This window comes from Lampris incognitus, chromosome 18 (assembly GCF_029633865.1).
Source record: "Lampris incognitus isolate fLamInc1 chromosome 18, fLamInc1.hap2, whole genome shotgun sequence".
Classification (NCBI taxonomy): domain Eukaryota; kingdom Metazoa; phylum Chordata; class Actinopteri; order Lampriformes; family Lampridae; genus Lampris; species Lampris incognitus.
In genome coordinates, this window is record NC_079228.1 from 42,544,217 (window position 1) to 42,615,006 (window position 70,790).

The window sequence follows — 70,790 nt, forward strand, 5'->3', positions numbered from 1 at the left end:
GTGTTGATACTTTCACCTGTTTAAGTGCCTATCCAACGCTATAACATGGAACAAATCCAAATATAATTGTTCTGTCTTTTGCAAAAGCGACAATGCAATGTCTCTTTACAGGGGAGCTTACTCAGACACAGTGGCTAAAACAAATCTTTACAGATTGAGCAGTGAAGTTTTTTATACATTCTATAATAAGAATTAAAATGTGTTCTGAGGCATGGGGAAATGCTTCTGACTCATGACATTAATTTTCTTTCTCGGTCATTCTGAAACTGCCTCTGCTGCATATTATGTGATGCAGCAGAAAGAGCGGTAATCTCAAGAAACATCAATGTGGCACTCTTCCTACAGATGATGTGATATTCATTGATACTGTTGTAGCCATGTTGTACATTTATGAGTCAAATGACTTTTTTATAGTGGCTAAGGATTTTCTTTTACACTTTTTTAGGCAACGTGATATTTACAATGTTATGTAAAATGTAACTGATTCTCATTTTTGAATAAAGGAAGTGAATAATGATTCCACACCCTCAAGTCCTTGTAGATAAGTTATGTTTTTTGGTTTAAATTCAACTTATGCTAGCTGCAGGCGTGTTCTATTCCACTGTCTTTGTTCTTCTTCTCTTCATTGTACAAAACACATGTACATTACATTATCAACAACACAAACTGTTCATGCCAGGGGTGCTTACACAAAACAAAAGGAGATGTTTGGAAATTCAGCACAGCAGCTACAAGGCGTGGAAGTGTCCACGAGGATCTTGCTATTTCTGAATATGAACAGTTGATGAAACCTCTGCATAAGGATTTCAAGGTTTCAAAATGTGGCACATTTATCAACAGAAGCTACCCGTTTCTCCATGCTACACCAGACTTCCTTTGTTCCTGTGACTGCTGTGGTGAGGGATGTGTGTGTGTGTGTGGGGGGGGGGGGTGAAATGACCTTTTAGTATTGAGGGCATAGATTTTGAATCACACATTCAAAAGAAAGCTTCATGTTTGGAAAGGGTTAGCTCAAAACATGTGTTGAAAAGGAACCACAGCTATTATTGTCAGGTTCAGCAGCAACTTCATACAGTCAGTTGTTCATATTGTGACTTTGTTGTCTGTGTCTTCCAAGAAAACATTACAGGTTTGGCTCATGAGAGAGTCATGCCAGATCAAAATCTTTGGGATAAGTGTGTACCAAAGTTATCCTTATTTTGGAGGAGCTGTGTTTCACCGGAAGTACTTGGAAGACAGTACACAAGGAAACAAAATCTGAAAATAGAGGGGAACAGAGACGTAGCTGGATATTATTATTGCAAGCAAAAGACATCAGAAGAAATGGTTTGTTGTAAAAACGAATCTTGCCCTGTTTCAAAGTTTCACCTCTCTTGCCTTTTTATACAGAACGTTCCAGAGACATAGTGCTGCCCACACTGCAGAAAACTCCCCGAATTTAGGCCAAAGAAAAGGACAACAAAGCAAAAATCAACACATGAAAGTTATGCAGCAAAGGCAGAGAACTTAGGGCATTGCTGGTTGATGTAAAAGATGTGTGTAGTAGACCAACAGCGCTACCTAGTGGTGGTTAAGCTAGGCTCTCATGTACCCCGGATGTTGACTGCTGCGACAGTCGGAGAGTTACAATAAAGAGGAGCAGACGTTGGGAATTGGTCTCCGGCTCAAATCACTGTTATGGATATATTAGCAGTATAAGATACCTCCAGATAATATAGAGAATATATTACAATGTGGTGCCACAAAATCAAATGTTTTCTTTAAAACCTCAAAAGAACGAAGACCAGTGCGGAATTTAACCTTAGCATCATCCTTGGAAAATTCTTCTTCGTCAGGAATCCTAACTGGTGCGCCCTGATTTTGGAACAAGAAACTAAATTCATCTGTAGACGTGGCTGCATCTTTTGTAAGGGATAGCTCTTCCAGAAGATCAGGTATTTCATCAGATTGTTGGGAAATATCCTCCTGCTTAAAGATGTCTCTAACTGGAAAGCTAGTTGCACTTAGTTTTGAAGCCTTTGCTTCCTCTTTCCACATTTTCTTTCTCAGCAGCCCGCTTTCGTCGTTCACTTGCTCTCTCACTTAGGGCCTGCGTTTCATCTCTTTTTTCGTTGCGGGTTTCAAATTTGTCATGTCCAAGTTTGAAGCTCGGTACCCAGTCAGGATTCCATCTACCCCACGGCTGTGCAGCTGCTCCCCTCAACAAGTGATCACCTCAAACATGATCATGGTGGTTAGGCCATCCCCACTGATAGCAGCACGCCGTGGCCTACGTCGCTCAGCTGACGATTCCTCGGCCTGTTCTCCTGCTGGCCTAATGATTTTTGGAACACGACAAACCTATACGTGTTTACATTTACATTTACTATTACCAGATCTGTAAACTAAACGTAGCCCGGGTGAGAAAAGGCTGGGTTTAGTACAGTTGTTAAATGCATGTAGTTTTGCTGTGTCAGTAGGGATTTGCTAATGTCTGCCAAAAAAAAACTAACAAAACCTGGCCAGGACGAGAACCCGGATCTCCCGCACCACGGGCAACAACGTCAACCAGTCGACTAAAGGGTCCGACCCGTTAGCCAGGGGCTACCGTGTCTACTTATTCGTGCACGTTACACCATAGTTTTCTGGCTGTGTCCTCATTCTTTCTTCCCCAATCTGTTGCATTCACATGGGACAAGTCTTTGTCGTCGTAGTGCATTACCTGTTTGACTAGTAGTAAGGGCAGTTTATCAGATATTTGACCAATCTGGGAACTAAATCCTTACCAAGAAATTTCTTCACCACTGTGTTTGTAAAGGTGTGTAATAGCGTGTATTAAAATGTTGAAATTCAACTCCCGTGGGAAACCTCGTAAAAATCTGTTCAAAGTTGGGGTACCCATAACCGATTTTCAAGAAATCGGAAATGTTTAATTTGGCCTTAAGTAACTTGTGAGGGGTCAAATTAGGGCTTTTTCATGATTCTGAGTTGATTGCAAGCATTCGTTTTTCACCCAAACCACTCCTTGGTGGAAAAAGGGTCACGCCCACTTTTAGATTTAAACCAAGGTTACTGTCGTAGCATAACTGGTCTCATCACCGGCTGACAAGCTGTAGTAGATTTTAGTGTAACTAAAATCAAAGCGTTGTAATGTATCAGAAGTTCGCTAGCCGTCTTCATACCAAGCCCAGACGGTCGGGTAACTGTCTTCCTGCAGCCAAGCTGCGCGCGCATCCCCAGTGTTTGAGAAAAAATAATTCCCCTTATAGAGGAATGAACATTGCTCTTCATCAACATCCATCCATCCATTATCCAAAGCGCTTATCCTGCTGTCAGGGTCGCGGGGATGCTGGCGCCTATCCCAGCAGTCACTGGGCGGCAGGCGGGGAGAGACCCTGGACAGGCCGCTGGGCCATCACAACATTCTGCGTTAACTAACGTGTGTACCACGTTTCTAACACCTGGACCATGAGACCGACCATGCAGCAAAAGAACGGCAGCTAGCGGTGCACACGGACATGGAATGGGGATTACTAGAACAGCATCTGACAATGGAAATACATTCATTTCAGGCTGAAAACAGTCATGCACTGACACTATGACAACCCTAATAACAATAGTAATAATAATATAACATTTTAAAGGGTAATACACAAAAATATGCAACTTTGGGCTCTCTCTCGATAACTCTCCGCTCTCTCTTTCAGTACCTCTCGCTCAAATACCCTCCTCAATGAAAGAATTTGATTTGTTTTTTTAAATTCATAGTAGAAGGTAGAAGGCCGTAGGGGGTGTCAATCGTATCGCATCACATAGCGAAGCTTATGACAATCCACGGTTGTAATAAAGCCGTTATAACCACAGAAGCAGTATTTAGCTGAACTTCACTGCTTTGCATATAGATCATTTACATTGCACTAAAATGTCAAGATAAGCACCAGGGTCGATGTCTTTGACTTGGATGTGTCCAAGTGCATTAGTATTCAGTGAAAAGGAATTCGGCTCTTAAGCACGACGTCACGACGCGACGTCACGTGTGGGCGGAGTTATACTTCCGGTGCCTTGGGGAATCTCACTGCATTATTTTCCACTCAAAACAATATGTCTGAACCCGTAAATATATTTACATTAACGTCTTTTTTTAAAGACGAACCTCTCAGGGTGAAAAAGGGTCTCAATGCTTTCAATTCAGATAGAGTTGTGAACGTAAATGTTTCAGGGGGCATTATAAAAGGCAAGGTACAGGCTTCCATGAAACAAAGTTTATCAGGTTGAGGTGAGTGAGCTAACAGGGTTAGCTAGCGTTAGCTTGGTAATGTTGGGTATTCTGGCTTCTGATGTTATATCCCACGTTTACTGGCGATTCATAAGCCTTGGATAAAGACTGCCAGTGCTTTATTTTGTCGGTAGATAATTGTTTTCCGACGTTTGACTTGTTAAAATAACTCTGACGTTCTTGGATCCAAGGCTAGCTTTTCATGTGTCTAGCTCCAGAATGGCTATGATCGTACATACTGTAACGCTGTAAAGGTTTAATGAATTTAAAATACATATTAGGAATTAATGAAATATAGACTTACATGTAAGATCACAGCCATTTTAGGGCTACCATGTGTGCTACGATCTGTTTCTTATTAACGTTATAGGCCACGTTGGATACAGGTCAGCTGGGCACCAGGAAATCTCTGGGCACCTTGATGTAAAATGTTCCATTTTGTCCAAAATGTTTGGAAACATGTAATATTAGAAGAATGGTCTTAACCACATGAACCCCAGCATTCATTTAGTCATCCTAGCTCTCGGGATTCATGGGGTCACTCAAACCTCTCCACCACGTTAAGGTGATGGTTCGAGGAGAGCATAACATAATAACATAAAACACAAGACACTTAGTTAGAGCCCTGAAGGACTCTGTCCAACCATATGGGTTGGATAAGTGGTTAAGTAATGTAAAGTATAAATGATGTGAACATGCACGGTACATCATTATCATTTAAATATGCAAATTTGCATATTTAAATGTTGTATTCATCATATGGTGATCCTCTTCTTTATGTTGACAGTAGTTTTTGCACTATGCATTTTGTTACCAATGTTGATGTTTTGCACTTTATACTTTTTACAGTGACATTAGTTTTTGCACTATGCATTTTGTTACAAATGTGTTTTGATTAAAAAAATCAAGCAGTGTTCTTAATTCAGTATTACTTTATTAAAAGTATAAATACATGAATCTGATTCTGCTTACATTTATTCAAGTCATTTCATGCTATTTCCCGAAGAATTGGTGTTTGTAGGTTGGTAAGACACACGCACACTTTCAGTATTTTGTTTATGTTTTTAGTGAACTGATATGGGATATTGTGAAGCCTTTATCTGCCATCACCATGTCTCCTGGGCGTAGATGATTGAGAACTCCAGAATCTAATGTAATAGCCTTGTCTGAGGCACTTCCACCATAATAGTCACTGACAAATGTTATCACTCCATTAGGAGCCACACCTATTAAGGCTTTGTGTGTTGTGTGGTCCGTTTTTTGTACTGGCTCCATAAATGATTCTGTTTGTCAAGCCTCTCTGTCCTGGAGACTGCTAACTCTGTGCAATCGAGCACAATCCTACAGTTAGGAAACGGACGGAAACACTCTGGCAACGATGCCTGGTTCTTCTCTATGGAGGGGATGTTCTCAAGCATACCAACATATAAAATGTCATACAGGGCACTGACAATGGTGATAAAAATGTTGGTAACTGTGGCTGTACTGCAATTAAACCTGGTTGCAAGGTCTTCATGACCAGAATTAAGTTTGAGCTTCATCAAAGTCAGTAGCAACTGATCGACTAGTGGCATAGACTGGACTGTCCAATTCGAATGATATTGTAGCTCAAACTTAGATAAGAGTGCTTCCAAAACCAGGACGGTAGCAACATCTGGTAAGCCAGTGAAATATTTTACTTTGCCACGATTGGAAGATATTTGGCTGAAGGAAAAGGTCTGTTTTTGTTTCTCCAATTCTCTTTTCAATTTTTCATTCTCTCTTCTCAACATGTCAACCTCTATCTCTAGCAGCGCAACACTGTTAAAAGGGTTGTCTGAAGTACGAGGGGTGTCTGCGGTTGGGTTGTCTGAAGTACTAGGGGTGTCTGCGGTTGGGTTGTCTGAAGTACCAGGGGTGTCTGCGGTTGGGTTGTCTGAAGTATTAGGGGTGTCTGCGGTTGGGTTGTCTGAAGTACTAGGGGTGTCTGCGGTTGGGTTGTCTGAAGTACTAGGGGTCTCTGCGGTTGGCTTGTCTGAAGTACTAGGGGGCTCTGCGGTTGCAATGTCAGAATTTTGTAATTCAAGTTCATTTGTCCCTTCTTCACCACTGGGAGGGAGTGGTACTGTTTTTCTCTTCTTGTGTGGAAGGCTGAGGTGGCCTGGGAAAGTCTTCCCCTCGTTCCAAGCAAAACGTGATGGGCCAGCAGCTTTGCCATTTGGAAAATGCCAACTGCACACCCTTGAGCAGGGGCTTGGTGTAAAGCCATCACGCCTGTAAAAAAAAAAAAAGAATGAGAGATTTAGAAATGATTGGCAATGAAAACTTGAAGCTGCATTGTAACTTATCGTCTGCCCTGGATTTGAACAATTAAAGTGGCATTCTTTAACTTTTTTCGATAAAAAATAAAGTTGATTTTGGTCACAATTTACCACTATCTTTCACTGAAGGAGGTAACAGAGGACTGATTTAGCCTATTTCCCATTCATGAAATCTTCAGCATCTGCTACAATGCCCATTTTTGTGTCTGTGTCTGGTTAGACACAGTCACAAACATGGGCATTGTAACAGATGGTGAAGGATTTGTGAATGGGAAATAGGCTAAATCAGTCCTCTGTTACCTCCTTCAGTGAAAGATAGTGGTAAATTGTGACCAAAATCAACTTTATTTTTTATCAAAAAAAGTTAAAGAATGCCACTTTAACCATCAATTATTTAAAACACAATTTCTATTGTGTTAACATACTCTACTGTAAAGATTGTATAATGATATTATACAAACAGTCTACCATACAGATTGGGCAAGTTATATTGTATTCACATACTATACAATACAGATTTTTTTGGGGGGGGGGGGCAAATATTATAGCCTTTTCATAGCCTTTTCATAAAGGAAAGGTTACATAGTAAGGCTTTAGAATTAGATGTCAGTCTCCCTACAGAAACATTATTTTTTGTAGATATGAAGTTTCATTGTTTGATTTATATGGGAAAAGTCAGAAGTGAAACTACTGTAACAAAACAGGCAGAAACAGCACATTCACCTGGACTATCTAACGTTATGTACCCCTGCTTATTCATGCATTTACTCCAAGTCTCTTTAATGATAATCCCCTTGAGATGCATCATCTCGTTTTAGATAATCATGGGATAACAATGCATAGAATAATGCAGTTTTCCGAGTGTGTAGCTGACATAATGCTTGCTTACAGTAACTGTATGTCTTCACAGACAGGGTTGTAGTAGTAACAACATAAGTGGCTAACCGATGCTTGTTTACCCTCCACTACACTCTGATTAAAGCCTTATTGAGCAGAAAAACATATGGAAAAGCACATATATTGATCCTCGCTTGTTGAATTAGCTAAAAATCTAAATACCTGTCTAGTATGTAACGTGGATTTCGGTAACAAGAGGGTAGCTACCGGTGGTAGCTAGTCTGCAGTGCAGGGTAGCTAGTCTGCACTTAGCACAAAAGTCGGCGCCAAACTTCGATTTTCAATGCATTTCTTCAATAGCAACTTACCGTATTAACTGCAGCCACCTCTTCTTATCTTTGTCTTTCGGAGGAAAGCGATAGAAAGACAGTTTGGTCTCAGTTTTACTCTCTGATCGATTTAAACAAAGGGGGACACAGCAGTGAGGCATATTGTCAACAAGTCGATGGAGCCGGAAGCAAATTCGCGCGCGCGCGCCTACGCAACAGGGACGTGCCTACGTCATAGCTTAAGACGCGAATTGTTTTAGTGTTGTGTAGACCTTTAAATCTTATTGTACAAGTGATAAACTTGTCTGTAATTCTTATACATCCTGGAATACTAGCCCTGTCATTAGTTTAACATTTTTCAAGAGGCCAAGGCAGAAGTCTGTGACGTCATAAAACCTTGGTTCATGATGAAGGCATTGTGGCAGCAATATCTTACAGTGATGTTAGGGACAACTCTAACTTCCTTTCCCCGTGGAACTCATTTCCTGTTGAGGCAAGTTCGCAGTACTGAATGAAGAACAGCAAGAGTCATATCTTGTGTGTTTTACCTCTGCATGGGTCCAAGAGAGTGGCATGTCGATGAAGATGAAAGAGCGGTTGCAAAAGTTGTGCCAGTCAAAGGGCCAAACACTCCAGTGTGACCTCTGCATTGTCGGTGCAAATTTCCTGCTCTTCAAAACCCCATCGCCAATCTTCCCTCACAGTTTAACATCTGTTGGACAAAGGAGAGCATAATATGGGATTAGGACTGGTGAAGATGCCCTTGTTGTCAGGCAGACACCGGTACATCTGAAGCAGGATTACAACCAAATGCAATATGCTTGGCACATCCTGTTTAGTTGATCTTGAACAAGACACTGATTAACCATCATCAATATCTTAATTTAGCACATGAGTTGTGTTTCATATCAGTTGGCTGTGGCTTGTGCTGTAATTATTATCCTCATATCAGTTCTTTAAATGCACCATGGCGATCCATATATCAACAACACAACAATACAGTAAAGGATGCTTTGATGAGTTGGGTCTGCTGATGTTGTCTGAGCAATCCAATAAAATGACAAGTTACTGATAATTGTAGCTTCCTGTTGTCTTTACAACAGTAGTTAATTACTTTATTGTCTGAGTGCATTCATCTTTATGACTCAGTATCCGAAGGACTTCTATCACTGTGGTGGAAGACCTCTCTTGACACCACAACTGAACTATGATAACAAAAAGTATTGTTTTCATCATGTCAACTCACTCTATAGCCAAGACCAGTCCAGGGTTAGAGGTCTAACATGGAGCCAGAGCACACAGATCAAATATAGCTCAGGGTAAGGAAATGTGTGGACATCTCTCTCTGCATGTCAGTTGACCTTTCTGTTTAAAACCATTCATCTGTGGTGCTTTAACGTATCACTACTGTGACACCACTGACTAAAATATGTCACAGGATCACAAACCAAGAGCTGACTAGCTGATGGCCTGTTTTCTACCCGACTCCTCAAGTTTGTATGAACACTTCTCTCACTCATTTCTCTCCTTCCCCTTCTGTGGAAGTCAAAGAAGGTTGGTCAGTTCAGAGGAACTGATTCAACCTTCTTTGGTTTTATTACCTGGATTACTGAGCATGCGTCAAGACACCTGCTGCGGAAGGTTCTTCTCCAACCAACTGCGAAAAAGTTCTTATCTTTTTCACAGAAAATATTGACCATATTAGAGCAAATATCATTCCTCCCACCTCTACAGTGGACCTCTCTTGCCCCTCCTTGGAAGTGTTGGATTGCTTTAGACCGATGTCACTTCAGGATCTTAAGAAAACTGTGTCACTTATTACGAGACCCTCATCGAGTCCCTTTGATATTATCACGACAAAATTGCACAAAGAAGCAAGAGTCAATTGGCCCTGCACTGCTGATCATCAATGGCTCTCTGACCTCTGGAGTTGTACCTGATCTTTTTAAAACGTTTGTGTTCAACCGTTGCTGAAGAAGGTGGCCTGGCCTCATGAAGTACATTTTCTTTTACATCATGTGGACAGCCGGGTGTGTGTGCGTTGTTTACCTGGGGAAGAGATGCCACCAGGATGCACTATGGGAAGATGGCAAGCCAGCGGACGCAGTGTGATGCTCTGGGCAATGTTCTGCTGGGAAACCCAATTTCCCCTCGGGGATGAATAAAGTATTCGTATTGGGTCCTGGTATTCATGTGGATTTTACTTTGACATGTACCACCTACCACTGTTGCAGACCAAGTACACCCCTTCATGGCAATGGTACTACCCGATGGCAGTGGCCTCTTTCAGCAGGATAATGCACCCTGCCACACTGCAAAAATTGTTCAGAAAACTTTGAGGAACATGACAAAGTGTTTAAGGTCTTGCCTTGGCTTCAAAATTCCCCAGATCTCAGTCCTATCTAGCTTCTGCGGGATGTGCTGGGACGTAAAGGATCTGCTGCTGACCTCTTGGTACCACATACCAGAGGATACCTTCAGAGGTCTTGTGGAATCCAGGCATCAACAGGTCAGAGCTGTTTTGGCGGCACGAGGGGGCCCTACACCGTATGAAGCAGGTGGTTTTAATGTTTTGGCTAAGCGGTGCACGACATCTTCCATAGAACCTAGATTTACATGTCTAGCAAATCCCTATGCTGACTGCTAGAATACACACTATTCAGTTTCTCTAAAGGAAACCAGGGTATTTATTTACCTCCAAAATGGAGAGTGATGCCAGCATTTCTAGCTGGCTAATATTCTCTCAGGATTGTTGTGTTACTTAAACATGGAGTGTTTCTGCTTTTCAGTCCTGTGTCAAATAACAGTGATGAGGAAGTTGTGGAAAATGAACACAGCCTCTTTACAATGCAATAAACAGAGATAAAGTTCACATGGTATTAATAAAGGGTTACGGACCTGAAGTTTCTTTGCAACCAACGTTTCCTCCATATGCCATTAATGATTATTCAGAATTCCTGTTTGTTTCCTTGTTGGCCTGTATATAAGTGGTGCTACCCCCTAGCTTTCCAGATCCTAGACACTCACCTGAGACATTCAAGCCAACAGGTAAGTCTTTTGTTGTACTTGTTAAAAGGAGCTAATTCATCAGTTGTTTTGGATGGATAACAAAGATATTCAGTTACTCTGACAAAGAAATGAAGCTGATTCTCTGGTGAGCTAGCTTTATACAGTTCTGCTGTTCCTGTATTATTTTGCATTGCAGGAGTCCAGTTCACCGGCAGAAACAATGTTGACCATTTCTCTTCTTGTCTGTGTCGTCGTCGCTCTGAGCGGAGCAACAGGTGAGAGACTCCAAGACAGACTGCCTTTAAAATGACCACAGCTCCTCTTGTCAGACTCCATTCTGTTTACCGCTGTTTAAACTGCTCCCTCACTGCCAGAAATTACACTGCCATCACGTCTTCTATTTTTCTATGATTCATATTGGTTTTGCTGGATGAGCTACTGCTACTGCTATTATTTGTAGTTTATATCGTTCTCTTCCTCAGAGGCCCAAAAGGAGACCAGTATGGAGCAGGCGCTCCCTAAGAACGAGGTTATCCCTGCACCAGCAGGTATGGTTCAGCCCTCACCTTGTTTTTAGTTATATGTTGTAGGATTGCAATCCTTAGTAAGAGAGTTTTGTACTTCACAACAAAGCTTTGCTTTATTTTTCAGGTCTAGTTTAAAAAAAGAAAATGTGGATGAACACTACATTTTACTCTTCATACCACATAGATTTAATTTCGAACCAGACAAAAACCAAAGATTTTTAATCTTTTGCCTTTGATATGAGCTTGTTTAGGTGGGCCTAAGAGGGAGAAACAACAGGATACCAGGTGTTTTTTTCTATAGACAGCACTGTGGAGCGCCCATTGGCATCACAAAGCTCTATACATTAAATGCTCCCGTTTCTGTGCGACTGCCAGATTAAAACAAAATGAAAGAAAGAAAACAGAGAAATTAAGCCAAGGGGCTCTTGAAAATAGTTAACTATAGCTCTGTTTGTTTTCATCTGCCGATCCTGTACAAAACACGGTGGCCATTGAGCAGAACATGTCTCTTGGTAAGACAGAACAGCCTGGACAGGGGCCGTTCATTAAAGCCCACCAGAACCCAAAAACCTCATTTAAAGTTCATGTTCTTGTCCTTGGCTATATGAAGCCAGCTTTAGTATCAGAGACCTGAAAACATACCAAACTGCACCACAATCTATGTCTGCAGGATCCAGAGAGGATTTAAGGAGGCTGCTTAGTAGTCACAGGGTTGCTGGTTCAGTCTGCAGATACAGTGCACAATACTGCCAATGTGCCGATAAGCAAGGGACCTTTACACGGATTTATTTGTATCACTTTTTGGTAGCAACAGATATTAAATACTGGTTATCATCAACTAAGATATAATCCAATGTTTAATACATACAATTATACAAGACAAGGGACGGGTATCCCAAACATCAGACTTATTTCAAATAAACTTTAACGCAACACATTTCATTTTATCATTAAGGTACATCTAGGGAAAGCAGGGTGTGATTGTCAGTCTATGAGTCCATGCTTTCTCTGCTCCAGAGGAAATACCAGAGGAGGTGATGACTGAGTCAAAGACCAGCTCGGAGGAGGAAGAGAAGGCTCTAAAGAGGGAGATGGCAGAGGAGGAGGCGGCGGGAGCAGAGTTGGTGGGTACTGGTGTGGAGAGCAGGAGTTACTGTCCACCTGGATGGTCCAGATATGGATCCCGTTGCTTCCTCTACATTAACAGTCCCAGATCCTGGCCCCGGGCAGAGGTAGGACCCGATGACCTATTATGTCACATCAGCAGTTTGCCTCCAAAATGTGATAGATCAACTCTGAAAGTCAAACGGCACACCTACTATTTAAAAATAACGGATGAATTCCTTTGAGGTGATAATTGGTTTGCAGAGATTTTTGAGTTGTAAAGTTGTAAAACAATGGTTGCCTCATGTGCTAAGTTTCAGGAGAGCAGACACTGTATGCTGCATCCGTCTTAATAAAAAGATGTCCATCTCTTTCCTTCACAGCAATATTGTGTGCACTTTGGAGCCAACCTTGCCTCCGTCCACAGCTCAAACGAGTATTACTTCATCCAGGAGGTTGTGAGGAGGAGGACTGGTGAATTTCCTCGCACCTGGATTGGAGGCATTGATGCCGTTCAGGTATAATTTGATCCCGTTCAATCTAGTCTACTAATAAAATGAAACTCAAAACTTTGATTAGTGTAAATGTAAGTGAAATGAAAGTGTAAATTCTCATAATAACAATAGATTCTGCTCTCTCAGTACAAGGTAGACACCAGAACCCTTTCTAGCAAGAGGAGTTTATGAATTCTGAAGAAAAATCATCTTTATCTTCATTGAACTGCCAACTGTTCTGTTCTGCTTTTTTGTTTTTCCCCGACAGGAAAATCTGTGGTTCTGGAGCGACGGTTCCAGGTTTGACTACCAGAACTGGTTGAGAGGAGAACCCAATAATTCCGCAGGCGGAGAACATTGCATTGAGATGAACTTTGGAGGTAATCTGCTGTTCCTTCTGCTCCCAGCCTATTTCACATTCAATCAGAAAAACCACAGGACAGATCAGATTGTTTCATCAGATCTTACAGTTTTATCCTTTGTTATTTCCAGACCCGAAACAGTGGAACGATTCCATCTGCGGTGGTCAGCGTGGTTTCGTTTGTGCCAAGACGCTCAACGACTGCTTCTGCTCAACATCCACTGAAAGCTGAAAGTGTGTTGTGAGAACTGCCAGTGTTGATACTTTCACCTGTTTAAGTGCCTATCCAACGCTATAACATGGAACAAATCCAAATATAATTGTTCTGTCTTTTGCAAAAGCGACAATGCAATGTCTCTTTACAGGGGAGCTTACTCAGACACAGTGGCTAAAACAAATCTTTACAGATTGAGCAGTGAAGTTTTTTATACATTCTATAATAAGAATTAAAATGTGTTCTGAGGCATGGGGAAATGCTTCTGACTCATGACATTAATTTTCTTTCTCGGTCATTCTGAAACTGCCTCTGCTGCATATTATGTGATGCAGCAGAAAGAGTGGTAATCTCAAGAAACATCAATGTGGCACTCTTCCTACAGATGATGTGATATTCATTGATACTGTTGTAGCCATGTTGTACATTTATGAGTCAAATGACTTTTTTATAGTGGCTAAGGATTTTTTTTTACACTTTTTTAGGCAACGTGATATTTACAATGTTATGTAAAATGTAACTGATTCTCATTTTTGAATAAAGGAAGTGAATAATGATTCCACACCCTCAAGTCCTTGTAGATAAGTTATGTTTTTTGGTTTAAATTCAACTTATGCTAGCTGCAGGCGTGTTCTATTCCACTGTCTTTGTTCTTCTTCTCTTCATTGTACAAAACACATGTACATTACATTATCAACAACACAAACTGTTCATGCCAGGGGTGCTTACACAAAACAAAAGGAGATGTTTGGAAATTCAGCACAGCAGCTACAAGGCGTGGAAGTGTCCACGAGGATCTTGCTATTTCTGAATATGAACAGTTGATGAAACCTCTGCATAAGGATTTCAAGGTTTCAAAATGTGGCACATTTATCAACAGAAGCTACCCGTTTCTCCATGCTACACCAGACTTCCTTTGTTCCTGTGACTGCTGTGGTGAGGGATGTGTGTGTGTGTGTGTGTGGGGGGGTGAAATGACCTTTTAGTATTGAGGGCATAGATTTTGAATCACACATTCAAAAGAAAGCTTCATGTTTGGAAAGGGTTAGCTCAAAATATGTGTTGAAAAGGAACCACAGCTATTATTGTCAGGTTCAGCAGCAACTTCATACAGTCAGTTGTTCATATTGTGACTTTGTTGTCTGTGCCTTCCAAGAAAACATTACAGGTTTGGCTCATGAGAGAGTCATGCCAGATCAAAATCTTTGGGATAAGTGTGTACCAAAGTTATCCTTATTTTGGAGGAGCTGTGTTTCACCGGAAGTACTTGGAAGACAGTACACAAGGAAACAAAATCTGAAAATAGAGGGGAACAGAGACGTAGCTGGATATTATTATTGCAAGCAAAATACATCAGAAGAAATGGTTTGTTGTAAAAACGAATCTTGCCCTGTTTCAAAGTTTCACCTCTCTTGCCTTTTTATACAGAACGTTCCAGAGACATAGTGCTGCCCACACTGCAGAAAACTCCCCGAATTTAGGCCAAAGAAAAGGACAACAAAGCAAAAATCAACACATGAAAGTTATGCAGCAAAGGCAGAGAACTTAGGACATTGCTGGTAGTAGACCAACAGCGCTACCTAGTGGTGGTTAAGCTAGGCTCTCATATACCCTGGATGTTGACTGCTGCGACAGTCGGAGAGTTACAATAAAGAGGACCAGACGTTGGGAATTGGTCTCCGGCTCAAATCACTGTTATGGATATATTAGCAGTATAAGATACCTCCAGATAATATAGAGAATATATTACAGTGGCGATGAGGATGGGATACCTTTAATGTGAGAAGGTAATCCCAGTAGTTAATAAAAGCGGACAAAGCAACGTGACGCTACCAGCTAGCTTCCAGCCAGCTGGTAAGAAAAGACTAGCTAGCCAAGCCAAGCACAAGCATGGCGCATTTCATCGGCAATATTGCTGAATACAAGGAAGGTAAAGAGGACTTCGAGTCATACCTTGAAAGACTGGAGCAATGGATGATCGTTAATGAAGTGGAGGACGGTAAGAAGGCCAATGTTTTCCTGTCTGTGACAGGCGCAGGAGCCTATGGCCTACTAAAGAACCTCTGCATACCAGAAAAACCGAGTAGCCTCACGTATGCAGTACTGAGCGGGAAACTAGCATCCCATTATAAACCCAAGCCACTAATCATAGCTGAACGTTTTAGATTTTCAGAAAAGGAACCAACTAGAAAATGAGTCAGTGTCTGATTATGTGGTTGCTTGAAAGCACCTGTCCACACATTGTGAATTCGGTCAGCATTTAAATAAAGCACTGAGAGACCGATTTGTTAGTGGTTTAAAGGTGGAGGCTATTCAGAGAAAGTTGCTCGCAGAACACAATCTGACTTTTGCAAAAGCATGTGAGCTGGCCTTATCTATGGACATGGCGTCAAAGAATACGCTGGAGTTTACCAGCAAACCAAGCGGAGCTGCAACTGGAAATAAGATAGACAAGAAGAGAACAAGCAAGGTTGCGTGGAGAAGCAAGTCGTCCACCAGCGAGTGGAAAAGCAAGCAACCTACCAGTGATAACTCTAGACCACAGAGAACAGAAACGCACCAACCCTGTTACCGATGTGGAGGTAACAACCATGCAGCTCAAGTATGTAGGTATAAAACCGAGACATGCTACAAGTGTTCCAAGGTAGGGCACATAGGAAGAATGTGTAAAACTAAAAATAGACAGGGACATACACAGTATGTGGCTGAAGACCACAGTCCAGGTGAGAGAGGAGATGGAAATGAGGATGAACTGTTTGGTGCGTATCCGATGAATACAGTGTACTCCACAAATACAGTTGGTAATGGAAAAAAGGACATTAAGGTCAATATTAAGTTAGAAGGAAACCCTGTAGACATGCAGCTTGACACAGGAGCTGCCGTAACCCTGATATCTGAGATAGTGTACAAGGAACATCTCTCACACCTGCCACTGAAAGAAAGTAAAGTGCGTCTGTCAACCTTTTCCGGTGAGAACATTCCCTTGATGGGCCAAGTGACTGTCAATGCGAAATATGACAACCAGAGTGGAGATTTACCTCTTGTGATTGTGAAAGGTGACAGACCAGCCCTCCTTGGCCGTAACTGGCTGGCCAATTTTAAACTAGACTGGGCAAGCATATTCTCAGTTACACCAGCAGGGGGCAGTGATAACACAGATGTAGAGGCAGTGTTACAGAGAGACAAAGCAGTATTTGCTGAGGAGCCTGGCACTGTTCGTGAATTTAAGGCAAATATCAAAGTGAAGCCAGATACAAAACCTGTCTTCAGAAAGGCAAGACCAGTGCCATACGCACTAAAAGACGCAGTTGAAAAAGAGCTAGATAGGCTGGAAAAAGCTGGTATTATCTCAAAGATAGACCATAGTCAGTGGGCTGCCCCGATAGTAGTTGTACCCAAATCAGACAAGTCAGTTCGTATCTGTGGAGACTATAAAGTCACGGTTAATCAGAGTGAGGAAGAGGAGACCTATCCACTACCGAACGCCGAGGATCTCTTCGCCACACTGGCCGGGGGCACTCTCTTTAGCAAATTAGATCTCTCACATGCCTACCAACAGCTTGAGTTAGAGAAGGACTCAGAGAAGTATTTAACAATAAATACCCACAAAGGACTGTATGTTTATCACAGACTTTCATATGGAGTGTCGAGTGCACCTTCTATGCTCCAGAATGTGATGGACCAGATACTACAAGGCTTAGAGCATGTGACCTGCTTCCTCGGTGACATACTAGTCACAGGCAGAACAAGAGAGGAGCACCTGAGGAACCTAGAAGAGGTTTTGAGCCGACTGGAGAGCTACGGGGTAAGAGTGAAAAGAGCAAAATGTGACTTCATGCAGGAGAAAGTAGAGTACCTGGGGCATCTGATAGATAAAGAGGGACTTCACCCCACTGAGACAAGGGTTGCCGCCATCGTAAATGCACCCCAGCCCACAAACGTCACAGATCTACGGTCATTCCTAGGACTGTTAAACTATTATGGCCGTTTCACGAAAGATCTGTCGACCGTATTGCAGCCACTACACCAAGTCCTGAAGAAGGAAGTCGAATGGAAATGGACACCAGAGAGTGCAGCAGCATTCAAGGCTGCCAAAGAACAGTTAGTGAAAAGCTCAGTAGTAGTACACTACGACACGCAGAAACCACTGAGATTAGCTTGTGACGCATCCCCTTATGGGATAGGTGCGGTAATGTCGCACATAATGGAAAATGGGGACGAGAAACCAATCGCCTTTGCGTCACGTACGTTGACAGAGGCAGAGAGTAAATATAGTCAGATAGAGAAGGAGGCGTTGGCCATAATATTTGGCATGACCAAATGTCATAAATATCTCTATGGCCCCAAATTCAGTTTAATAACTGACCACAAACCCCTCCTTGCCATCTTAGGACCCAAGTCAGAAATCCCTACACTAGCCGCTTTGCGTATGCAGAGATGGGCACTGAGGCTTATGGCTTATGACTACAGTATAGAGTACAGAACGTCAGCGGACAACGCAAATGCGGATGTGTTATCTAGACTGCCGGGGAAAGAAAAGGACAACACAGCGGAGGAGAACAGCATCTTCTATTTCTCATTAGTAGATGAGCTACCCGTGCAGGCTACAGAGATTGCACAGAGCACTCTCAAGGACCCAGTCCTAGGCAAGGTACTGGAACTGACCTGGTCTGGATGGCCGAGTTACATCAACGATGACACACTGAAACCGTACTTCAACCGAAGGAATGAACTGTCTGTGGAACAAGGATGCATTCTGTGGGGAATTCGAATTATCATCCCACCAGCACACAGAGAACGACTACTGTACGACCTACACCAAGGGCACCCCGGAGGGTGCAGGGTGAAAAGTTTGGCGAGGGGCTATTTATGGTGGCCTCAGTTGGACAGTGATATCGAACGTGCAGTGCAGCAATGTGATGCTTGTCAGAGTGTGAGGAAACTACCAGCAGTAGCACCACTACACTGCTGGCAGTGGCCTACAAGAGTGTGGCAGAGGCTACATATTGACTTTGCAGAGAAGGATCAGCAACACTTCCTAGTGTTAGTAGACAGTCATTCAAAATGGATTGAGGTGATCCCCATGGCAACAACTACCGCCGCCAAAATGATCGAAGTGCTGCGGAGCATCTTTTCGTCCTACGGTCTTCCTGAGGAGATCGTCTCGGACAACGGTCCACAATTCACCTCGCTGGAGTACAAAACATTCCTGAAAAACAACGGCATTAAGCAGACATTGGTGCCAGCTTACCATCCTGCTTCTAATGGTGCCGCAGAGAGAGCAGTCCAGACGGTGAAAGCTTCACTTCTGAAACAGCTGCTCGATGAGAAGAAACAAAACGTCACTATTACAGTGAAACACAGGCTCGCCAACTTCCTGTTGTCATACAGGACCACACCACACAGCGTTACAGGTTGCACACCAGCAGAACTGTTCCTCAAACGTCAGCCTAGGACCAGGTTCGGCCTGCTGAAGCCAGACCTCGCTCGAGTGGTGGGGACCAAACAACAAAAGCAGAAGGACTATCATGACCAACCCGCCTCGAAGCTGAGACATCTGTCAGAGGGGGACTCAGTACTGATCCGAAACTTCCGTGGAGGAAAGGAGAGGTGGACGAAAGGGACAGTGGAAAAGAGACTCGGACCAGTCACCTACCTGGTGTGGAATGGAGTGAACCGACACTCAGTCCACATTGACCATCTGCCGTTCCAAGGATGCAGGCTCCGGAGAAGCTTGCAACACCCTTACGAGGTTCGGTGGGCAAGGCCGTGTCGCCTCCTCACCGAGCATCCACTTCCCCTGAGGTGGTTGAGCGCCGATACCCTCAGAGAGAGAGGGCACCTCCAAAATGACTGTCTCTGTAAGATCAGCCGAGTTCCTGAAAAAAAGAGTTCCTGAGAGACTAAATTGTTCAACTCCTGTTCAGAAAAAAATGTGAAAAAGAGTTCCTGAGACCTATATGTAAATGGGCAAATGTGGGTCGAAGTGGGTTGTGTAACCAGTAATGACCAAGTAAAAGATGTTGAAAGTAATTTGCCATATCAGCATGTTTTAGAGTGATAATATTTTATTAGGGGAACTTCATAGTTTAAGGGGGAGGAGTGTATTAGACCAACAGCGCTACCTAGTGGTGGTTAAGCTAGGCTCTCATATACCCCGGATGTTGACTGCTGCGACAGGCGGGAGAGTTACAATAAAGAGGACCGGACGTTGGGAATTGGTCTCCAGCTCAAATCACTGTTATGGATATATTAGCAGTATAAGATACCTCCAGATAATATAGAGAATATATTACAACGTGGTGCCACAAAATCAAATGTTTTCTTTAAAACCTCAAAAGAACGAAGACCAGTGCGGAATTTAACCTTAGCATCATCCTTGGAAAATTCTTCTTCGTCAGGAATCCTAACTGGTGCGCCCTGATTTTGGAACAAGAAACTAAATTCATCTGTAGACGTGGCTGCATCTTTTGTAAGGGATAGCTCTTCCAGAAGATCAGGTATTTCATCAGATTGTTGGGAAATATCCTCCCGCTTAAAGATGTCTCTAACTGGAAAGCTAGTTGCACTTAGTTTTGAAGCCTTTGCTTCCTCTTTCCACATTTTCTTTCTCAGCAGCCCGCTTTCGTCGTTCACTTGCTCTCTCACTTAGGGCCTGCGTTTCGTCTCTTTTTTCGTTGCGGGTTTCAAATTTGTCATGTCCAAGTTTGAAGCTCGGTACCCAGTCAGGATTCCATCTACCCCACGGCTGTGCAGCTGCTCCCCTCAACAAGTGCTCACCTCAAACATGATCATGGTGGTTAGGCCATCTCCACTGATAGCAGCACGCCGTGGCCTACGTCGCTCAGCTGACGATTCCTCGGCTTGTTCTCCTGCTGGCCTAATGATTTTTGGAACACGACAAACCTATACGTGTTTACATTTACATTTACTATTACCACATCTGTAAACTAAACGTAGCCCGGGTGAGAAAAGGCTGGGTTTAGTACAGTTGTTAAATGCATGTAGTTTTGCTGTGTCAGTAGGGATTTGCTAATGTCTGCCAAAAAAAAACTAACAAAACCTGGCCAGGACGAGAACCCGGATCTCCCGCACCACGGGCAACAACGTCAACCAGTCGACTAAAGGGTCCGACCCGTTAGCCAGGGGCTACCGTGTCTACTTATTCGTGCACGTTACACCATCGTTTTCTGGCTGTGTCCTCATTCTTTCTTCCCCAATCTGTTGCATTCACATGGGACAAGTCTTTGTCGTCGTAGTGCATTACCTGTTTGACTAGTAGTAAGGGCAGTTTATCAGATATTTGACCAATCTGGGAACTAAATCCTTACCAAGAAATTTCTTCACCACTGTGTTTGTAAAGGTGTGTAATAGCGTGTATTAAAATGTTGAAATTCAACTCCCGTGGGAAACCTCGTAAAAATCTGTTCAAAGTTGGGGTACCCATAACCGATTTTCAAGAAATCGGAAATGTTTAATTTGGCCTTAAGTAACTTGTGAGGGGTCAAATTAGGGCTTTTTCATGATTCTGAGTTGATTGCAAGCATTCGTTTTTCACCCAAACCACTCCTTGGTGGAAAAAGGGTCACGCCCACTTTTAGATTTAAACCAAGGTTACTGTCGTAGCATAAATGGTCTCATCACCGGCTGACAAGCTGTAGTAGATTTTAGTGTAACTAAAATCAAAGCGTTGTAATGTATCAGAAGTTCGCTAGCCGTCTTCATACCAAGCCCAGACGGTCGGGTAACTGTCTTCCTGCAGCCAAGCTGCGCGCGCATCCCCAGTGTTTGAGAACAAATAATTCCCCTTATAGAGGAATGAACATTGCTCTTCATCAACATCCATCCATCCAGCATCCAAAGCGCTTATCCTGCTGTCAGGGTCGCGGGGATGCTGGCGCCTATCCCAGCAGTCACTGGGCGGCAGGCGGGGAGAGACCCTGGACAGGCCGCTGGGCCATCACAACATTCTGCGTTAATTAACGTGTGTACCACGTTTCTAACACCTGGACCATGAGACCGACCATGCAGCAAAAGAACGGCAGCTAGCGGTGCACACGGACATGGAATGGGGATTACTAGAACAGCATCTGACAATGGAAATACATTCATTTCAGGCTGAAAACAGTCATGCACTGACACTATGACAACCCTAATAACAATAGTAATAATAATATAACATTTTAAAGGGTAATACACAAAAATATGCAACTTTGGGCTCTCCCTCGATAACTCTCCGCTCTCTCTTTCAGTACCTCTCGCTCAAATACCCTCCTCAATGAAAGAATTTGATTAGTTTTTTTAAATTCATAGTAGAAGGTAGAAGGCCGTAGGGGGTGTCACTCGTATCGCATCACATAGCGAAGCTTATGACAATCCACGGTTGTAATAAAGCCGTTATAACCACAGAAGCAGTATTTAGCTGAACTTCACTGCTTTGCATATAGATCATTTACATTGCACTAAAATGTCAAGATAAGCACCAGGGTCGATGTCTTTGACTTGGATGTGTCCAAGTGCATTAGTATTCAGTGAAAAGGAATTGTTTTAGTGTTGTGTAGACCTTTAAATCTTATTGTACAAGTGATAAACTTGTCTGTAATTCTTATACATCCTGGAATACTAGCCCTGTCATTAGTTTAACATTTTTCAAGAGGCCAAGGCAGAAGTCTGTAACGTCATAAAACCTTGGTTCATGATGAAGGCATTGTGGCAGCAATATCTTACAGTGATGTTAGGGACAACTCTAACTTCCTTTCCCCGTGGGAACTCATTTCCTGTTGAGGCAAGTTCGCAGTACTGAATGAAGAACAGCAAGAGTCATATCTTGTGTGTTTTACCTCTGCATGGGTCCAAGAGAGTGGCATGTCGATGAAGATGAAAAAGCGGTTGCAAAAGTTGTGCCAGTCAAAGGGCCAAACACTCCAGTGTGACCTCTGCATTGTCGGTGCAAATTTCCTGCTCTTCAAAACCCCATCGCCAATCTTCCCTCACAGTTTAACATCTGTTGGACAAAGGAGAGCATAATATGGGATTAGGACTGGTGAAGATGCCCTTGTTGTCAGGCAGACACCGGTACATCTGAAGCAGGATTACAACCAAATGCAATATGCTTGGCACATCCTGTTTAGTTGATCTTGAACAAGACACTGATTAACCATCATCAATATCTTAATTTAGCACGTGAGTTGTGTTTCATATCAGTTGGCTGTGGCTTGTGCTGTAATTATTATCCTCATATCAGTTCTTTAAATGCACCATGGCGATCCATATATCAACAACACAACAATACAGTAAAGGATGCTTTGATGAGTTGGGTCTGCTGATGTTGTCTGAGCAATCCAATAAAATGACAAGTTACTGATAATTGTAGCTTCCTGTTGTCTTTACAACAGTAGTTAATTACTTTATTGTCTGAGTGCATTCATCTTTATGACTCAGTATCCGAAGGACTTCTATCACTGTGGTGGAAGACCTCTCTTGACACCACAACTGAACTATGATAACAAAAAGTATTGTTTTCATCATGTCAACTCACTCTATAGCCAAGACCAGTCCAGGGTTAGAGGTCTAACATGGAGCCAGAGCACACAGATCAAATATAGCTCAGGGTAAGGAAATGTGTGGACATCTCTCTGCATGTCAGTTGACCTTTCTGTTTAAAACCATTCATCTGTGGTGCTTTAACGTATCACTACTGTGACACCACTGACTAAAATATGTCACAGGATCACAAACCAAGAGCTGACTAGCTGATGGCCTGTTTTCTACCCGACTCCTCAAGTTTGTATGAACACTTCTCTCACTCATTTCTCTCCTTCCCCTTCTGTGGAAGTCAAAGAAGGTTGGTCAGTTCAGAGGAACTGATTCAACCTTCTTTGGTTTTATTACCTGGATTACTGAGCATGCATCAAGACACCTGCTGCGGAAGCTTCTTCTCCAACCAACTGCGAAAAAGTTCTTATCTTTTTCACAGAAAATATTGACCATATTAGAGCAAATATCATTCCTCCCACCTCTACAGTGGACCTCTCTTGCCCCTCCTTGGAAGTGTTGGATTGCTTTAGACCGATGTCACTTCAGGATCTTAAGAAAACTGTGTCACTTATTACGAGACCCTCATCGAGTCCCTTTGATATTATCACGACAAAACTGCACAAAGAAGCAAGAGTCAATTGGCCCTGCACTGCTGATCATCAATGGCTCTCTGACCTCTGGAGTTGTACCTGATCTTTTTAAAACGTTTGTGTTCAACCGTTGCTGAAGAAGGTGGCCTGGCCTCATGAAGTACATTTTCTTTTACATCATGTGGACAGCCGGGTGTGTGTGCGTTGTTTACCTGGGGAAGAGATGCCACCAGGATGCACTATGGGAAGATGGCAAGCCAGCGGACGCAGTGTGATGCTCTGGGCAATGTTCTGCTGGGAAACCCAATTTCCCCTCGGGGATGAATAAAGTATTCGTATTGGGTCCTGGTATTCATGTGGATTTTACTTTGACATGTACCACCTACCACTGTTGCAGACCAAGTACACCCCTTCATGGCAATGGTACTACCCGATGGCAGTGGCCTCTTTCAGCAGGATAATGCACCCTGCCACACTGCAAAAATTGTTCAGAAAAACTTTGAGGAACATGACAAAGTGTTTAAGGTCTTGCCTTGGCTTCAAAATTCCCCAGATCTCAGTCCTATCTAGCTTCTGCGGGATGTGCTGGGACGTAAAGGATCTGCTGCTGACCTCTTGGTACCACATACCAGAGGATACCTTCAGAGGTCTTGTGGAATCCAGGCATCAACAGGTCAGAGCTGTTTTGGCGGCACGAGGGGGCCCTACACCGTATGAAGCAGGTGGTTTTAATGTTTTGGCTAAGCGGTGCACGACATCTTCCATAGAACCTAGATTTACATGTCTAGCAAATCCCTATGCTGACTGCTAGAATACACACTATTCAGTTTCTCTAAAGGAAACCAGGGTATTTATTTACCTCCAAAATGGAGAGTGATGCCAGCATTTCTAGCTGGCTAATATTCTCTCAGGATCTGCTTTTCAGTCCTGTGTCAAATAACAGTGATGAGGAAGTTGTGGAAAATGAACACAGCCTCTTTACAATGCAATAAACAGAGATAAAGTTCACATGGTATTAATAAAGGGTTACGGACCTGAAGTTTCTTTGCAACCAACGTTTCCTCCATATGCCATTAATGATTATTCAGAATTCCTGTTTGTTTCCTTGTTGGCCTGTATATAAGTGGTGCTACCCCCTAGCTTTCCAGATCCTAGACACTCACCTGAGACATTCAAGCCAACAGGTAAGTCTTTTGTTGTACTTGTTAAAAGGAGCTAATTCATCAGTTGTTTTGGATGGATAACAAAGATATTCAGTTACTCTGACAAAGAAATGAAGCTGATTCTCTGGTGAGCTAGCTTTATACAGTTCTGCTGTTCCTGTATTATTTTGCATTGCAGGAGTCCAGTTCACCGGCAGAAACAATGTTGACCATTTCTCTTCTTGTCTGTGTCGTCGTCGCTCTGAGCGGAGCAACAGGTGAGAGACTCCAAGACAGACTGCCTTTAAAACTGACCACAGCTCCTCTTGTCAGACTCCATTCTGTTTACCGCTGTTTAAACTGCTCCCTCACTGCCAGAAATTACACTGCCATCACGTCTTCTATTTTTCTATGATTTATATTGGTTTTGCTGGATGAGCTACTGCTACTGCTATTATTTGTAGTTTATATCGTTCTCTTCCTCAGAGGCCCAAAAGGAGACCAGTATGGAGCAGGCGCTCCCTAAGAACGAGGTTATCCCTGCACCAGCAGGTATGGTTCAGCCCTCACCTTGTTTTTAGTTATATGTTGTAGGATTGCAATCCTTAGTAAGAGAGTTTTGTACTTCACAACAAAGCTTTGCTTTATTTTTCAGGTCTAGTTTAAAAAAAGAAAATGTGGATGAACACTACATTTTACTCTTCATACCACATAGATTTAATTTCGAACCAGACAAAAACCAAAGAATTTTAATCTTTTGCCTTTGATATGAGCTTGTTTAGGTGGGCCTAAGAGGGAGAAACAACAGGATACCAGGTGTTTTTTTCTATAGACAGCACTGTGGAGCGCCCATTGGCATCACAAAGCTCTATACATTAAATGCTCCCGTTTCTGTGCGACTGCCAGATTAAAACAAAATGAAAGAAAGAAAACAGAGAAATTAAGCCAAGGGGCTCTTGAAAATAGTTAACTATAGCTCTGTTTGTTTTCATCTGCCGATCCTGTACAAAACACGGTGGCCATTGAGCAGAACATGTCTCTTGGTAAGACAGAACAGCCTGGACAGGGGCCGTTCATTAAAGCCCACCAGAACCCAAAAACCTCATTTAAAGTTCATGTTCTTGTCCTTGGCTATATGAAGCCAGCTTTAGTATCAGAGACCTGAAAACATACCAAACTGCACCACAATCTATGTCTGCAGGATCCAGAGAGGATTTAAGGAGGCTGCTTAGTAGTCACAGGGTTGCTGGTTCAGTCTGCAGATACAGTGCACAATACTGCCAATGTGCCGATAAGCAAGGGACCTTTACACGGATTTATTTGTATCACTTTTTGGTAGCAACAGATATTAAATACTGGTTATCATTAACTAAGATATAATCCAATGTTTAATTACCTGCAAAAGCCCATTTTAGCTGATCTGTTCCCCTTTGATACATACAATTATACAAGACAAGGGACGGGTATCCCAAACATCAGACTTATTTCAAATAAACGTTAACGCAGCAAATTTCATTTTATCATTAAGGTACATCTAGGGAAAGCAGGGTGTGATTGTCAGTCTATGAGTCCATGCTTTCTCTGCTCCAGAGGAAATACCAGAGGAGGTGATGACTGAGTCAAAGACCAGCTTGGAGGAGGAAGAGAAGGCTCTAAAGAGGGAGATGGCAGAGGAGGAGGCGGCGGGAGCAGAGTTGGTGGGTACTGATGTGGAGAGCAGGAGTTACTGTCCACCTGGATGGTCCAGATATGGATCCCGTTGCTTCATCTACATTAACAGTCCCAGATCCTGGCCCCGGGCAGAGGTAGGACCCGATGACCTATTATGTCACATCAGCAGTTTGCCTCCAAAATGTGATAGATCAACTCTGAAAGTCAAACGGCACACCTACTATTTAAAAATAACGGATGAATTCCTTTGAGGTGATAATTGGTTTGCAGAGATTTTTGAGTTGTAAAGTTGTAAAACAATGGTTGCCTCATGTGCTAAGTTTCAGGAGAGCAGACACTGTATGCTGCATCCGTCTTAATAAAAAGATGTCCATCTCTTTCCTTCACAGCAATATTGTGTGCACTTTGGAGCCAACCTTGCCTCCGTCCACAGCTCAAACGAGTATTACTTCATCCAGGAGGTTGTGAGGAGGAGGACTGGTGAATTTCCTCGCACCTGGATTGGAGGCATTGATGCCGTTCAGGTATAATTTGATCCCGTTCAATCTAGTCTACTAATAAAATGAAACTCAAAACTTTGATTAGTGTAAATGTAAGTGAAATGAAAGTGTAAATTCTCATAATAACAATAGATTCTGCTCTCTCAGTACAAGGTAGACACCAGAACCCTTTCTAGCAAGAGGAGTTTATGAATTCTGAAGAAAAATCATCTTTATCTTCATTGAACTGCCAACTGTTCTGTTCTGCTTTTTTGTTTTTCCCCGACAGGAAAATCTGTGGTTCTGGAGCGACGGTTCCAGGTTTGACTACCAGAACTGGTTGAGAGGAGAACCCAATAATTCCGCAGGCGGAGAACATTGCATTGAGATGAACTTTGGAGGTAATCTGCTGTTCCTTCTGCTCCCAGCCTATTTCACATTCAATCAGAAAAACCACAGGACAGATCAGATTGTTTCATCAGATCTTACAGTTTTATCCTTTGTTATTTCCAGACCCGAAACAGTGGAACGATTCCATCTGCGGTGGTCAGCGTGGTTTCGTTTGTGCCAAGACGCTCAACGACTGCTTCTGCTCAACATCCACTGAAAGCTGAAAGTGTGTTGTGAGAACTGCCAGTGTTGATACTTTCACCTGTTTAAGTGCCTATCCAACGCTATAACATGGAACAAATCCAAATATAATTGTTCTGTCTTTTGCAAAAGCGACAATGCAATGTCTCTTTACAGGGGAGCTTACTCAGACACAGTGGCTAAAACAAATCTTTACAGATTGAGCAGTGAAGTTTTTTATACATTCTATAATAAGAATTAAAATGTGTTCTGAGGCATGGGGAAATGCTTCTGACTCATGACATTAATTTTCTTTCTCGGTCATTCTGAAACTGCCTCTGCTGCATATTATGTGATGCAGCAGAAAGAGCGGTAATCTCAAGAAACATCAATGTGGCACTCTTCCTACAGATGATGTGATATTCATTGATACTGTTGTAGCCATGTTGTACATTTATGAGTCAAATGACTTTTTTATAGTGGCTAAGGATTTTTTTTTACACTTTTTTAGGCAACGTGATATTTACAATGTTATGTAAAATGTAACTGATTCTCATTTTTGAATAAAGGAAGTGAATAATGATTCCACACCCTCAAGTCCTTGTAGATAAGTTATGTTTTTTGGTTTAAATTCAACTTATGCTAGCTGCAGGCGTGTTCTATTCCACTGTCTTTGTTCTTCTTCTCTTCATTGTACAAAACACATGTACATTACATTATCAACAACACAAACTGTTCATGCCAGGGGTGCTTACACAAAACAAAAGGAGATGTTTGGAAATTCAGCACAGCAGCTACAAGGCGTGGAAGTGTCCACGAGGATCTTGCTATTTCTGAATATGAACAGTTGATGAAACCTCTGCATAAGGATTTCAAGGTTTCAAAATGTGGCACATTTATCAACAGAAGCTACCCGTTTCTCCATGCTACACCAGACTTCCTTTGTTCCTGTGACTGCTGTGGTGAGGGATGTGTGTGTGTGGGGGGGGGTTGAAATGACCTTTTAGTATTGAGGCCATAGATTTTGAATCACACATTCAAAAGAAAGCTTCATGTTTGGAAAGGGTTAGCTCAAAATATGTGTTGAAAAGGAACCACAGCTATTATTGTCAGGTTCAGCAGCAACTTCATACAGTCAGTTGTTCATATTGTGACTTTGTTGTCTGTGCCTTCCAAGAAAACATTACAGGTTTGGCTCATGAGAGAGTCATGCCAGATCAAAATCTTTGGGATAAGTGTGTACCAAAGTTATCCTTATTTTGGAGGAGCTGTGTTTCACCGGAAGTACTTGGAAGACAGTACACAAGGAAACAAAATCTGAAAATAGAGGGGAACAGAGACGTAGCTGGATATTATTATTGCAAGCAAAATACATCAGAAGAAATGGTTTGTTGTAAAAACGAATCTTGCCCTGTTTCAAAGTTTCACCTCTCTTGCCTTTTTATACAGAACGTTCCAGAGACATAGTGCTGCCCACACTGCAGAAAACTCCCCGAATTTAGGCCAAAGAAAAGGACAACAAAGCAAAAATCAACACATGAAAGTTATGCAGCAAAGGCAGAGAACTTAGGACATTGCTGGTAGTAGACCAACAGCGCTACCTAGTGGTGGTTAAGCTAGGCTCTCATATACCCTGGATGTTGACTGCTGCGACAGTCGGAGAGTTACAATAAAGAGGACCAGACGTTGGGAATTGGTCTCCGGCTCAAATCACTGTTATGGATATATTAGCAGTATAAGATACCTCCAGATAATATAGAGAATATATTACAGTGGCGATGAGGATGGGATACCTTTAATGTGAGAAGGTAATCCCAGTAGTTAATAAAAGCGGACAAAGCAACGTGACGCTACCAGCTAGCTTCCAGCCAGCTGGTAAGAAAAGACTAGCTAGCCAAGCCAAGCACAAGCATGGCGCATTTCATCGGCAATATTGCTGAATACAAGGAAGGTAAAGAGGACTTCGAGTCATACCTTGAAAGACTGGAGCAATGGATGATCGTTAATGAAGTGGAGGACGGTAAGAAGGCCAATGTTTTCCTGTCTGTGACAGGCGCAGGAGCCTATGGCCTACTAAAGAACCTCTGCATACCAGAAAAACCGAGTAGCCTCACGTATGCAGTACTGAGCGGGAAACTAGCATCCCATTATAAACCCAAGCCACTAATCATAGCTGAACGTTTTAGATTTTCAGAAAAGGAACCAACTAGAAAATGAGTCAGTGTCTGATTATGTGGTTGCTTGAAAGCACCTGTCCACACATTGTGAATTCGGTCAGCATTTAAATAAAGCACTGAGAGACCGATTTGTTAGTGGTTTAAAGGTGGAGGCTATTCAGAGAAAGTTGCTCGCAGAACACAATCTGACTTTTGCAAAAGCATGTGAGCTGGCCTTATCTATGGACATGGCGTCAAAGAATACGCTGGAGTTTGCCAGCAAACCAAGCGGAGCTGCAACTGGAAATAAGATAGACAAGAAGAGAACAAGCAAGGTTGCGTGGAGAAGCAAGTCGTCCACCAGCGAGTGGAAAAGCAAGCAACCTACCAGTGATAACTCTAGACCACAGAGAACAGAAACGCACCAACCCTGTTACCGATGTGGAGGTAACAACCATGCAGCTCAAGTATGTAGGTATAAAACCGAGACATGCTACAAGTGTTCCAAGGTAGGGCACATAGGAAGAATGTGTAAAACTAAAAATAGACAGGGACATACACAGTATGTGGCTGAAGACCACAGTCCAGGTGAGAGAGGAGATGGAAATGAGGATGAACTGTTTGGTGCGTATCCGATGAATACAGTGTACTCCACAAATACAGTTGGTAATGGAAAAAAGGACATTAAGGTCAATATTAAGTTAGAAGGAAACCCTGTAGACATGCAGCTTGACACAGGAGCTGCCGTAACCCTGATATCTGAGATAGTGTACAAGGAACATCTCTCACACCTGCCACTGAAAGAAAGTAAAGTGCGTCTGTCAACCTTTTCCGGTGAGAACATTCCCTTGATGGGCCAAGTGACTGTCAATGCGAAATATGACAACCAGAGTGGAGATTTACCTCTTGTGATTGTGAAAGGTGACAGACCAGCCCTCCTTGGCCGTAACTGGCTGGCCAATTTTAAACTAGACTGGGCAAGCATATTCTCAGTTACACCAGCAGGGGGCAGTGATAACACAGATGTAGAGGCAGTGTTACAGAGAGACAAAGCAGTATTTGCTGAGGAGCCTGGCACAGTTCGTGAATTTAAGGCAAATATCAAAGTGAAGCCAGATACAAAACCTGTCTTCAGAAAGGCAAGACCAGTGCCATACGCACTAAAAGACGCAGTTGAAAAAGAGCTAGATAGGCTGGAAAAAGCTGGTATTATCTCAAAGATAGACCATAGTCAGTGGGCTGCCCCGATAGTAGTTGTACCCAAATCAGACAAGTCAGTTCGTATCTGTGGAGACTATAAAGTCACGGTTAATCAGAGTGAGGAAGAGGAGACCTATCCACTACCGAACGCCGAGGATCTCTTCGCCACACTGGCCGGGGGCACTCTCTTTAGCAAATTAGATCTCTCACATGCCTACCAACAGCTTGAGTTAGAGAAGGACTCAGAGAAGTATTTAACAATAAATACCCACAAAGGACTGTATGTTTATCACAGACTTTCATATGGAGTGTCGAGTGCACCTTCTATGCTCCAGAATGTGATGGACCAGATACTACAAGGCTTAGAGCATGTGACCTGCTTCCTCGGTGACATACTAGTCACAGGCAGAACAAGAGAGGAGCACCTGAGGAACCTAGAAGAGGTTTTGAGCCGACTGGAGAGCTACGGGGTAAGAGTGAAAAGAGCAAAATGTGACTTCATGCAGGAGAAAGTAGAGTACCTGGGGCATCTGATAGATAAAGAGGGACTTCACCCCACTGAGACAAGGGTTGCCGCCATCGTAAATGCACCCCAGCCCACAAACGTCACAGATCTACGGTCATTCCTAGGACTGTTAAACTATTATGGCCGTTTCACGAAAGATCTGTCGACCGTATTGCAGCCACTACACCAAGTCCTGAAGAAGGAAGTCGAATGGAAATGGACACCAGAGAGTGCAGCAGCATTCAAGGCTGCCAAAGAACAGTTAGTGAAAAGCTCAGTAGTAGTACACTACGACACGCAGAAACCACTGAGATTAGCTTGTGACGCATCCCCTTATGGGATAGGTGCGGTAATGTCGCACATAATGGAAAATGGGGACGAGAAACCAATCGCCTTTGCGTCACGTACGTTGACAGAGGCAGAGAGTAAATATAGTCAGATAGAGAAGGAGGCGTTGGCCATAATATTTGGCATGACCAAATGTCATAAATATCTCTATGGCCCCAAATTCAGTTTAATAACTGACCACAAACCCCTCCTTGCCATCTTAGGACCCAAGTCAGAAATCCCTACACTAGCCGCTTTGCGTATGCAGAGATGGGCACTGAGGCTTATGGCTTATGACTACAGTATAGAGTACAGAACGTCAGCGGACAACGCAAATGCGGATGTGTTATCTAGACTGCCGGGGAAAGAAAAGGACAACACAGCGGAGGAGAACAGCATCTTCTATTTCTCATTAGTAGATGAGCTACCCGTGCAGGCTACAGAGATTGCACAGAGCACTCTCAAGGACCCAGTCCTAGGCAAGGTACTGGAACTGACCTGGTCTGGATGGCCGAGTTACATCAACGATGACACACTGAAACCGTACTTCAACCGAAGGAATGAACTGTCTGTGGAACAAGGATGCATTCTGTGGGGAATTCGAATTATCATCCCACCAGCACACAGAGAACGACTACTGTACGACCTACACCAAGGGCACCCCGGAGGGTGCAGGGTGAAAAGTTTGGCGAGGGGCTATTTATGGTGGCCTCAGTTGGACAGTGATATCGAACGTGCAGTGCAGCAATGTGATGCTTGTCAGAGTGTGAGGAAACTACCAGCAGTAGCACCACTACACTGCTGGCAGTGGCCTACAAGAGTGTGGCAGAGGCTACATATTGACTTTGCAGAGAAGGATCAGCAACACTTCCTAGTGTTAGTAGACAGTCATTCAAAATGGATTGAGGTGATCCCCATGGCAACAACTACCGCCGCCAAAATGATCGAAGTGCTGCGGAGCATCTTTTCGTCCTACGGTCTTCCTGAGGAGATCGTCTCGGACAACGGTCCACAATTCACCTCGCTGGAGTACAAAACATTCCTGAAAAACAACGGCATTAAGCAGACATTGGTGCCAGCTTACCATCCTGCTTCTAATGGTGCCGCAGAGAGAGCAGTCCAGACGGTGAAAGCTTCACTTCTGAAACAGCTGCTCGATGAGAAGAAACAAAACGTCACTATTACAGTGAAACACAGGCTCGCCAACTTCCTGTTGTCATACAGGACCACACCACACAGCGTTACAGGTTGCACACCAGCAGAACTGTTCCTCAAACGTCAGCCTAGGACCAGGTTCGGCCTGCTGAAGCCAGACCTCGCTCGAGTGGTGGGGACCAAACAACAAAAGCAGAAGGACTATCATGACCAACCCGCCTCGAAGCTGAGACATCTGTCAGAGGGGGACTCAGTACTGATCCGAAACTTCCGTGGAGGAAAGGAGAGGTGGACGAAAGGGACAGTGGAAAAGAGACTCGGACCAGTCACCTACCTGGTGTGGAATGGAGTGAACCGACACTCAGTCCACATTGACCATCTGCCGTTCCAAGGATGCAGGCTCCGGAGAAGCTTGCAACACCCTTACGAGGTTCGGTGGGCAAGGCCGTGTCGCCTCCTCACCGAGCATCCACTTCCCCTGAGGTGGTTGAGCGCCGATACCCTCAGAGAGAGAGGGCACCTCCAAAATGACTGTCTCTGTAAGATCAGCCGAGTTCCTGAAAAAAAGAGTTCCTGAGAGACTAAATTGTTCAACTCCTGTTCAGAAAAAAATGTGAAAAAGAGTTCCTGAGACCTATATGTAAATGGGCAAATGTGGGTCGAAGTGGGTTGTGTAACCAGTAATGACCAAGTAAAAGATGTTGAAAGTAATTTGCCATATCAGCATGTTTTAGAGTGATAATATTTTATTAGGGGAACTTCATAGTTTAAGGGGGAGGAGTGTATTAGACCAACAGCGCTACCTAGTGGTGGTTAAGCTAGGCTCTCATATACCCCGGATGTTGACTGCTGCGACAGGCGGGAGAGTTACAATAAAGAGGACCGGACGTTGGGAATTGGTCTCCAGCTCAAATCACTGTTATGGATATATTAGCAGTATAAGATACCTCCAGATAATATAGAGAATATATTACAACGTGATGCCACAAAATCAAATGTTTTCTTTAAAACCTCAAAAGAACGAAGACCAGTGCGGAATTTAACCTTAGCATCATCCTTGGAAAATTCTTCTTCGTCAGGACTCCTAACTGGTGCGCCCTGATTTTGGAACAAGAAACTAAATTCATCTGTAGACGTGGCTGCATCTTTTGTAAGGGATAGCTCTTCCAGAAGATCAGGTATTTCCTCAGATTGTTGGGAAATATCCTCCCGCTTAAAGATGTCTCTAACTGGAAAGCTAGTTGCACTTAGTTTTGAAGCCTTTGCTTCCTCTTTCCACATTTTCTTTCTCAGCAGCCCGCTTTCGTCGTTCACTTGCTCTCTCACTTAGGGCCTGCGTTTCGTCTCTTTTTTCGTTGCGGGTTTCAAATTTGTCATGTCCAAGTTTGAAGCTCGGTACCCAGTCAGAATTCCATCTACCCCACGGCTGTGCAGCTGCTCCCCTCAACAAGTGCTCACCTCAAACATGATCATGGTGGTTAGGCCATCTCCACTGATAGCAGCACGCCGTGGCCTACGTCGCTCAGCTGACAATTCCTCGGCTTGTTCTCCTGCTGGCCTAATGATTTTTGGAACACGACAAACCTATACGTGTTTACATTTACATTTACTATTACCACATCTGTAAACTAAACGTAGCCCGGGTGAGAAAAGGCTGGGTTTAGTACAGTTGTTAAATGCATGTAGTTTTGCTGTGTCAGTAGGGATTTGCTAATGTCTGCCAAAAAAAAACTAACAAAACCTGGCCAGGACGAGAACCCGGATCTCACGCACCACGGGCAACAACGTCAACCAGTCGACTAAAGGGTCCGACCCGTTAGCCAGGGGCTACCGTGTCTACTTATTCGTGCACGTTACACCATCGTTTTCTGGCTGTGTCCTCATTCTTTCTTCCCCAACCTGTTGCATTCACATGGGACAAGTCTTTGTCGTCGTAGTGCATTACCTGTTTGACTAGTAGTAAGGGCAGTTTATCAGATATTTGACCAATCTGGGAACTAAATCCTTACCAAGAAATTTCTTCACCACTGTGTTTGTAAAGGTGTGTAATAGCGTGTATTAAAATGTTGAAATTCAACTCCCGTGGGAAACCTCGTAAAAAGCTGTTCAAAGTTGGGGTACCCATAACCGATTTTCAAGAAATCGGAAATGTTTAATTTGGCCTTAAGTAACTTGTGAGGGGTCAAATTAGGGCTTTTTCATGATTCTGAGTTGATTGCAAGCATTCGTTTTTCACCCAAACCACTCCTTGGTGGAAAAAGGGTCACGCCCACTTTTAGATTTAAACCAAGGTTACTGTCGTAGCATAAATGGTCTCATCACCGGCTGACAAGCTGTAGTAGATTTTAGTGTAACTAAAATCAAAGCGTTGTAATGTATCGGAAGTTCGCTAGCCGTCTTCATACCAAGCCCAGACGGTCGGGTAACTGTCTTCCTGCAGCCAAGCTGCGCGCGCATCCCCAGTGTTTGAGAACAAATAATTCCCCTTATAGAGGAATGAACATTGCTCTTCATCAACATCCATCCATCCAGCATCCAAAGCGCTTATCCTGCTGTCAGGGTCGCGGGAATGCTGGCGCCTATCCCAGCAGTCACTGGGCAGCAGGCGGGGAGAGACCCTGGACAGGCCGCTGGGCCATCACAACATTCTGCGTTAACTAACGTGTGTACCACGTTTCTAACACCTGGACCATGAGACCGACCATGCAGCAAAAGAACGGCAGCTAGCGGTGCACACAGACATGGAATGGCGATTACTAGAACAGCATCTGACAATGGAAATACATTCATTTCAGGCTGAAAACAGTCATGCACTGACACTATGACAACCCTAATAACAATAGTAATAATAATATAACATTTTAAAGGGTAATACACAAAAATATGCAACTTTGGGCTCTCTCTCGATAACTCTCCGCTCTCTCTTTCAGTACCTCTCGCTCAAATACCCTCCTCAATGAAAGAATTTGATTTGTTTTTTTAAATTCATAGTAGAAGGTAGAAGGCCGTAGGGGGTGTCAATCGTATCGCATCACATAGCGAAGCTTATGACAATCCACGGTTGTAATAAAGCCGTTATAACCGCAGAAGCAGTATTTAGCTGAACTTCACTGCTTTGCATATAGATCATTTACATTGCACTAAAATGTCAAGATAAGCACCAGGGTCGATGTCTTTGACTTGGATGTGTCCAAGTGCATTAGTATTCAGTGAAAAGGAATTGTTTTAGTGTTGTGTAGACCTTTAAATCTTATTGTTGAGTGGCATGTCGATGAAGATGAAAAAGCGGTTGCAAAAGTTGTGCCAGTCAAAGGGCCAAACACTCCAGTGTGACCTCTGCATTGTCGGTGAAAATTTCCTGCTCTTCAAAACCCCATCACCAATCTTCCCTCACAGTTTAACATCTGTTGGACAAAGGAGAGCATAATATGGGATTAGGACTGGTGAAGATGCCCTTGTTGTCAGGCAGACACCGGTACATCTGAAGCAGGATTATAACCAAATGCAATATGCTTGGCACATCCTGTTTAGTTGATCTTGAACAAGACACTGATTAACTATCATCAATATCTTAATTTAGCACGTGAGTTGCGTTTCATATCAGTTGGCTGTGGCTTGTGCTGTAATTATTATCCTCATATCAGTTCTTTAGATGCACCATGGCGATCAATATATCAACAACACAACAATACAGTAAAGGATGCTTTGATGAGTTGGGTCTGCTGATGTTGTCTGAGCAATCCAATAAAATGACAAGTTACTGATAATTGTAGCTTCCTGTTGTCTTTACAACAGTAGTTAATTACTTTATTGTCTGAGTGCATTCATCTTTATGACTCAGTATCCGAAGGACTTCTATCACTGTGGTGGAAGACCTCTCTTGACACCACAACTGAACTATGATAAAAAGTATTGTTTTCATCATGTCAACTCACTCTATAGCCAAGACCAGTCCAGGGTTAGAGGTCTAACATGGAGCCAGAGCACACAGATCAAATATAGCTCAGGGTAAGGAAATGTGTGGACATCTCTCTCTGCATGTCAGTTGACCTTTCTGTTTAAAACCATTCATCTGTGGTGCTTTAACGTATCACTGCTGTGACACCACTGACTAAAATATGTCACAGGATCACAAACCAAGAGCTGACTAGCTGATGGCCTGTTTTCTACCCCACTCCTCATGTTTGTATGAACACTTCTCTCACTCATTTCTCTCCTTCCCCTTCTGTGGAAGTCAAAGAAGGTTGGTCAGTTCAGAGGAACTGATTCAACCTTCTTTGGTTTTATTACCTGGATTACTGAGCATGCGTCAAGACACCTGCTGCGGAAGGTTCTTCTCCAACCAACTGCGAAAAAGTTCTTATCTTTTTCACAGAAAATATTGACCATATTAGAGCAAATATCATTCCTCCCACCTCTACAGTGGACCTCTCTTGCCCCTCCTTGGAAGTGTTGGATTGCTTTAGACCGATGTCACTTCAGGATCTTAAGAAAACTGTGTCACTTATTACGAGACCCTCATCGAGTCCCTTTGATATTATCACGACAAAATTGCACAAAGAAGCAAGAGTCAATTGGCCCTGCACTGCTGATCATCAATGGCTCTCTGACCTCTGGAGTTGTACCTGATCTTTTTAAAACGTTTGTGTTCAACCGTTGCTGAAGAAGGTGGCCTGGCCTCATGAAGTACATTTTCTTTTACATCATGTGGACAGCCGGGTGTGTGTGCGTTGTTTACCTGGGGAAGAGATGCCACCAGGATGCACTATGGGAAGATGGCAAGCCAGCGGACGCAGTGTGATGCTCTGGGCAATGTTCTGCTGGGAAACCCAATTTCCCCTCGGGGATGAATAAAGTATTCGTATTGGGTCCTGGTATTCATGTGGATTTTACTTTGACATGTACCACCTACCACTGTTGCAGACCAAGTACACCCCTTCATGGCAATGGTACTACCCGATGGCAGTGGCCTCTTTCAGCAGGATAATGCACCCTGCCACACTGCAAAAATTGTTCAGAAATACTTTGAGGAGCATGACAAAGTGTTTAAGGTCTTGCCTTGGCTTCAAAATTCCCCAGATCTCAGTCCTATCTAGCTTCTGCGGGATGTGCTGGGACGTAAAGGATCTGCTGCTGACCTCTTGGTACCACATACCAGAGGATACCTTCAGAGGTCTTGTGGAATCCAGGCATCAACAGGTCAGAGCTGTTTTGGCGGCACGAGGGGGCCCTACACCGTATGAAGCAGGTGGTTTTAATGTTTTGGCTAAGCGGTGCACGACATCTTCCATAGAACCTAGATTTACATGTCTAGCAAATCCCTATGCTGACTGCTAGAATACACACTATTCAGTTTCTCTAAAGGAAACCAGGGTATTTATTTACCTCCAAAATGGAGAGTGATGCCAGCATTTCTAGCTGGCTAATATTCTCTCAGGATTGTTGTGTTACTTAAACATGGAGTGTTTCTGCTTTTCAGTCCTGTGTCAAATAACAGTGATGAGGAAGTTGTGGAAAATGAACACAGCCTCTTTACAATGCAATAAACAGAGATAAAGTTCACATGGTATTAATAAAGGGTTACGGACCTGAAGTTTCTTTGCAACCAACGTTTCCTCCATATGCCATTAATGATTATTCAGAATTCCTGTTTGTTTCCTTGTTGGCCTGTATATAAGTGGTGCTACCCCCTAGCTTTCCAGATCCTAGACACTCACCTGAGACATTCAAGCCAACAGGTAAGTCTTTTGTTGTACTTGTTAAAAGGAGCTAATTCATCAGTTGTTTTGGATGGATAACAAAGATATTCAGTTACTCTGACAAAGAAATGAAGCTGATTCTCTGGTGAGCTAGCTTTATACAGTTCTGCTGTTCCTGTATTATTTTGCATTGCAGGAGTCCAGTTCACCGGCAGAAACAATGTTGACCATTTCTCTTCTTGTCTGTGTCGTCGTCGCTCTGAGCGGAGCAACAGGTGAGAGACTCCAAGACAGACTGCCTTTAAAACTGACCACAGCTCCTCTTGTCAGACTCCAATCTGTTTACCGCTGTTTAAACTGCTCCCTCACTGCCAGAAATTACACTGCCATCACGTCTTCTATTTTTCTATGATTCATATTGGTTTTGCTGGATGAGCTACTGCTACTGCTATTATTTGTAGTTTATATCGTTCTCTTCCTCAGAGGCCCAAAAGGAGACCAGTATGGAGCAGGCGCTCCCTAAGAACGAGGTTATCCCTGCACCAGCAGGTATGGTTCAGCCCTCACCTTGTTTTTAGTTATATGTTGTAGGATTGCAATCCTTAGTAAGAGAGTTTTGTACTTCACAACAAAGCTTTGCTTTATTTTTCAGGTCTAGTTTAAAAAAAGAAAATGTGGATGAACACTACATTTTACTCTTCATACCACATAGATTTAATTTCAAACCAGACAAAAACCAAAGATTTTTTAATCTTTTGACTCTGATATGAGCTTGTTTAGGTGGGCCTAAGAGGGAGAAACAACAGGATACCAGGTGTTTTTTTCTATAGACAGCACTGTGGAGCGCCCATTGGCATCACAAAGCTCTATACATTAAATGCTCCCGTTTCTGTGCGACTGCCAGATTAAAACAAAATGAAAGAAAGAAAACAGAGAAATTAAGCCAAGGGGCTCTTGAAAATAGTTAACTATAGCTCTGTTTGTTTTCATCTGCCGATCCTGTACAAAACACGGTGGCCATTGAGCAGAACATGTCTCTTGGTAAGACAGAACAGCCTGGACAGGGGCCGTTCATTAAAGCCCACCAGAACCCAAAAACCTCATTTAAAGTTCATGTTCTTGTCCTTGGCTATATGAAGCCAGCTTTAGTATCAGAGACCTGAAAACATACCAAACTGCACCACAATCTATGTCTGCAGGATCCAGAGAGGATTTAAGGAGGCTGCTCAGTAGTCACAGGGTTGCTGGTTCAGTCTGCAGATACATTGCACAATACTGCCAATGTACCGATAAGCAAGGGACCTTTACACGGATTTATTTGTATCACTTTTTGGTAGCAACAGATATTAAATACTGGTTATCATCAACTAAAATATAATCCAATGTTTAATTACCTGCAAAAGCCCATTTTAGCTGATCTGTTCCCCTTTGATACATACAATTATACAAGACAAGGGACGGGTATCCCAAACATCAGACTTATTTCAAATAAACGTTAACGGAACAAATTTCATTTTATCATTAAGGTACATCTAGGGAAAGCAGGGTGTGATTGTCAGTCTATGAGTCCATGCTTTCTCTGCTCCAGAGGAAATACCAGAGGAGGTGATGACTGAGTCAAAGACCAGCTTGGAGGAGGAAGAGAAGGCTCTAAAGAGGGAGATGGCAGAGGAGGAGGCGGCGGGAGCAGAGTTGGTGGGTACTGGTGTGGAGAGCAGGAGTTACTGTCCACCTGGATGGTCCGGATTTGGATCCCGTTGCTTCATCTACATTAACAGTCCCAGATCCTGGCCCCAGGCAGAGGTAGGACCCGATGACCTATTATGTCACATCAGCAGTTTGCCTCCAAAATGTGATAGATCAACTCTGAAAGTCAAACGGCACACCTACTATTTAAAAATAACGGATGAATTCCTTTGAGGTGATAATTGGTTTGCAGAGATTTTTGAGTTGTAAAGTTGTAAAACAATGGTTGCCTCATGTGCTAAGTTTCAGGAGAGCAGACACTGTATGCTGCATCCGTCTTAATAAAAAGATGTCCATCTCTTTCCTTCACAGCAATATTGTGTGCACTTTGGAGCCACCCTTGCCTCCGTCCACAGCTCTAACGAGTATTACTTCATCCAGGAGGTTGTGAGGAGGAGGACTGGTGAATTTCCTCGCACCTGGATTGGAGGCATTGATGCCGTTCAGGTATAATTTGATCCCGTTCAATCTAGTCTACCAATAAAATGAAACTCAAAACTTTGATTAGTGTAAATGTAAGTGAAATGAAAGTGTAAATTCTCATAATAACAATAGATTCTGATCTCTCAGTACAAGGTAGACACCAGAACCCTTTCTAGCAAGAGGAGTTTATGAATTCTGAAGAAAAATCATCTTTATCTTCATTGAACTGCCAACTGTTCTGTTCTGCTTTTTTGTTTATCGACGACAGGAAAATCTGTGGTTCTGGAGCGACGGTTCCAGGTTTGACTACCAGAACTGGTTGAGAGGAGAACCCAATAATTCCGCAGGCGGAGAACATTGCATTGAGATGAACTTTGGAGGTAATCTGCTGTTCCTTCTGCTCCCAGCCTATTTCACATTCAATCAGAAAAACCACCAGACAGATCTGATTGTTTCATCAGATCTTACAGTTTTATTCTTTGTTATTTCCAGACCCGAAACAGTGGAACGATTCCATCTGCGGTGGTCAGCGTGGTTTCGTTTGTGCCAAGACGCTCAACGACTGCTTCTGCTCAACATCCACTGAAAGCTGAAAGTGTGTTGTGAGAACTGCCAGTGTTGATACTTTCACCTGTTTAAGTGCCTATCCAATGCTATAACATGGAACAAATCCAAATATAATTGTTCTGTCTTTTGCAAAAGCGACAATGCAATGTCTCTTTACAGGGGAGCTTACTCAGACACAGTGGCTAAAACAAATCTTTACAGATTGAGCAGTGAAGTTTTTTATACATTCTATAATAAGAATTAAAATGTGTTCTGAGGCATGGGGAAATGCTTCTGACTCATGACATTAATTTTCTTTCTCGGTCATTCTGAAACTTCCTCTGCTGCATATTATGTGATGCAGCAGAAAGAGTGGTAATCTCAAGAAACATCAATGTGGCACTCTTCCTACAGATGATGTGATATTCATTGATACTGTTGTAGCCATGTTGTACATTTATGAGTCAAATGACTTTTTTATAGTGGCTAAGGATTTTTTTTTACACTTTTTTAGGCAACGTGATATTTACAATGTTATGTAAAATGTAACTGATTCTCATTTTTGAATAAAGGAAGCGAATAATGATTCCACACCCTCAAGTCCTTGTAGATAAGTTATGTTTTTTGGTTTAAATTCAACTTATGCTAGCTGCAGGCGTGTTCTATTCCACTGTCTTTGTTCTTCTTCTCTTCATTGTACAAAACACATGTACATTACATTATCAACAACACAAACTGTTCATGCCAGGGGTGCTTACACAAAACAAAAGGAGATGTTTGGAAATTCAGCACAGCAGCTACAAGGCGTGGAAGTGTCCACGAGGATCTTGCTATTTCTGAATATGAACAGTTGATGAAACCTCTGCATAAGGATTTCAAGGTTTCAAAATGTGGCACATTTATCAACAGAAGCTACCCGTTTCTCCATGCTACACCAGACTTCCTTTGTTCCTGTGACTGCTGTGGTGAGGGATGTGTGTGTGTGTGTGGGGGGGGTGAAATGACCTTTTAGTATTGAGGGCATAGATTTTGAATCACACATTCAAAAGAAAGCTTCATGTTTGGAAAGGGTTAGCTCAAAATATGTGTTGAAAAGGAACCACAGCTATTATTGTCAGGTTCAGCAGCAACTTCATACAGTCAGTTGTTCATATTGTGACTTTGTTGTCTGTGCCTTCCAAGAAAACATACAGGTTTGGCTCATGAGAGAGTCATGCCAGATCAAAATCTTTGGGATAAGTGTGTACCAAAGTTATCCTTATTTTGGAGGAGCTGTGTTTCACCGACGAAGTACTTGGAAGACAGTACACAAGGAAACAAAATCTGAAAATAGAGGGGAACAGAGACGTAGCTGGATATTATTATTGCAAGCAAAATACATCAGAAGAAATGGTTTGTTGTAAAAACGAATCTTGCCCTGTTTCAAAGTTTCACCTCTCTTGCCCTTTTATACAGAACGTTCCAGAGACATAGTGCTGCCCACACTGCAGAAAACTCCCCGAATTTAGGCCAAAGAAAAGGACAACAAAGCAAAAATCAACACATGAAAGTTATGCAGCAAAGGCAGAGAACTTAGGACATTGCTGGTTGATGTAAAAGATGTGTGTAGTAGACCAACAGCGCTACCTAGTGGTGGTTAAGCTAGGCTCTCATATACCCTGGATGTAGACTGCTGCGACAGTCGGAGAGTTACAATAAAGAGGACCAGACGTTGGGAATTGGTCTCCGGCTCAAATCACTGTTATGGATATATTAGCAGTATAAGATACCTCCAGATAATATAGAGAATATATTACAGTGGCGATGAGGATGGGATACCTTTAATGTGAGAAGGTAATCCCAGTAGTTAATAAAAGCGGACGAAGCAACGTGACGCTACCAGCTAGCTTCCAGCCAGCTGGCAAGAAAAGACTAGCTAGCCAAGCCAAGCACAAGCATGGCGCATTTCATCGGCAATATTGCTGAATACAAGGAAGGTAAAGAGGACTTCGAGTCGTACCTTGAAAGATTGGAGCAATGGATGATCGTTAATGAAGTGGAGGACGGTAAGAAGGCCAATGTTTTCCTGTCTGTGACAGGCGCAGGAGCCTATGGCCTACTAAAGAACCTCTGAATACCAGAAAAACCGAGTAGCCTCACGTATGCAGTACTGAGCGGGAAACTAGCATCCCATTATAAACCCAAGCCACTAATCATAACTGAACGTTTTAGATTTCAGAAAAGGAACCAACTAGAAAATGAGTCAGTGTCTGATTATGTGGTTGCTTGAAAGCACCTGTCCACACATTGTGAATTCGGTCAGCATTTAAATAAAGCACTGAGAGACCGATTTGTTAGTGGTTTAAAGGTGGAGGCTATTCAGAGAAAGTTGCTCGCAGAACACAATCTGACTTTTGCAAAAGCATGTGAGCTGGCCTTATCTATGGACATGGCGTCAAAGAATACGCTGGAGTTTGCCAGCAAACCAAGCGGAGCTGCAACTGGGAATAAGATAGACAAGAAGAGAACAAGCAAGGTTACGTGGAGAAGCAAGTCGTCCACCAGCGAGTGGAAAAGCAAGCAACCTACCAGTGATAACTCTAGACCACAGAGAACAGAAACGCACCAACCCTGTTACCGATGTGGAGGTAACAACCATGCAGCTCAAGTATGTAGGTATAAAACCGAGACATTCTACAAGTGTTCCAAGGTAGGGCACATAGCAAGAATGTGTAAAACTAAAAATAGACAGGGACATACACAGTATGTGGCTGAAGACCACAGTCCAGGTGAGAGAGGAGATGGAAATGAGGATGAACTGTTTGGTGCGTATCCGATGAATACAGTGTACTCCACAAATACAGTTGGTAATGGAAAAAAGGACATTAAGGTCAGTATTAAGTTAGAAGGAAACCCTGTGGACATGCAGCTTGACACAGGAGCTGCCGTAACCCTGATATCTGAGATAGTGTACAAGGAACATCTCTCACACCTGCCACTGAAAGAAAGTAAAGTGCGTCTGTCAACCTTTTCCGGTGAGAACATTCCCTTGATGGGCCAAGTGACTGTCAATGCGAAATATGACAACCAGAGTGGAGATTTACCTCTTGTGATTGTGAAAGGTGACAGACCAGCCCTCCTTGGCCGTAACTGGCTGGCCAATTTTAAACTAGACTGGGCAAGCATATTCTCAGTTACACCAGCAGGGGGCAGTGATAACACAGATGTAGAGGCAGTGTTACAGAGAGACAAAGCAGTATTTGCTGAGGAGCCTGGCACTGTTCGTGAATTTAAGGCAAATATCAAAGTGAAGCCAGATACAAAACCTGTCTTCAGAAAGGCAAGACCAGTGCCATACGCACTAAAAGACGTAGTTGAAAAAGAGCTAGATAGGCTGGAAAAAGCTGGTATTATCTCAAAGATAGACCATAGTCAGTGGGCTGCCCCGATAGTAGTTGTACCCAAATCAGACAAGTCAGTTCGTATCTGTGGAGACTATAAAGTCACGGTTAATCAGAGTGTGGAAGAGGAGACCTATCCACTACCGAACGCCGAGGATCTCTTCGCCACACTGGCCGGGGGCACTCTCTTTAGCAAATTAGACCTCTCACATGCCTACCAACAGCTTGAGTTAGAGAAGGACTCAAAGAAGTATTTAACAATAAATACCCACAAAGGACTGTATGTTTATCACAGACTTTCATATGGAGTGTCGAGTGCACCTTCTATGCTCCAGAATGTGATGGACCAGATACTACAAGGCTTAGAGCATGTGACCTGCTTCCTCGATGACATACTAGTCACAGGCAGAACAAGAGAGGAGCACCTGAGGAACCTAGATGAGGTTTTGAGCAGACTGGAGAGCTACGGGGTAAGAGTGAAAAGAGCAAAATGTGACTTCGTGCAGGAGAAAGTAGAGTACCTGGGGCATCTGATAGATAAAGAGGGACTTCACCCCACTGAGACAAGGGTTGCCGCCATCGTAAATGCACCCCAGCCCACAAACGTCACAGAGCTACGGTCATTCCTAGGACTGTTAAACTATTATGGCCGTTTCACGAAAGATCTGTTGACCATATTGCAGCCACTACACCAAGTCCTGAAGAAGGAAGTCGAATGGAAATGGACACCAGAGAGTGCAGCAGCATTCAAGGCTGCCAAAGAACAGTTAGTGAAAAGCTCAGTAGTAGTACACTACGACACGCAGAAACCACTGAGATTAGCTTGTGACGCATCCCCTTATGGGATAGGTGCGGTAATGTCGCACATAATGGAAAATGGGGACGAGAAACCAATCGCCTTTGCGTCACGTACGTTGACAGAGGCAGAGAGTAAATATAGTCAGATAGAGAAGGAGGCGTTGGCCATAATATTTGGCGTGACCAAATGTCATAAATATCTCTATGTCCGCAAATTCAGTTTAATAACTGACCACAAACCCCTCCTTGCCATCTTAGGACCCAAGTCAGAAATCCTACACTAGCCGCTTTGCATATGCAGAGATGGGCACTGAGGCTTATGGCTTATGACTACAGTATAGAGTACAGAACGTCAGCGGACAATGCAGGATGCGTTATCTAGACTGCCGGGGAAAGAAAAGGACAACACAGCGGAGGAGAACAGCATTTTCTATTTCTCATTAGTAGATGAGCTACCCGTGCAGGCTACAGAGATTGCACAGAGCACTCTCAAGGACCCAGTCCTAGGCAAGGTACTGGAACTGACCCGGTCTGGATGGCCGAGTTACATCAACGATGACACACTGAAACCGTACTTCAACCGAAGGAATGAACTGTCTGTGGAACAAGGATGCATTCTGTGGGGAATTCGAATTATCATCCCACCAGCACACAGAGAACGACTACTGTACGACCTACACCCAGGGCACCCCGGAGGGTGCAGGGTGAAAAGTTTGGCGAGGGGCTATTTATGGTGGCCTCAGTTGGACAGTGATATCGAACGTGCAGTGCAGCAATGTGATGCTTGTCAGAGTGTGAGGAAACTACCAGCAGTAGCACCACTACACTGCTGGCAGTGGCCTACGAGAGTGTGGCAGAGGCTACATATTGACTTTGCAGAGAAGGATCAGCAACACTTCCTAGTGTTAGTAGACAGTCATTCAAAATGGCTTGAGGTGATCCCCATGGCAACAGCTACCGCTGCCAAAACGATCGAAGTGCTGCGGAGCATCTTTTCGTCCTACGGTCTTCCTGAGGAGATCGTCTCGGACAACGGTCCACAATTCACCTCGCTGGAGTACAAAACATTCCTGAAACACAACGGCATTATGCAGACATTGGTGCCAGCTTACCATCCTGCTTCTAGTGGTGCCGCAGAGAGAGCAGTCCAGACGGTGAAAGCTTCACTTCTGAAACAGCTGCTCGATGAGAAGAAACAAAACGTCACTATTACAGTGAAACACAGGCTCGCCAACTTCCTGTTGTCATACAGGACCACACCACACAGCGTTACAGGTTGCACACCAGCAGAACTGTTCCTCAAACGTCAGCCTAGGACCAGGTTCGGCCTGCTGAAGCCAGACCTCGCTCGAGTGGTGGGGACCAAACAACAAAAGCAGAAGGACTATCATGACCAACCCGCCTCGAAGCTGAGTCATCTGTCAGAGGGGGACTCAGTACTGATCCGAAACTTCCGTGGAGGAAAGGAGATATGGACGAAAGGGACAGTGGAAAAGAGACTCGGACCAGTCACCTACCTGGTGTGGAATGGAGTGAACCGACGTTCAGTCCACATTGAACATCTGCTGTTCGACCGACCCTCCAGTCCTCCTGAGGCATTTCAGTTTCAGGATGACCAGATGGGCATCAGCAACACCTACCCTGCAGTTGCGGATTTGGGGGGGAAAGGCACACCTGGAGCCGTAGGTGCTAGCCCGTACTCACCTGAAGATACACCCGTTCCAAGGATGCTGGCTCCAGAGAAGCTTGCAACACCCTTACGAGGTTCGGTGGGCAAGGCCGTGTCGCCTCCTCACCGAGCATCCACTTCCCCTGAGGTGGTTGAGCGCCGGTACCCTCAGAGAGAGAGGGCACCTCCAAAACGACTGTCTCTGTAAGATCAGCCGAGTTCCTGAATAAAAGAGTTCCTGAGAGACTAAATTGTTCAAATCCTGTTCAGAAAAAAATGTGAAAAAGAGTTCCTGAGACTGATATGTAAATGTACAAATGTGGGTCGAAGTGGGTTGTGTAACCAGTAATGACCAAGTAAAAGATGTTGAAAGTAATTTGCCATATCAGCATGTTTTAGAGTGATAATATTTTATTAGGGGAACTTCATAGTTTAAGGGGGAGGAGTGTAGTAGACCAACAGCGCTACCTAGTGGTGGTTAAGCTAGGCTCTCATATACCCCGGATGTTGACTGCTGCGACAGTCGGAGAGTTACAATAAAGAGGACCAGACGTTGGGAATTGGTCTCCGGCTCAAATCACTGTTATGGATATATTAGCAGTATAAGATACCTCCAGATAATATAGAGAATATTTTACAACATGATGCCGCAAAATCAAATGTTTTCTTTAAAACCTCAAAAGAACGAAGACCAGTGCGGAATTTAACCTTAGCATCATCCTTGGAAAATTCTTCTTCGTCAGGAATCCTAACTGGTGCGCCCTGATTTTGGAACAAGAAACTAAATTCATCTGTAGACGTGGCTGCATCTTTTGTAAGGGATAGCTCTTCCGGAAGATCAGGTATTTCATCAGATTGTTGGGGAAATATCCTCCTGCTTAAAGATGTCTCTAACTGGAAAGCTAGTTGCACTTAGTTTCGAAGCCTTTGCTTCCTCTTTCCACATTTTCTTTCTCAGCAGCCCGCTTTCGTCGTTCACTTGCTCTCTCACTTAGGGCCTGCGTTTTGTCTCTTTTTTCGTTGCGGGTTTCAAATTTGTCATGTCCAAGTTTGAAGCTCGGTACCCAGTCAGGATTCCATCTACCCCACGGCTGTGCAGCTGCTCCGCTCAACAAGTGATCACCTCAAACATGATCATGGTGGTTAGGCCATCTCCACTGATAGCAGCACGCCGTGGCCTACGTCGCTCAGCTGACGATTCCTCGGCTTGTTCTCCTGCTGGCCTAATGAGTTTTGGAACACGACAAACCTATACGTGTTTACATTTACATTTACTATTACCAGATCTGTAAACTAAACGTAGCCCGGGTGAGAAAAGGCTGGGTTTAGTACAGTTGTTAAATGCATGTAGTTTTGCTGTGTCAGTAGGGATTTGCTAATGTCTGCCAAAAAAAAAACTAACAAAACCTGGCCAGGACGAGAACCCGGATCTCCCGCACCACGGGCAACAACGTCAACCAGTCGACTAAAGGGTCTGACCCGTTAGCCAGGGGCTACCGTGTCTACTTATTCGTGCACGTTACACCATCGTTTTCTGGCTGTGTCCTCATTCTTTCTTCCCCAATCTGTTGCATTCACATGGGACAAGTCTTTGTCGTCGTAGTGCATTACCTGTTTGACTAGTAGTAAGGGCAGTTTATCAGATATTTGACCAATCTGGGAACTAAATCCTTACCAAGAAATTTCTTCACCACTGTGTTTGTAAAGGTGTGTAATAGCGTGTATTAAAATGTTGAAATTCAACTCCCGTGGGAAACCTCGTAAAAAGCTGTTCAAAGTTGGGGTACCCATAACCGATTTTCAAGAAATCGGAAATGTTTAATTTGGCCTTAAGTAACTTGTGAGGGGTCAAATTAGGGCTTTTTCATGATTCTGAGTTGATTGCAAGCATTCGTTTTTCACCCAAACCACTCCTTGGTGGAAAAAGGGTCACGCCCACTTTTAGATTTAAACCAAGGTTACTGTCGTAGCATAACTGGTCTCATCACCGGCTGACAAGCTGTAGTAGATTTTAGTGTAACTAAAATCAAAGCGTTGTAACGTATCGGAAGTTCGCTAGCCGTCTTCATACCAAGCCCAGACGGTAATCAACGGTCGGGTAACTGTCTTCCTGCAGCCAAGCTGCGCGCGCATCCCCAGTGTTTGAGAACAAATAATTCCCCTTATAGAGGAATGAACATTGCTCTTCATCGACATCCATCCATCCATTATCCAAAGCGCTTATCCTGCTGTCAGGGTCGCGGGGATGCTGGCGCCTATCCCAGCAGTCACTGGGCGGCAGGCGGGGAGACACCCTGGACAGGCCGCTGGGCCATCACAACATTCTGCGTTAATTAACGTGTGTACCACGTTTCTAACACCTGGACCATGAGACCGACCATGCAGCAAAAGAACGGCAGCTAGCGGTGCACACGGACATGGAATGGCGATTACTAGAACAGCATCTGACAATGGAAATACATTCATTTCAGGCTGAAAACAGTCATGCACTGACACTATGACAACCCTAATAACAATAGTAATAATAATATAACATTTTAAAGGGTAATACACAAAAATATGCAACTTTGGGCTCTCTCTCGATAACTCTCCGCTCTCTCTTTCAGTACCTCTCGCTCAAATACCCTCCTCAATGAAAGAATTTGATTTGTTTATTTTAAATTCATAGTAGAAGGTAGAAGGCCGTAGGGGGTGTCACTCGTATCGCATCACATAGCGAAGCTTATGACAATCCACGGTTGTAATAAAGCCGTTATAACCACAGAAGCAGTATTTAGCTGAACTTCACTGCTTTGCATATAGATCATTTACATTGCACTAAAATGTCAAGATAAGCACCAGGGTCGATGTCTTTGACTTGGATGTGTCCAAGTGCATTAGTATTCAGTGAAAAGGAATTGTTTTAGTGTTGTGTAGACCTTTAAATCTTATTGTACAAGTGATAAACTTGTCTGTAATTCTTATACATCCTGGAATACTAGCCCTGTCATTAGTTTAACATTTTTCAAGAGGCCAAGGCAGAAGTCTGTGACGTCATAAAACCTTGGTTCATGATGAAGGCATTGTGGCAGCAATATCTTACAGTGATGTTAGGGACAACTCTAACTTCCTTTCCCCGTGGAACTCATTTCCTGTTGAGGCAAGTTCGCAGTACTGAATGAAGAACAGCAAGAGTCATATCTTGTGTGTTTTACCTCTGCATGGGTCCAAGAGAGTGGCATGTCGATGAAGATGAAAAAGCGGTTGCAAAAGTTGTGCCAGTCAAAGGGCCAAACACTCCAGTGTGACCTCTGCATTGTCGGTGAAAATTTCCTGCTCTTCAAAACCCCATCACCAATCTTCCCTCACAGTTTAACATCTGTTGGACAAAGGAGAGCATAATATGGGATTAGGACTGGTGAAGATGCCCTTGTTGTCAGGCAGACACCGGTACATCTGAAGCAGGATTACAACCAAATGCAATATGCTTGGCACATCCTGTTTAGTTGATCTTGAACAAGACACTGATTAACCATCATCAATATCTTAATTTAGCACGTGAGTTGTGTTTCATATCAGTTGGCTGTGGCTTGTGCTGTAATTATTATCCTCATATCAGTTCTTTAGATGCACCATGGCGATCCATATATCAACAACACAACAATACAGTAAAGGATGCTTTGATGAGTTGGGTCTGCTGATGTTGTCTGAGCAATCCAATAAAATGACAAGTTACTGATAATTGTAGCTTCCTGTTGTCTTTACAACAGTAGTTAATTACTTTATTGTCTGAGTGCATTCATCTTTATGACTCAGTATCCGAAGGACCTCTATCACTGTGGTGGAGGACCTCTCTTGACACCACAACTGAACTATGATAACAAAAAGTATTGTTTTCATCATGTCAACTCACTCTATAGCCAAGACCAGTCCAGGGTTAGAGGTCTAACATGGAGCCAGAGCACACAGATCAAATATAGCTCAGGGTAAGGAAATGTGTGGACATCTCTCTCTGCATGTCAGTTGACCTTTCTGTTTAAAACCATTCATCTGTGGTGCTTTAACGTATCACTGCTGTGACACCACTGACTAAAATATGTCACAGGATCACAAACCAAGAGCTGACTAGCTGATGGCCTGTTTTCTACCCCACTCCTCATGTTTGTATGAACACTTCTCTCACTCATTTCTCTCCTTCCCCTTCTGTGGAAGTCAAAGAAGGTTGGTCAGTTCAGAGGAACTGATTCAACCTTCTTTGGTTTTATTACCTGGATTACTGAGCATGCGTCAAGACACCTGCTGCGGAAGGTTCTTCTCCAACCAACTGCGAAAAAGTTCTTATCTTTTTCACAGAAAATATTGACCATATTAGAGCAAATATCATTCCTCCCACCTCTACAGTGGACCTCTCTTGCCCCTCCTTGGAAGTGTTGGATTGCTTTAGACCGATGTCACTTCAGGATCTTAAGAAAACTGTGTCACTTATTACGAGACCCTCATCGAGTCCCTTTGATATTATCACGACAAAATTGCACAAAGAAGCAAGAGTCAATTGGCCCTGCACTGCTGATCATCAATGGCTCTCTGACCTCTGGAGTTGTACCTGATCTTTTTAAAACGTTTGTGTTCAACCGTTGCTGAAGAAGGTGGCCTGGCCTCATGAAGTACATTTTCTTTTACATCATGTGGACAGCCGGGTGTGTGTGCGTTGTTTACCTGGGGAAGAGATGCCACCAGGATGCACTATGGGAAGATGGCAAGCCAGCGGACGCAGTGTGATGCTCTGGGCAATGTTCTGCTGGGAAACCCAATTTCCCCTCGGGGATGAATAAAGTATTCGTATTGGGTCCTGGTATTCATGTGGATTTTACTTTGACATGTACCACCTACCACTGTTGCAGACCAAGTACACCCCTTCATGGCAATGGTACTACCCGATGGCAGTGGCCTCTTTCAGCAGGATAATGCACCCTGCCACACTGCAAAAATTGTTCAGAAAAACTTTGAGGAACATGACAAAGTGTTTAAGGTCTTGCCTTGGCTTCAAAATTCCCCAGATCTCAGTCCTATCTAGCTTCTGCGGGATGTGCTGGGACGTAAAGGATCTGCTGCTGACCTCTTGGTACCACATACCAGAGGATACCTTCAGAGGTCTTGTGGAATCCAGGCATCAACAGGTCAGAGCTGTTTTGGCGGCACGAGGGGGCCCTACACCGTATGAAGCAGGTGGTTTTAATGTTTTGGCTAAGCGGTGCACGACATCTTCCATAGAACCTAGATTTACATGTCTAGCAAATCCCTATGCTGACTGCTAGAATACACACTATTCAGTTTCTCTAAAGGAAACCAGGGTATTTATTTACCTCCAAAATGGAGAGCGATGCCAGCATTTCTAGCTGGCTAATATTCTCTCAGGATTGTTGTGTTACTTAAACATGGAGTGTTTCTGCTTTTCAGTCCTGTGTCAAATAACAGTGATGAGGAAGTTGTGGAAAATGAACACAGCCTCTTTACAATGCAATAAACAGAGATAAAGTTCACATGGTATTAATAAAGGGTTACGGACCTGAAGTTTCTTTGCAACCAACGTTTCCTCCATATGCCATTAATGATTATTCAGAATTCCTGTTTGTTTCCTTGTTGGCCTGTATATAAGTGGTGCTACCCCCTAGCTTTCCAGATCCTAGACACTCACCTGAGACATTCAAGCCAACAGGTAAGTCTTTTGTTGTACTTGTTAAAAGGAGCTAATTCATCAGTTGTTTTGGATGGATAACAAAGATATTCAGTTACTCTGACAAAGAAATGAAGCTGATTCTCTGGTGAGCTAGCTTTATACAGTTCTGCTGTTCCTGTATTATTTTGCATTGCAGGAGTCCAGTTCACCGGCAGAAACAATGTTGACCATTTCTCTTCTTGTCTGTGTCGTCGTCGCTCTGAGCGGAGCAACAGGTGAGAGACTCCAAGACAGACTGCCTTTAAAATGACCACAGCTCCTCTTGTCAGACTCCAATCTGTTTACCGCTGTTTAAACTGCTCCCTCACTGCCAGAAATTACACTGCCATCACGTCTTCTATTTTTCTATGATTCATATTGGTTTTGCTGGATGAGCTACTGCTACTGCTATTATTTGTAGTTTATATCGTTCTCTTCCTCAGAGGCCCAAAAGGAGACCAGTATGGAGCAGGCGCTCCCTAAGAACGAGGTTATCCCTGCACCAGCAGGTATGGTTCAGCCCTCACCTTGTTTTTAGTTATATGTTGTAGGATTGCAATCCTTAGTAAGAGAGTTTTGTACTTCACAACAAAGCTTTGCTTTATTTTTCAGGTCTAGTTTAAAAAAAGAAAATGTGGATGAACACTACATTTTACTCTTCATACCACATAGATTTAATTTCGAACCAGACAAAAACCAAAGAATTTTAATCTTTTGACTTTGATATGAGCTTGTTTAGGTGGGCCTAAGAGGGAGAAACAACAGGATACCAGGTGTTTTTTTCTATAGACAGCACTGTGGAGCGCCCATTGGCATCACAAAGCTCTATACATTAAATGCTCCCGTTTCTGTGCGACTGCCAGATTAAAACAAAATGAAAGAAAGAAAACAGAGAAATTAAGCTAAGGGGCTCTTGAAAACAGTTAACTATAGCTCTGTTTGTTTTCATCTGCCGATCCTGTACAAAACACGGTGGCCATTGAGCAGAACATGTCTCTTGGTAAGACAGAACAGCCTGGACAGGGGCTGTTCATTAAAGCCCACCAGAACCCAAAAACCTCATTTAAAGTTCATGTTCTTGTCCTTGGCTATATGAAGCCAGCTTTAGTATCAGAGACCTGAAAACATACCAAACTGCACCACAATCTATGTCTGCAGGATCCAGAGAGGATTTAAGGAGGCTGCTTAGTAGTCACAGGGTTGCTGGTTCAGTCTGCAGATACATTGCACAATACTGCCAATGTACCGATAAGCAAGGGACCTTTACACGGATTTATTTGTATCACTTTTTGGTAGCAACAGATATTAAATACTGGTTATCATCAACTAAAATATAATCCAATGTTTAATTACCTGCAAAAGCCCATTTTAGCTGATCTGTTCCCCTTTGATACATACAATTATACAAGACAAGGGACGGGTATCCCAAACATCAGACTTATTTCAAATAAACGTTAACGCAGCAAATTTCATTTTATCATTAAGGTACATCTAGGGAAAGCAGGGTGTGATTGTCAGTCTATGAGTCCATGCTTTCTCTGCTCCAGAGGAAATACCAGAGGAGGTGATGACTGAGTCAAAGACCAGCTTGGAGGAGGAAGAGAAGGCTCTAAAGAGGGAGATGGCAGAGGAGGAGGCGGCGGGAGCAGAGTTGGTGGGTACTGGTGTGGAGAGCAGGAGTTACTGTCCACCTGGATGGTCCAGATATGGATCCCGTTGCTTCATCTACATTAACAGTCCCAGATCCTGGCCCCGGGCAGAGGTAGGACACGATGACCTATTATGTCACATCAGCAGTTTGCCTCCAAAATGTGATAGATCAACTCTGAAAGTCAAACGGCACACCTACTATTTAAAAATAACGGATGAATTCCTTTGAGGTGATAATTGGTTTGCAGAGATTTTTGAGTTGTAAAGTTGTAAAACAATGGTTGCCTCATGTGCTAAGTTTCAGGAGAGCAGACACTGTATGCTGCATCCGTCTTAATAAAAAGATGTCCATCTCTTTCCTTCACAGCAATATTGTGTGCACTTTGGAGCCAACCTTGCCTCCGTCCACAGCTCAAACGAGTATTACTTCATCCAGGAAGTTGTGAGGAGGAGGACTGGTGAATTTCCTCGCACCTGGATTGGAGGCATTGATGCCGTTCAGGTATAATTTGATCCCGTTCAATCTAGTCTACCAATAAAATGAAACTCAAAACTTTGATTAGTGTAAATGTAAGTGAAATGAAAGTGTAAATTCTCATAATAACAATAGATTCTGATCTCTCAGTACAAGGTAGACACCAGAACCCTTTCTAGCAAGAGGAGTTTATGAATTCTGAAGAAAAATCATCTTTATCTTCATTGAACTGCCAACTGTTCTGTTCTGCTTTTTTGTTTTTCCCCGACAGGAAAATCTGTGGTTCTGGAGCGACGGTTCCAGGTTTGACTACCAGAACTGGTTGAGAGGAGAACCCAATAATTCCGCAGGCGGAGAACATTGCATTGAGATGAACTTTGGAGGTAATCTGCTGTTCCTTCTGCTCCCAGCCTATTTCACATTCAATCAGAAAAACCACCAGACAGATCAGATTGTTTCATCAGATCTTACAGTTTTATCCTTTGTTATTTCCAGACCCGAAACAGTGGAACGATTCCATCTGCGGTGGTCAGCGTGGTTTCGTTTGTGCCAAGACGCTCAACGACTGCTTCTGCTCAACATCCACTGAAAGCTGAAAGTGTGTTGTGAGAACTGCCAGTGTTGATACTTTCACCTGTTTAAGTGCCTATCCAACGCTACAACATGGAACAAATCCAAATATAATTGTTCTGTCTTTTGCAAAAGCGACAATGCAATGTCTCTTTACAGGGGAGCTTACTCAGACACAGTGGCTAAAACAAATCTTTACAGATTGAGCAGTGAAGTTTTTTATACATTCTATAATAAGAATTAAAATGTGTTCTGAGGCATGGGGAAATGCTTCTGACTCATGACATTAATTTTCTTTCTCGGTCATTCTGAAACTGCCTCTGCTGCATATTATGTGATGCAGCAGAAAGAGCGGTAATCTCAAGAAACATCAATGTGGCACTCTTCCTACAGATGATGTGATATTCATTGATACTGTTGTAGCCATGTTGTACATTTATGAGTCAAATGACTTTTTTATAGTGGCTAAGGATTTTTTTTTACACTTTTTTAGGCAACGTGATATTTACAATGTTATGTAAAATGTAACTGATTCTCATTTTTGAATAAAGGAAGTGAATAATGATTCCACACCCTCAAGTCCTTGTAGATAAGTTATGTTTTTTGGTTTAAATTCAACTTATGCTAGCTGCAGGCGTGTTCTATTCCACTGTCTTTGTTCTTCTTCTCTTCATTGTACAAAACACATGTACATTACATTATCAACAACACAAACTGTTCATGCCAGGGGTGCTTACACAAAACAAAAGGAGATGTTTGGAAATTCAGCACAGCAGCTACAAGGCGTGGAAGTGTCCACGAGGATCTTGCTATTTCTGAATATGAACAGTTGATGAAACCTCTGCATAAGGATTTCAAGGTTTCAAAATGTGGCACATTTATCAACAGAAGCTACCCGTTTCTCCATGCTACACCAGACTTCCTTTGTTCCTGTGACTGCTGTGGTGAGGGATGTGTGTGTGTGTGTGGGGGGGGTGAAATGACCTTTTAGTATTGAGGGCATAGATTTTGAATCACACATTCAAAAGAAAGCTTCATGTTTGGAAAGGGTTAGCTCAAAATATGTGTTGAATAGGAACCACAGCTATTATTGTCAGGTTCAGCAGCAACTTCATACAGTCAGTTGTTCATATTGTGACTTTGTTGTCTGTGCCTTCCAAGAAAACATTACAGGTTTGGCTCATGAGAGAGTCATGCCAGATCAAAATCTTTGGGATAAGTGTGTACCAAAGTTATCCTTATTTTGGAGGAGCTGTGTTTCACCGGAAGTACTTGGAAGACAGTACACAAGGAAACAAAATCTGAAAATAGAGGGGAACAGAGACGTAGCTGGATATTATTATTGCAAGCAAAATACATCAGAAGAAATGGTTTGTTGTAAAAACGAATCTTGCCCTGTTTCAAAGTTTCACCTCTCTTGCCTTTTTATACAGAACGTTCCAGAGACATAGTGCTGCCCACACTGCAGAAAACTCCCCGAATTTAGGCCAAAGAAAAGGACAACAAAGCAAAAATCAACACATGAAAGTTATGCAGCAAAGGCAGAGAACTTAGGACATTGCTGGTTGATGTAAAAGATGTGTATAGTAGACCAACAGCGCTACCTAGTGGTGGTTAAGCTAGGCTCTCATATACCCTGGATGTTGACTGCTGCGACAGTCGGAGAGTTACAATAAAGAGGACCAGACGTTGGGAATTGGTCTCCGGCTCAAATCACTGTTATGGATATATTAGCAGTATAAGATACCTCCAGATAATATAGAGAATATATTACAGTGGCGACGAGGATGGGATACCTTTAATGCGAGAAGGTAATCCCAGTAGTTAATAAAAGCGGACGAAGCAACGTGACGCTACCAGCTAGCTTCCAGCCAGCTGGTAAGAAAAGACTAGCTAGCCAAGCCAAGCACAAGCATGGCGCATTTCATCGGCAATATTGCTGAATACAAGGAAGGTAAAGAGGACTTCGAGTCGTACCTTGAAAGATTGGAGCAATGGATGATCGTTAATGAAGTGGAGGACGGTAAGAAGGCCAATGTTTTCCTGTCTGTGACAGGCGCAGGAGCCTATGGCCTACTAAAGAACCTCTGCATACCAGAAAAACCGAGTAGCCTCACATATGCAGTACTGAGCGGGAAACTAGCATCCCATTATAAACCCAAGCCACTAATCATAACTGAACGTTTTAGATCTTCAGAAAAGGAACCAACTAGAAAATGAGTCAGTGTCTGATTATGTGGTTGCTTGAAAGCACCTGTCCACACATTGTGAATTCGGTCAGCATTTAAATAAAGCACTGAGAGACCGATTTGTTAGTGGTTTAAAGGTGGAGGCTATTCAGAGAAAGTTGCTCGCAGAACACAATCTGACTTTTGCAAAAGCATGTGAGCTGGCCTTATCTATGGACATGGCATCAAAGAATACGCTGGAGTTTGCCAGCAAACCAAGCGGAGCTGCAACTGGAAATAAGATAGACAAGAAGAGAACAAGCAAGGTTGCGTGGAGAAGCAAGTCGTCCACCAGCGAGTGGAAAAGCAAGCAACCTACCAGTGATAACTCTAGACCACAGAGAACAGAAACGCACCAACCCTGTTACCGATGTGGAGGTAACAACCATGCAGCTCAAGTATGTAGGTATAAAACCGAGACATTCTACAAGTGTTCCAAGGTAGGGCACATAGCAAGAATGTGTAAAACTAAAAATAGACAGGGACATACACAGTATGTGGCTGAAGACCACAGTCCAGGTGAGAGAGGAGATGGAAATGAGGATGAACTGTTTGGTGCGTATCCGATGAATACAGTGTACTCCACAAATACAGTTGGTAATGGAAAAAAGGACATTAAGGTCAATATTAAGTTAGAAGGAAACCCTGTAGACATGCAGCTTGACACAGGAGCTGCCGTAACCCTGATATCTGAGATAGTGTACAAGGAACATCTCTCACACCTGCCACTGAAAGAAAGTAAAGTGCGTCTGTCAACCTTTTCCGGTGAGAACATTCCCTTGATGGGACAAGTGACTGTCAATGCGAAATATGACAACCAGAGTGGAGATTTACCTCTTGTGATTGTGAAAGGTGACAGACCAGCCCTCCTTGGCCGTAACTGGCTGGCCAATTTTAAATTAGACTGGGCAAGCATATTCTCAGTTACACCAGCAGGGGGCAGTGATAACACAGATGTAGAGGCAGTGTTACAGAGAGACAAAGCAGTATTTGCTGAGGAGCCTGGCACTGTTCGTGAATTTAAGGCAAATATCAAAGTGAAGCCAGATACAAAACCTGTCTTCAGAAAGGCAAGACCAGTGCCATACGCACTAAAAGACGCAGTTGAAAAAGAGCTAGATAGGCTGGAAAAAGCTGGTATTATCTCAAAGATAGACCATAGTCAGTGGGCTGCCCCGATAGTAGTTGTACCCAAATCAGACAAGTCAGTTCGTATCTGTGGAGACTATAAAGTCACGGTTAATCAGAGTGTGGAAGAGGAGACCTATCCACTACCGAACGCCGAGGATCTCTTCGCCACACTGGCCGGGGGCACTCTCTTTAGCAAATTAGATCTCTCACATGCCTACCAACAGCTTGAGTTAGAGAAGGACTCAAAGAAGTATTTAACAATAAATACCCACAAAGGACTGTATGTTTATCACAGACTTTCATATGGAGTGTCGAGTGCACCTTCTATGTTCCAGAATGTGATGGACCAGATACTACAAGGCTTAGAGCATGTGACCTGCTTCCTCGATGACATACTAGTCACAGGCAGAACAAGAGAGGAGCACCTGAGGAACCTAGATGAGGTTTTGAGCAGACTGGAGAGCTACGGGGTAAGAGTGAAAAGAGCAAAATGTGACTTCGTGCAGGAGAAAGTAGAGTACCTGGGGCATCTGATAGATAAAGAGGGACTTCACCCCACTGAGACAAGGGTTGCCGCCATCGTAAATGCACCCCAGCCCACAAACGTCACAGAGCTACGGTCATTCCTAGGACTGTTAAACTATTATGGCCGTTTCACGAAAGATCTGTCGACCGTATTGCAGCCACTACACCAAGTCCTGAAGAAGGAAGTCGAATGGAAATGGACACCAGAGAGTGCAGCAGCATTCAAGGCTGCCAAAGAACAGTTAGTGAAAAGCTCAGTAGTAGTACACTACGACACGCAGAAACCACTGAGATTAGCTTGTGACGCATCCCCTTATGGGATAGGTGCGGTAATGTCGCACATAATGGAAAATGGGGACGAGAAACCAATCGCCTTTGCGTCACGTACGTTGACAGAGGCAGAGAGTAAATATAGTCAGATAGAGAAGGAGGCGTTGGCCATAATATTTGGCATGACCAAATGTCATAAATATCTCTATGGCCCCAAATTCAGTTTAATAACTGACCACAAACCCCTCCTTGCCATCTTAGGACCCAAGTCAGAAATCCCTACACTAGCCGCTTTGCGTATGCAGAGATGGGCACTGAGGCTTATGGCTTATGACTACAGTATAGAGTACAGAACGTCAGCGGACAACGCAAATGCGGATGTGTTATCTAGACTGCCGGGGAAAGAAAAGGACAACACAGCGGAGGAGAACAGCATCTTCTATTTCTCATTAGTAGATGAGCTACTCGTGCAGGCTACAGAGATTGCACAGAGCACTCTCAAGGACCCAGTCCTAGGCAAGGTACTGGAACTGACCCGGTCTGGATGGCCGAGTTACATCAACGATGACACACTGAAACCGTACTTCAACCGAAGGAATGAACTGTCTGTGGAACAAGGATGCATTCTGTGGGGAATTCGAATTATCATCCCACCAGCACACAGAGAACGACTACTGTACGACCTACACCAAGGGCACCCCGGAGGGTGCAAGATGAAAAGTTTGGCGAGGGGCTATTTATGGTGGCCTCAGTTGGACAGTGATATCGAACGTGCAGTGCAGCAATGTGATGCTTGTCAGAGTGTGAGGAAACTACCAGCAGTAGCACCACTACACTGCTGGCAGTGGCCTACAAGAGTGTGGCAGAGGCTACATATTGACTTTGCAGAGAAGGATCAGCAACACTTCCTAGTGTTAGTAGACAGTCATTCAAAATGGCTTGAGGTGATCCCCATGGCAACAACTACCGCCGCCAAAATGATCGAAGTGCTGCGGAGCATCTTTTCGTCCTACGGTCTTCCTGAGGAGATCGTCTCGGACAACGGTCCACAATTCACCTCGCTGGAGTACAAAACATTCCTGAAAAACAACGGCATTAAGCAGACATTGGTGCCAGCTTACCATCCTGCTTCTAATGGTGCCGCAGAGAGAGCAGTCCAGACGGTGAAAGCTTCACTTCTGAAACAGCTGCTCGATGAGAAGAAACAAAACGTCACTATTACAGTGAAACACAGGCTCGCCAACTTCCTGTTGTCATACAGGACCACACCACACAGCGTTACAGGTTGCACACCAGCAGAACTGTTCCTCAAACGTCAGCCTAGGACCAGGTTCGGCCTGCTGAAGCCAGACCTCGCTCGAGTGGTGGGGACCAAACAACAAAAGCAGAAGGACTATCATGACCAACCCGCCTCGAAGCTGAGACATCTGTCAGAGGGGGACTCAGTACTGATCCGAAACTTCCGTGGAGGAAAGGAGAGGTGGACGAAAGGGACAGTGGAAAAGAGACTCGGACCAGTCACCTACCTGGTGTGGAATGGAGTGAACCGACGTTCAGTCCACATTGACCATCTGCCGTTCCAAGGATGCAGGCTCCGGAGAAGCTTGCAACACCCTTACGAGGTTCGGTGGGCAAGGCCGTGTCGCCTCCTCACCGAGCATCCACTTCCCCTGAGGTGAGAGAGGCACCTCCAAAACGACTGTCTCTGTAAGATCAGCCGAGTTCCTGAATAAAAGAGTTCCTGAGAGACTAAATTGTTCAACTCCTGTTCAGAAAAAAATGTGAAAAAGAGTTCCTGAGACTGATATGTAAATGTACAAATGTGGGTCGAAGTGGGTTGTGTAACCAGTAATGACCAAGTAAAAGTAATTTGCCATATCAGCATGTTTTAGAGTGATAATATTTTATTAGGGGAACTTCATAGTTTAAGGGGGAGGAGTGTAGTAGACCAACAGCGCAACCTAGTGGTAGTTAAGCTAGGCTCTCATATACCCCGGATGTTGACTGCTGCGACAGTCGGAGAGTTACAATAAAGAGGACCAGACGTTGGGAATTGGTCTCCGGCTCAAATCACTGTTATGGATATATTAGCAGTATAAGATACCTCCAGATAATATAGAGAATATATTACAACGTGGTGCCACAAAATCAAATGTTTTCTTTGAAACCTCAAAAGAACGGAGACCAGTGCGGAATTTAACCTTAGCATCATCCTTGGAAAATTCTTCTTCGTCAGGAATCCTAACTGGAGCGCCCTGATTTTGGAACAAGAAACTAAATTCATCTGTAGACGTGGCTGCATCTTTTGTAAGGGATAGCTCTTCCGGAAGATCAGGTATTTCATCAGATTGTTGGGAAATATCCTCCTGATTAAAGATGTCTCTAACTGGAAAGCTAGTTGCACTTAGTTTCGAAGCCTTTGCTTCCTCTTTCCACATTTTCTTTCTCAGTAGCCCGCTTTCGTCGTTCACTTGCTCTCTCACTTAGGGCCTGCGTTTCATCTCTTTTTTCGTTGCGGGTTTCAAATTTGTCATGTCCAAGTTTGAAGCTCGGTACCCAGTCAGGATTCCATCTACCCCACGGCTGTGCAGCTGCTCCGCTCAACAAGTGCTCACCTCAAACATGATCATTGTGGTTAGGCCATCCCCACTGATAGCAGCACGCCGTGGCCTACGTCGCTCAGCTGACGATTCCTCGGCTTGTTCTCCTGCTGGCCTAATGATTTTTGGAACACGACAAACCTATACGTGTTTACATTTACATTTACTATTACCACATCTGTAAACTAAACGTAGCCCGGGTGAGAAAAGGCTGGGTTTAGTACAGTTGTTGAATGCATGTAGTTTTGCTGTGTCAATAGGGATTTGCTAATGTCTGCCTAAAAAAAACAAAAAAAACTAAGCAAGTTAAATTGGAATGTACATGGACACACACGTGGCATAGCGAGTGTACAACCTATTCAGTATGGCATATGTGAGTGTTTTATTGGTTATTGTCAAATGTCAGTAAGGGCGTCCGCGGTGGCGTAGCGGTCTAAGCATCGGCTTGTGTTGCCCACTGGGGACTGGGGTTCGCGCCCCGGTCTCGTCAGATCCGACTATGGCCGGACTCGACGAAGCAGCAATCATTGGCAACGCTGTCTTCGGGAGGGGGGCGGAGTCGGCTTGTGTTCGTCATGTGAATGCGTCTCTGTGTGTGTCGGAAAAACAGTGGTTCGGCTTGGATTCGCCTTGTCACGAAAGTGGGGAGGCGTCTCCTTCGAGACTGCCGGCCGGAGAGATGCAGTTGACGAACGCATGCAATACGAGGGTGGGTGTTTGAATTAAAATAGGGATCAATTGGCCACTAAATTGGGAGAAAAAAGGGAAAAATCAGAAATAAATTTAAAAAAAAAATGTCAGTAAGGGCAAATCTGTATTGTGATTGGATGGGGGGGGCGGGAGTAGAGAGAACTTTAGGGAAGAAGGAGAAGATCTAGAGAGTTCATGAGTGAAGGTCTGAAGTCAAGTGGCGTCCCACTGTCTGCAGTCTCCTCAGCATTATCCTGTATTCGGCTTTAATTGTATACTCATTAGAGTCGACTCTTGTACGTTGATCAAACGTGTAAATTGCAAGGTATGTTGAGTCAGATTATATTCAGTTTGAGGTTGTGTACCTAAATTCTCACTGTTAGCTTCGTTTGCTAGCTCAATCAGCTAACGTTAGCCGATTGCTAACTTGGGTAGTTAGGCTAATCTAACCTTTACTTTAATGATGGCCGTTGTCATTTGAAATACGGTCTTTTACTGACAACATATAGGAGTCGACTCGGTTTTATACCACGTTAGAAAGACGTGTTTTATTTTCTGTACGACCCCAGTGTTCTTTACGAGTGTCTTGCTAGTCAGATATGCTAGCAAGTTAGCTTATCTGTATCGGTTATACTCTGCCTTGTTTTGGTGAGCCTGTAGCTCGTGGGACTGAGCCATAGTATACGGCAGTACATCAACCTGGTCACGCGCAACATGCGTTAAGTTTAACATACGGCAGTTCATCGCTGGATTTTGAACATCTTCCCCCTCTGTGCTACGTGGGAAAGTACAGAGCTCTCCTGGACTCGAACAGAGTTTCCCTGGCATCATCGTTCCCGCACTGTGCTACGTGGGAAAGTACAGAGCTCTCCTGGACTCGAACAGAGTTTCCCTGGCATCATCGTTCCCGCTCTGTGCTATGTGGGTGCGTACAGAGCTCTTCTGGACTCGAACAGAGTTTCCCTGGCATCATCGTTCCCGCTCTGTGCTAAGTGGGTGCGTACAGAGCTCTCCTGGACACGAACACAGTCTCCCTGGCATCATCATTCCCGCTCTGTGCTACGTGGGTGCATACAGAGCTCTCCTGGACTCGAACAGTCTCCCTGGCATCATCGTTCCCGCTCTGTGCTATGTGGGTGCGTACAGAGCTCTCCTGAACTCGAACAGAGTTTCCCTGGCATCATCGTTCCCGCTCTGTGCTACGTGGGTGCATACAGAGCTCTCCTGGACTTGAACAGAGTTTCCCTGGCATCATCGTTCCCGCTCTGTGCTACGTGGGTGCATACAGAGCTCTCCTGGACTCGAACAGAGTCTCCCTGGCATCATCATTCCCGCTCTGTGCTACGTGGGTGCATACAGAGCTCTCCTGGACTCGAACAGAGTTTCCCTGGCATCATCGTTCCCGCTCTGTGCTACGTGGGTGCATACAGAGCTCTCCTGGACTTGAACAGAGTTTCCCTGGCATCATCGTTCCCGCTCTGTGCTACGTGGGTGCATACAGAGCTCTCCTGGACTCGAACAGAGTCTCCCTGGCATCATCATTCCCGCTCTGTGCTACGTGGGTGCATACAGAGCTCTCCTGGACTCGAACAGAGTTTCCCTGGCATCATCGTTCCCGCTCTGTGCTACGTGGGTGCGTACAGAGCTCTTCTGGACTCGAACAGAGTTTCCCTGGCATCATCGTTCCCGCTCTGTGCTATGTGGGTGCGTACAGAGCTCTCCTGGACACGAACACAGTCTCCCTGGCATCATCGTTCCCGCTCTGTGCTACGTGGGTGCGTATAGAGCTCTCCTGGACTCCAACAGAGTCTCCCTGGCATCATCGTTCCCGCTCTGTGCTACGTGGGTGCGTACAGAGCTCTACTGGACTCGAACAGAGTCTCCCTGGCATCATCATTCCCGCTCTGTGCTACGTGGGTGCATACAGAGCTCTCCTGAACTCAAATAGTTTCCCTGGCATCATCGTTCCCGCTCTGTGCTATGTGGGTGCGTATAGAGCTCTCCTGGACTCGAACAGAGTCTCCCTGGCATCATCATTCCCGCTCTGTGCTACGTGGGTGCATACAGAGCTCTCCTGGACTCGAACAGAGTTTCCCTGGCATCATCGTTCCCGCTCTGTGCTACGTGGGTGCGTATAGAGCTTTCCTGGACTCGAACAGAGTCTCCCTGGCATCATCGTTCCCGCTCTGTGCTACGTGGGTGCATACAGAGCTCTCCTGGACTTGAACAGAGTTTCCCTGGCATCATCGTTCCCGCTCTGTGCTACGTGGGTGCGTACAGAGCTCTCCTGGACTTGAACAGAGTTTCCCTGGCATCAACGTTCCCGCTCTGTGCTACGTGGGTGCATACAGAGCTCTCCTGGACTTGAACAGAGTTTCCCTGGCATCATCGTTCCCGCTCTGTGCTACGTGGGTGCATACAGAGCTCTCCTGGACTCGAACAGAGTCTCCCTGGCATCATCATTCCCGCTCTGTGCTACGTGGGTGCATACAGAGCTCTCCTGGACTCGAACAGAGTTTCCCTGGCATCATCGTTCCCGCTCTGTGCTACGTGGGTGCATACAGAGCTCTCCTGGACTTGAACAGAGTTTCCCTGGCATCATCGTTCCCGCTCTGTGCTACGTGGGTGCATACAGAGCTCTCCTGGACTCGATCAGAGTCTCCCTGGCATCATCATTCCCGCTCTGTGCTACGTGGGTGCATACAGAGCTCTCCTGGACTCGAACAGAGTTTCCCTGGCATCATCGTTCCCGCTCTGTGCTACGTGGGTGCGTACAGAGCTCTTCTGGACTCGAACAGAGTTTCCCTGGCATCATCGTTCCCGCTCTGTGCTATGTGGGTGCGTACAGAGCTCTCCTGGACACGAACACAGTCTCCCTGGCATCATCGTTCCCGCTCTGTGCTACGTGGGTGCGTATAGAGCTCTCCTGGACTCCAACAGAGTCTCCCTGGCATCATCGTTCCCGCTCTGTGCTACGTGGGTGCGTACAGAGCTCTCCTGGACTCGAACAGAGTCTCCCTGGCATCATCATTCCCGCTCTGTGCTACGTGGGTGCGTACAGAGCTCTCCTGAACTCAAATAGTTTCCCTGGCATCATCGTTCCCGCTCTGTGCTATGTGGGTGCGTATAGAGCTCTCCTGGACTCGAACAGAGTCTCCCTGGCATCATCATTCCCGCTCTGTGCTACGTGGGTGCATACAGAGCTCTCCTGGACTCGAACAGAGTTTCCCTGGCATCATCGTTCCCGCTCTGTGCTACGTGGGTGCGTATAGAGCTTTCCTGGACTCGAACAGAGTCTCCCTGGCATCATCGTTCCCGCTCTGTGCTACGTGGGTGCATACAGAGCTCTCCTGGACTTGAACAGAGTTTCCCTGGCATCATCGTTCCCGCTCTGTGCTACGTGGGTGCGTACAGAGCTCTCCTGGACTCGAACAGAGTTCCCCTGGCATCATCGTTCCCGCTCTGTGCTACGTGGGTGCGTATAGAGCTTTCCTGGACTCGAACAGAGTCTCCCTGGCATCATCGTTCCCGCTCTGTGCTACGTGGGTGCATACAGAGCTCTCCTGGACTTGAACAGAGTTTCCCTGGCATCATCGTTCCCGCTCTGTGCTACGTTCACATTCACATTCCTAAATTCAATACATTACCTGTTTACATAAGGAGGTTGTCTGGTCCAGGTATTTCATTCTGAATAATAAGTTGAGTTTATTAAGCTTAATTTTGCTGGGTATAGTTAACTCTTATTCGGAATAGTATTAGTATACTCTTATTCGGAATAGTATTAGTATACTCTTATTCGGAATAGTATTAGTATACTCTTATTCGGAATAGTATTAGTATACTCTTATTCGGAATAGTATTAGTATACTCTTATTCGGAATAGTATTAGTATAAATCACAAAATAATCTGTGATTTATGATGTGTGTTTTTCTTGCCCTTTTGTATGTGTTAAAGTGGGAGAGTACTGCTGGCGTCATGTGTGGCTGCCGCTTCTCCTTCTCGTAGCCCCCCCTCCCCATCCACCCCTGTATGTTTCCTCCCTCTTGTAGCCCCCTCCCCATCCACCCCTGTATGCTTCCTCCTTCTCGTAGCCCCCTTCCCATCCACCCCTGTATGTTTCCTCCTTCTCGTAGCCCCCCTTCCCATCCACCCCTGTATGTTTCCTCCCTCTTGTAGCCCCCTCCCCATCCACCCCTGTATGCTTCCTCCTTCTCATAGCCCCCCTCCCCATCCACCCGTATGCTTCCTCCTTCTCGTAGCCCCCCTTCCCATCCACCCCTGTATGTTTCCTCCTTCTCGTAGCCCCCCTCCCCATCCACCCGTATGTTTCCTCCTTCTCGTAGCCCCCCTTCCCCATCCACCCCTGTATGTTTCCTCCTTCTCATAGCCCCCCTCCCCATCCACCCCTGTATGTTTCCTCCTTCTCGTAGCCCCCCTCCCCATCCACCCCTGTATGTTTCCTCCTTCTCGCAGCCCCCTTCCCCATCCACCCCTGTATGCTTCCTCCCTCTTGTAGCCCCCCTCCCCATCCACCCCTGTATGTTTCCTCCTTCTCGTAGCCCCCTTCCCCATCCACCCCTGTATGTTTCCTCCTTCTCGTAGCCCCCTTCCCCATCCACCCCTGTATGTTTCCTCCTTCTCGTAGCCCCCTACCCATCCACCCCTGTATGTTTCCTCCTTCTCGTAGCCCCCCTCCCCATCCACCCCTGTATGTTTCCTCCTTCTCGCAGCCCCCCTTCCCATCCACCCCTGTATGTTTCCTCCTTCTCGTAGCCCCCCTCCCCATCCACCCCTGTATGTTTCCTCCTTCTCGTAGCCCCCTTCCCCATCCACCCCTGTATGTTTCCTCCTTCTCATAGCCCCCTACCCATCCACCCCTGTATGTTTCCTCCTTCTCGTAGCCCCCTTCCCCATCCACCCCTGTATGTTTCCTCCTTCTCATAGCCCCCTACCCATCCACCCCTGTATGTTTCCTCCTTCTCGTAGCCCCCCTCCCCCCCTCCCCATCCACCCCTGTATGTTTCCTCCTTCTCGCAGCCCCCCTTCCCATCCACCCCTGTATGTTTCCTCCTTCTCGTAGCCCCCCTCCCCATCCACCCCTGTATGTTTCCTCCTTCTCATAGCCCCCCTTCCCATCCACCCCTGTATGTTTCCTCCTTCTCGCAGCCCCCCTCCCCATCCACCCCTGTATGTTTCCTCCTTCTCGTAGCCCCCCTCCCCATCCACCCCTGTATGTTTCCTCCTTCTCATAGCCCCCCTTCCCATCCACCCCTGTATGTTTCCTCCTTCTCGCAGCCCCCCTCCCCATCCACCCCTGTATGTTTCCTCCTTCTCGTAGCCCCCCTCCCCATCCACCCCTGTATGTTTCCTCCTTCTCGTAGCCCCCCTTCCCCATCCACCCCTGTATGTTTCCTCCTTCTCATAGCCCCCCTTCCCATCCACCCCTGTATGCAGGGCCGGTTCTGCAGGGTAGCAACGGGAGCAACCACACCGGGCCCAGGTCTGGAGGGGGCCCAGAAAAAAAAACTTTCTGCGCTGATTCTGCTGTAAGTGCAGGGATTGTTAATTGTGTGTCTCAGCAGTGCAAAGAGGCCCTGTATGCTGCTCCTCCTGGCAGTTTCCCTAATGGCTGATAACCATTTATTCTCAAAAATTTATCAAAAGTTGCGTCGTCCTCCCCTCCCCCAATAGTTAGTATAGCCTATGGTGAAGACGTGAAATTCGGTTCTACTAACCAAAAAAATGTCTGGAAACAAATCTGGTTGTAAGAAAAGAAAATGACAGCAACGTAAGGTAGAAAATACAAAAACAGAGGCAGAAAAGGCAAAGAAGGTATACGGTGCTTGGCTTAACGTTCGGCCAGCAGAACACTTGGAGGATACTGTGGATAGCAGTGAAGCTAGCACATCCACCACATGTACTAACTCAGCAGCAGAGGATACCGGAGCGGACAGCGACCGTGGCGCTCGTGCTAGCACCTCCACCGCTATCGAGAATGCAAACGACCACCGAGAATCTGTCGAGGAAGAGGGAAGTCACGGAAGTGATGGGGAGCGTGAGTTGGACTTATGTGATCCTGCACAGTGGCCAGACAGAATGCATGATGATGACGTCAGAACGGACATAGTCAGAAATAAACCACTGCAGGTGACCGATTTTGATTTCCCTAAAACGGATGGCCGTCGTTTCACACCAGCTAATTACACCAGGACAGTCGGTGCCCTAAAAGTACCTCGGCCATGGTTAGTCTACTCAGAGTCGGCCAATGCCGTCTTCTGTTTCTGTTGTAAGTTGTTTGGAACTGACAAAGGGATCTTCACTACTGGGCTTTCAAACTGGGTCACGTTATCAACGAGACTGACTGAACACGAGAATTATCGTTCTCCTCTTGAGAATTTTTCAAAGTGGAAAACTCTGGAATTCGTTTCGGCTACTGGTACAACGATGGACAGCCACCAGCAAGCAGAGCTTCTCAGCGAGAGACAACGGTGGCATGAAGTGCTTAGCAGAATTTTGGATTGCATCATGTTTCTTGCATTACAAAACCTTGCATTTAGAGGAAGTGTCGATCGTCTTTACCAAGAAAACAACGGCAATTTTCTTAAGCTTGTGGAATTTTTGGCCAAATATGAAGCGCCATCAGCACGACATCTCAATCATTCCAAGACTACCCACTACCTCAGCAAAAACATTCAAAATGAGTTCATTGGACTCCTAGCTGAGGCAGTATTGGAAAAAATGGTGCAGAAGGTCAAAACAGCTGGATATTACAGCATCATGATGGACTGCACACCAGATGTGTCGCACAAAGAACAGCTCTCTCTCGTTTTGCGATATGTTACAACAGACCAGAAGGTGCATGAGAGCTTTCTTGAATACATTGCTGTGAAAAGCACAACGGGTGAAGCACTTGCAGATACACTGCTGGAAAGGCTGGCTAAATATGGCATTAACATTGATGATTGCAGGGGACAATGTTTCGATAACGGGGCCAACATGAGGGGTGTGCACAGGGGAGTACAAGCAAGGGTGAAGCAGGTTAACAAGCGGGCTTTCTTTGTGCCCTGTTGCCCTCACAAGTTGAATCTGGCCTCGAACATGCAGCCGAGTCCTCGAACGACGCCAAGAATTTTTTTGGAGTGCTAAATGGGCTATACAAATTATTCGGAAAATCAACGAAACATTGGGGGATTCCTGAAAAACCTCTACGCATCACACTGAAACCTCTCTCAGAGACCAGATGGAGCGCTCGCGCTGACGCGACAAGAACGGTAATTGAGCAGCTACCCCAGGTCATAGATGCACTCATAGCCATCAGTGAAGATAGCACATGTGATTCCGAGACCACCTCTAAAGTCACAAGTCTCGTGCAGGCAATTGAAACATTTTACTTTTTGGTCAGCTTAGTTGTTTGGCACAAAGTGCTGAATACAGTCAGTCAGGCCAGTGTCGTCCTGCAGTCACGACATCTGAGCATGGGTGATGCTGCAGTAAGAGTTGTCACAGCTGGAAGAGAAGAGATGGAACAATGTCGACTGAACGGTTTCCAAGATGCTGTTGAAAAAGCAAAAGAACTTGGAGAGAATATTGACGTTCCACCGGCTTTCCCTGAACATCGTACGCGACGCCGAACACGACTTCCCAGTGAAATGTCAGTCGATGAGCCTTTGACACGGGGAGGACAAGTTTAGAGTGAGCTTTTTAACCGCTTGATCGACACAGTGATGACTGAGACAGAAGAGCGGTTTCCATATCTGAGTCAGTGCGATCGTCTTTTCCACGTTTCGGAGGACATTAAAAATGTTAACCTGATTGACAACCACAGAGAGGCCTGTGAAGAGCTCGCGGAGTTTGTGGGGGGATTGATGGTGGAGAACTGGACAGTGAATTTGGATTTTTGTCACGTCTGCTCCCAGCTGATGTAAAAAAACC

The 70,790-nt window shown here is 44.4% G+C and overlaps 5 protein-coding genes across 5 annotated transcripts in view; all 5 read left to right on the plus strand.

The window, feature by feature from the left end:
* Window positions 1–517, plus strand: part of LOC130128755 (ladderlectin-like) — a 3,293-nt gene extending 2,776 nt beyond the window's left edge. Inside the window, exon 7 of the mRNA XM_056298470.1 lies at window positions 1–517. This exon is cut by the window's left edge and continues 123 nt beyond it. The gene's annotated coding sequence lies outside the window, so the exon portion shown is untranslated.
* A 10,156-nt stretch (window positions 518–10,673) lies between these two features.
* On the plus strand, window positions 10,674–13,987 carry LOC130128891 (ladderlectin-like). Its single transcript, XM_056298664.1, has 7 exons — window positions 10,674–10,769; window positions 10,927–11,005; window positions 11,213–11,278; window positions 12,275–12,489; window positions 12,745–12,879; window positions 13,124–13,235; window positions 13,348–13,987. Exons 2-7 carry the CDS (start codon window positions 10,951–10,953, stop codon window positions 13,446–13,448), a joined length of 684 nt encoding a protein of 227 aa, XP_056154639.1. The 5' UTR covers window positions 10,674–10,769; window positions 10,927–10,950; the 3' UTR covers window positions 13,449–13,987.
* A 10,658-nt stretch (window positions 13,988–24,645) lies between these two features.
* Window positions 24,646–28,002, plus strand: LOC130128876 (ladderlectin-like). Its single transcript, XM_056298642.1, has 7 exons — window positions 24,646–24,741; window positions 24,899–24,977; window positions 25,186–25,251; window positions 26,290–26,504; window positions 26,760–26,894; window positions 27,139–27,250; window positions 27,363–28,002. The coding sequence occupies exons 2-7, from the start codon at window positions 24,923–24,925 to the stop codon at window positions 27,461–27,463; spliced, it is 684 nt and encodes a 227-aa protein (XP_056154617.1). The 5' UTR covers window positions 24,646–24,741; window positions 24,899–24,922; the 3' UTR covers window positions 27,464–28,002.
* A 10,402-nt stretch (window positions 28,003–38,404) lies between these two features.
* LOC130128875 (ladderlectin-like) lies at window positions 38,405–41,762 on the plus strand. The gene is made up of 7 exons (XM_056298641.1): window positions 38,405–38,500; window positions 38,658–38,736; window positions 38,945–39,010; window positions 40,050–40,264; window positions 40,520–40,654; window positions 40,899–41,010; window positions 41,123–41,762. Exons 2-7 carry the CDS (start codon window positions 38,682–38,684, stop codon window positions 41,221–41,223), a joined length of 684 nt encoding a protein of 227 aa, XP_056154616.1. The 5' UTR covers window positions 38,405–38,500; window positions 38,658–38,681; the 3' UTR covers window positions 41,224–41,762.
* Window positions 41,763–52,622: 10,860 nt separating this feature from the next.
* LOC130128860 (ladderlectin-like) lies at window positions 52,623–55,978 on the plus strand. Its single transcript, XM_056298624.1, has 7 exons — window positions 52,623–52,718; window positions 52,876–52,954; window positions 53,162–53,227; window positions 54,266–54,480; window positions 54,736–54,870; window positions 55,115–55,226; window positions 55,339–55,978. The coding sequence occupies exons 2-7, from the start codon at window positions 52,900–52,902 to the stop codon at window positions 55,437–55,439; spliced, it is 684 nt and encodes a 227-aa protein (XP_056154599.1). The 5' UTR covers window positions 52,623–52,718; window positions 52,876–52,899; the 3' UTR covers window positions 55,440–55,978.
* Window positions 55,979–70,790: the final 14,812 nt, after the last annotated feature.

Excerpts from the sequence above, each read along its gene's own strand:
- LOC130128891 (XM_056298664.1), top strand. The coding sequence starts at position 10,951 with ATGTTGACCATTTCTCTTCTTGTCTGTGTCGTCGTCGCTCTGAGCGGA. Across the intron at positions 11,279-12,274 it reads GGTTATCCCTGCACCAGCAG|AGGAAATACCAGAGGAGGTG; the intron begins GTATGGTTCAGC and ends TCTCTGCTCCAG. Across the intron at positions 12,490-12,744 it reads GATCCTGGCCCCGGGCAGAG|CAATATTGTGTGCACTTTGG; the intron begins GTAGGACCCGAT and ends TTTCCTTCACAG.
- LOC130128876 (XM_056298642.1), top strand. The coding sequence starts at position 24,923 with ATGTTGACCATTTCTCTTCTTGTCTGTGTCGTCGTCGCTCTGAGCGGA. Across the intron at positions 25,252-26,289 it reads GGTTATCCCTGCACCAGCAG|AGGAAATACCAGAGGAGGTG; the intron begins GTATGGTTCAGC and ends TCTCTGCTCCAG. Across the intron at positions 27,251-27,362 it reads CATTGAGATGAACTTTGGAG|ACCCGAAACAGTGGAACGAT; the intron begins GTAATCTGCTGT and ends TGTTATTTCCAG.
- LOC130128875 (XM_056298641.1), top strand. The coding sequence starts at position 38,682 with ATGTTGACCATTTCTCTTCTTGTCTGTGTCGTCGTCGCTCTGAGCGGA. Across the intron at positions 38,737-38,944 it reads CGCTCTGAGCGGAGCAACAG|AGGCCCAAAAGGAGACCAGT; the intron begins GTGAGAGACTCC and ends TCTCTTCCTCAG. Across the intron at positions 41,011-41,122 it reads CATTGAGATGAACTTTGGAG|ACCCGAAACAGTGGAACGAT; the intron begins GTAATCTGCTGT and ends TGTTATTTCCAG.
- LOC130128860 (XM_056298624.1), top strand. The coding sequence starts at position 52,900 with ATGTTGACCATTTCTCTTCTTGTCTGTGTCGTCGTCGCTCTGAGCGGA. Across the intron at positions 53,228-54,265 it reads GGTTATCCCTGCACCAGCAG|AGGAAATACCAGAGGAGGTG; the intron begins GTATGGTTCAGC and ends TCTCTGCTCCAG. Across the intron at positions 54,481-54,735 it reads GATCCTGGCCCCGGGCAGAG|CAATATTGTGTGCACTTTGG; the intron begins GTAGGACACGAT and ends TTTCCTTCACAG.